Source organism: Lactuca saligna, chromosome 1 (genome assembly GCF_052625555.1).
Source record: "Lactuca saligna cultivar CGN05327 chromosome 1, ASM5262555v1, whole genome shotgun sequence".
NCBI lineage: Eukaryota > Viridiplantae > Streptophyta > Magnoliopsida > Asterales > Asteraceae > Lactuca > Lactuca saligna.
In genome coordinates, this window is record NC_136417.1 from 195,511,992 (window position 1) to 195,584,080 (window position 72,089).

Consider the following 72,089-nt stretch of genomic DNA (forward strand, 5'->3'; position numbering starts at 1 on the left):
GGTTTAACCATAGTACATAACACCCAATTACTTATGTTCTGTTCTACTTGTGGTTATGGATGACGATAGTTCGGTATACTTGTATACTTTTGAAAATACTTGTAGTTTGAAGATACTTTTAATTTAGAGCACTTAGGCCCTTTAGTGTTTATAGTTTTATATTATGTAAGGTTTGGTATAGTTCATTCACTATAAACAAGGGCTCTGATACCAATCTGTCACACCCCGAAAATCGAAGGCGGAAACATTTCCGGGGTTGACTCCACGTTGAGTATCAAATCCAATGCACATAGTAAGTAAAGTAAAGCAACCATTACATTACATAAGAAAAGTTTTACAGTTGTTTCAAAAGTAAAGTTTGTACAGTTGTGATACATAGTATATATAAACAAAATGAAACGGGTTTTCATGTACTCCGTCTTCTAACCAAAAAGGGATCTTCGGGTACCTGTTCTAACGCTGACCTGAGAACACAAGCGGTTTAAAAATTAGCATAACACTGGTGAGTTCATACCCCTACCCTTTTTCACTGTTTTCAGGGGGGAACACAAGCAAAGTACAAGGGAATTCTTGTACTCAAAACATGTTTTCAAATGTGTGTTTCATATTTCATATGCTTTTATTACTGATTACCACAACTGATAACCATTTGAACATGCAGATCACGTAACATATATTTGTGAAATAGGTCTTTAAACTGTTATGTTTTACATATATTTCACAAATGGTTTTCCATATTTTATCAGTTAAAAGCATGACATTAGACATTTGAATATAATACCTCTACACTGTTTTGTCCTCGGTAACACTCCACATATATACGCGAGTGGAGGACTATCATATTATTACTAGTAAATTTGGTATTTAGAGAGCGTGACTTAAGTGTATAGATCTATACGGGGCTGACTACCCCACACCTGGCTGCTAGCTACAGTCGAACCGAAATGGTTCAAGGGTGACGAAAGTCATAAGTATGTGGACTACTTATTGCCACATGTGGACTACTTATTGCCACAGGTTTTAGTCTATCGTATGGTTATGGAACTCGCAAGTAGGATAACAGAGATTTACTTATAGTAATAATAAACCACTTTATACATCTTTTACATCTTTTACATCTTTCATGTACGGTAACTAACATTCAGGAAAGTATGGGACTTTCCTGGGGAAAACATGGAACCTAACCACGTTTACATCTTTTACATCTTTTACATCATTCACATTCGAAACCAACATGCAGGAAAACATGGGGCTTTCCTGGGTAACACTTACATAACTAGAAAGAGTAAACAAACTGGACAACATTACATCTTTTACAATTGGTAATATACAATAAGGAAAGTATGGGACTTTCCTGGAAATACACGATAGGTAAACAGAATAGTTTAACAAGTCGGATAACCAAACCATACATTTTCACATGAGTAGACATGTTTTTAGTGTACAAACTTACTATACTTTACATTTGTGAAACAACAACCAACTTTTAAGAAAATATGGGATTTTCTTGGTATACATAACATTTCAGAAATAGAAAGGAAACTTGAAACATTTTCACAAACAAAAACCGCTTATGAACTCACCAGCATTATGCTGATTTTTAAACCGCTTGTGTTCTCAGGTCAGCGTTAGAATAGGTACCTGAAGATCCCTTTTTGGTCAGAAGACGGAGTACATGAAGACCCGTTTCATTTTGTTTATATATACTATGTATCACAACTGTAAGAACTATACTTTTGAAACAACTGTAAAACTTGTCTTATGTAATGTAATGGTTTCTTTACTTTACTTACTATGTGCATTGGATTTGATACTCAACGTGGAGTCAACCCCGGAAATGTTTCCGCCTTCGATTTTCGGGGTGTGACATATCCCTTCCGAGTGCGTGACAGCTGGAGTCCATCTGGCAACCCTATCCGAGACTACACCCAGTATAGCCGAGGACTACGCCCAACGTACGTCCGAGGCTCGAAGGCTATAAAAGAGGCAAGGGTCTCCGGATTTTTCACACATTTTTTCATTCTCTCTTTATAATCTTTCTCTCTCTAAGGGTTTTAACCCTCCCCTAAGCCTAGGTGAACCCCTAGCACCGTAAGGAAGCCCTGAGGCTCCTGGAGTCCCGAGAAAAAGAGTCTTTCGGTTTTGAAACGCTACTCCAAATAAAGCCCGGTTCTCTTTAAAATCCGTTGTAAGTGAGCTACGCTTACACAATTTTTAATATAGCTTTCAAATAGTTATATAGGAATGTTATTAGGTCCTTAAAATAATTATTTGGGCTATTATTATGAGTTATATTGAGTGTTATTTAACGCTTATATAATAATAATAATAATAGTTGGACTATTAATTAGTCGCGATTATCGTTAGACTAAACCCTAGTGGTATTGGAACTAGGTTTTATCGAAGGAAAATTGTTTTGAGAGTATCAACGCACTGTCCTAGTGCTGAGTCACCACCTTTCAGGTGAGTGCATAGTTACTTTCAGCTTACACATAGATATGAAGTAATTTATATAAATTATGTGATGTGTGTATACTATCTGTATACTTGCTATCTATGCTGGATGAACAAATTTATACATGTTTTAAATGATTTAAACTGTATATGTATTTTATATCTACAAAATGTGTTGGGTAAAACATGGGTAGATGTAATAGTTGTTGTTGATGGGTTTTGGCCATATGAACATTCCTATGTGCACATACAAACCCTAATGCTTGGATCTAGGTTTCTCTAATTGAACATGCATGAATCCAAGACTTATAATGGTTATTCTAGCATAATAAAAAAGAGAAATCATAGTTATAAGTTTACCTTGAATCACTTGTTTGATCTTCTTGTTCTTGAAGCTTTAGAGTCACAATTGTCACTCCTCTAATGGCTTACAAACATCAAAGTTCTAATGAAGTGAGAACGTCCAAAGAGTCCCACAGAGATTCGAAGATTTCTAGGATTATCCGGATATTACCGACGATTTATCCAAGACTTTTCTTTGATAGCTGCTCCATTAATAGTCTTGTCCCACAAAGGAGCTACGTATACATGGAATGAGAAGCATGATGAGGCATTCGAGAAGCTAAAGAAGAAGTTTTGTGAAGCACCGATACTTTCTCTACCCGATGGAGTTGAAGACTTCGCGGTTTACAGTGATGCATCTGGTGTTGGGTTGGGTTGTGTTCTGACCCAAAGAGAAAAGGTGATAGCATACGCATCTCAACAATTGAAAGAGCACGAAAAGAACTACCCCACTCATGATCTGGAGTTGGCAGCGGTAGTATTTTCCTTAAAGATATGTAGGCATTACCTCTACGGCACGAAGTGCAAGCTTTTCACTGGTCATAAGAGTCTCTAGTATCTCTTTAATCAGAAGGAGTTGATCATGAGGCAAAGATGCTGGCTAAAACTAATCAAGGACTACGACTGTGAGATACTTTACCACCCAGGTAAAGCAAATGTTGTTGCTGATGCTCTCAGTCAGAAAGTCAACCTTGAAAGGAAAAGGCCAAGAGCATTGAGAATTGAAGTCGTCTCAACGATTACGGAAAGTCTTAGGAAAGCTCAATAAGAAGCTTTAGAGAAGAATGACCGAAAGGAAGAACGTTTGGGCAAAACGTTAATGTTCGGAACAAACAGTCGAGGACTGATGGTATTCCAAGATCGGATTTGGGTACCTAAGATGGGAGGAATTAGAGATCTTCTGATGCAAGAAGGACAAAATACCATGTACTCAATTCATCCCGGTAGCACTAAAATGTATAGGAACCTAAAACCCTACTACTGGTGGCCGACAATGAAGCTCGATGTTGTGAAGTATGTGGCCGAGTGTGTGACTTGTGCAAGAGTTAAAGCACAAAATCAAAAACCGTATGGGAGTTTAGAACCTTTACTTGTACCCATGTGTAGATGGAAAGACATTACCATGGATTTTGTGACTAAACTGCCCAGGACGAAGAACGGACATGACATGATTTGGGTAGCCGTGGATCGTTTCACCAAGAGTGCACACTTCATAGCCACCAACGAGAGGTGGTCTATGGATAAGCTCGCAAATGCTTACATGATGGAAGTTGTAAGAGTTCATGGTGTTCCTCTTATGATTATATCAGATCGTGATAGTCGTTTCACGTCGAGGTTTTGGAGGAGTCTACAAGAGGAGTTGGGTACAAAGTTGTGTTTGAGTACTGCTTACCATCCGCAAACCGATTGTCAGAGTGAAAGAACGATTCAAACACTGGAAGATATGATGAGAGCATGTACCCTTGAGTTCCAAGGGAATTGGGACGAGCACTTACCTCTGGTAGAATTTTCCTACAACAACAGTTTCCACTCAAGCATCAAGATAGCACATTATCAAGCCTTGTACGGACAGAAGTGTCGTACGGAATCTTGTTGGCTTGAAGCAGGAGAGAAGCAGTTGATGGCCCCCGAGATAGTCCATGAAACTGCCGAGAAACTAAAGGTGATTAGGGAAAGGATGTTAGCAGCTCAAGATCGTCAGAAAAGCTATGCTGACAACAAAAGACGATAGATGACCTTCGAAGTTGGGGATTCGGTTCTGCTTAAAGTCTCACTGTGGAAGGGACTTATACGATTCAGGAAACGAGGAAAGTTGAGTCCAAGTTTTATTGGACCATTCAAAGTTCTTCAGAAAATCGGGAACCAAGCTTACAAGCTGGAATTACCCGAAGAACTCGATGGTATTCATAACACCTTCCATGTGTGTTATCTGAGGAAATTCATGGGAGAAGTTTCCAACATAATTCCAATCTCAGAGTTGAGAATGGATGAGAATAAGAGGTTAATCGAAGAGCCCGATGCAATTATTGACCATAAGACTAAGAAGTTACGATGCAAGATGGTCAAGTTAGTGCTAGTCTGATGGGAACATTTGAATGGGATGAATCTCACTTAGGAAATAGAGGATGACATGAGGAGTCGTTATCCACATTTGTTTGCTGATGCATGATTCCGAGACGGAATCATCCTAAGGGGGAGAGAATTGTAACGCCCGGGTTTCAGGGCTAAGCATTTTTTACAATGTAATAGTCTAGGTCAACTATTGTAACTCTTTTTGAAGTAATAAAGATGAAATATTTGATTATTATGTGAATTATGTGTATTTATGTGCTTATTATTTAATTATAAATGTATAATTAATAAAGAATAAAAAATAAGCATCAACATTAAAGTGTGAGATAAGCCCGATATCTTTATATAAAGTTATCGTGGTCGAAACAAGGATTCTGGGGATATAAAGAACACCGAAATCCGATTTATAACGAAGAAGTTATGACCCGTTGAAGTTTCACGACAAAATCGGCACGATACCGGGAAGCGTAAATAGTGAATTTACGATAAAGCGATATTTAGAGTTAGCGATCTAAATGAAAGTCGTAGAATACGTTAAACTAAGAGCGTTGATAAAAAGAACGCCCAAATCTGACTTCGTATGAGGAAGTTGTGACTTTTCGAAATTCCGGATTAGCAGTGTACAGCCCGAAATTCGAATATTAGATCGAGCGGTTTTTAGCCAACACAACCTGAATGAAAATCGAAGATCTCATTAAGAGTAGCGTAACGAGAAAAAGATGGGCGAAAACGGACGTCGGATGAAGAAGTTATGAGAATTTAACGGACCAATCCTATCCCGGCCTGTTAATAATATAACTTTTAAAACTCAATCGAAATTAGCCGACGGGGTCTAAATGAAAGTTGTAGAGTACGTTCCCACCTTCGCGTGGATACAAAGAACGTCGAAAGATGAGCTCGTATGTGAAAGTTATGATTTTTAGAAGTCGAAGTATGAATTTGCGAAATCTGTTGCGAGGTGGTGACGTGGCTCAATCCTAACTGTGGCTTGCAAATCACGACTCGCTTCGGATGAAGGACACGTCGCTTCGCCCTACGCCCCGCGTCCGATTTCGGTACGCCCAGCGTACCCTCATGTCTTATCTCTTCCAAGTGCGAGATAGCTGGACTCCATTTGGCAACCCTATCCGAGACTACCCCCAACGTAGCCGAGGACTACGCCCAGCGTACGTCCAAGGCTCGAAGGCTATAAAAGAGGCAAGGGTCTCCGAAATTTTCACACATTTTCTCATTCTCTCTCTACAAGCTTTCTCTCTCTAAGGGTTTTAACCCTCCCTAAGCCTAGGTGAACCCCTAGCACCCTAAGGAAGCCCCGAGGCTCCCGGAGTCCCGAGAAAAAGAGTCTTTCGGTTTCGAAATGCTGCTCCAAATAAACCCGATTTTCTTTAAAATCCATTGTAAGTGAGCTACGCTTACGCAATTTTTAATATAGCTTTCAAATAATTATAGGAATGTTATTAGGTCCTTTAAATAATTATTTGGGCTATTATTATGAGTTATATTGAGTGTTATTTAAAGCTTATATAATAATAATAATAATAATAATAATAATAATAATAATAATAATAATAATAATAATAATAATAGCTAGACTATTAATTAGTCGCGGTTACCGTTAGACTAAAACCTAGTGGTATTGGTACTAGGTTTTATCGAAAGAAAATTGTTTTCAGAGTATCGAAGCGTTGTCCGAGTGCTGAGTCACCACCTTTCAGGTAAGTGCATAGTTACTTTCAGCTTACACATAGATATGAAGTAATTTATATAAATTACGTGTTGTGTGTGCATACTATCTGTATACTTGCTATCTATGCTAGATGAACAATTTTATACATGTTTTAAATGATTTAAACTGTATATGTATTTTATATCTACAAAATGTGTTGGGTAAAACATGGGTAGATGTAATAGTTGTTGTTGATGGGTTTTCGCCATATGAACATTCCTATATGCACATACAAACCCTAATGCTTGGATCTAGGTTTCACTAATTGAACATTCATGAGTCCAAGACTTATAATGGTTATTCTAGCATAATAACAATGAGAAATCATAGTTATAAGTTTACCTTGAATCACTTGTTTGATCTTCTTGTTCTTGGAGCTTTAGAGTCACAATTGTCACTCCTCTAATGGCCTACAAACACCAACTAGCAAGAGGATGATTTGAGAGACTGAGGAGGGACTTAGAAATCGGCCAGGGTTTCCTTAGACAAAAGGGTGCCGATTTCCATGACTCCAAGGGTCTATTTATACTTGTAAGGCTCCTAGGGTTTTACCTTTAAACCCTCATTGGATAACTTAAGCCCTAAGCAATCCTAATCCCTTTCATGATAACCTTGGACGGATTTTAGGTCTATCCTAAGCCCTAAAATCGTCCACCATATTATCCATAATGGATTATAGCCTAAAGTATAACTATCATACATTTGACAGTTTGAGCCCTTCTATTTAATTAATCTCTTTAAGTCACCAAAATTAATTCCTAATTAGTTTATGACTTATATTAATCAAATAATATTATTATACCTTATAATATTTCAACTCTCATTGTAAATCATCCTATCAAGTTGCTATGGTGAAGGCAACCCAAAAGGACCATGCTTAATCGGGTCAAGTACATACCAAATATAGTTGCAGCCTTAAACACTATTCCAACAGTCTCCCACTTGGATAAGTCTAGTAACTATATACACCGATTAGCAATCGTGGCTCTCAAAGACGCTGTCAAACTCTGATCTAATCAATTTTGTCCTTTAGATAAGGGATCGTACAGTCCTCTGTATAGATATCATGCAGACATTCATATGGAAACAATTGTCTAGAATTTTGTTTCTCGATTTCAGATTTATTTGACATAGAACTTGATCGAACACATCAATTCAGTTCTGACCGGGCCCGACACATAAGTCAAACCAAATCATCGAGCGGCCGAGATATCGCTTTTACCTTCTTAGGATAAAAGTAACAGATAAACTTCGACTTATATGCATTTACATATTCATTAACCAACTATACACATCAATGCATTTTATAACATCAAGTTACTGATGCGGTTTCGCACCATCAATGTACAACCAATTAACAAATAACAACCATATATCTAGGTTTTAAGACCATATGATATTATCATCTTGCGATCACCCTTTTATCACATTCCATAAGGTGATTCCAGCAAGCGCGGGTTCGTTCCAATGCTCAAAACTAGTTCATAAGCACTCATGAATGTTGTAGCAAACTTTTGCTATGTCTAATACCATTTAGACAATCTACACAACAAGTCATGACAATCTTTATTCATACCAACTTCCAACATATGAACGATTGTGGACAATTTGAATAATTCGATTATTCTTAATAAACTTAATTATTCTGGAAGTCAAAGCATGCAAAATGAAACAATAGTTAAACAATTAACATAAGAGAGTAACATTACTCATAAATAATACTCTTTTATTTAATCATCAAATGTTAATTACATTTATCTATCACACGTTTCTAACACTATCTAATCTATACTAATATCATCCTTCAGCCCAATGCTCCTAGCATGCTGCAAGTGCTTAACCCTGCTCAGTCCCTTCGTAAGTGGATCTGCTGGGTTATCTTCTGATGATATCCTCTTCACCACGAGTTTTCCTTCTTCTACATGATGTCTTATAAAATGATATTTTCTGTCGATATGTCGAGATCTACCATGATCCCTTGGTTCCTTGGTCAAGGAAACCGCTCCTTCATTATCACAGAAAATCTCCATGGGCTCCTTTATGGTAGGTACAAATCCAAGATCACCAATGAAGTTCTTTAACCATATTGCCCCTTTCTATGCTTCGCTCGCTGCAATGTAATCTGATTCGCACGTTAAATCAGCTACAGTTTCTTGTTTGGAACTTTTCCAAGTCACTGCTCCTCAATTCAGGGTAAAGACCCGGCCCGACTGCGAATGGTAGTTATCCCTGTTGATCTGAAAGCTGGCGTCACTATACCCTCGCACCTTCAAGTCATGACTCCCTCCGAGGACTAAAAACCATTCCTTGGTCTTCCGAAGGTAATTAAGGATATTCTTCACCGCAATCCAATGGGCTCTGCCAGGATTCCCTTGATATCTACTAACCATGCTCAAAGCAAAGGCTACATCAGGGCGAGTACAAGTCATAGCATACATGATTGAGCCAAAAAGCGTATGGTACTCGGCTCATTTCTGCTATTTCGGCTTCGGTACTCGGAACTTTATGTCTTACTCAACTTGGCATTATATTGTATTGGTAATTCTCCCTTCTTCGAGTTTTCCATACTAAAACCTTTTAGTACTTTATCTAAGTAAGTGTTCTGACTAAGTCCTATTAGTCTCTTACTTCGTTCTCTCACTATCCTTATTCCCAGAATATAGGAAGCTTCACTGAGGTCCTTCATAGCGAAGCACTTCCCGAGCCAGAACTTAATCTCCTACAGTTTCGGGATGTTGTTTCCTATGAGTAGTATATCATCGACATACAAAACAAGAAAGCTAACTATACTCCCACTGGCTTTGACATATACTCATGATTCCTCTTCACTTCGTACAAATCCAAACTCTTTGACTTTCTCATCGAAGCAAAGATTCCATCTGCGAGACGCTTGCTTAATTCCATGAATGGACTTCTCAAGCTTACACACTCTATTGGATGCTTCGGATCAACAAAACCCTCTGGCTGAGTCGTGTAAACATTCACAGCCAACTTTCCATTAAGGAAAGCGGTTTTGACATCCATTTGCCAAATCTCATAATCATGAAATGCGGCAATTGCTAGCATCACTCTAATAGATTTTATCTTCGCAACCGGTGAGAAGGTCTCATCATAGTCAACTCCACGAGTTTGAGTAAAACCCTTTCGCAACCAATCGTGCCTTATATGTGTGTATGTTTCCATCCACGTCGGTCTTCTTCTTGAAGATCCATTTGCACCCAACGGTCTTACGTCCGGGCACGTTATCAACCAAATTCTAGACTTGGTTGTCATACATGGATTGGATCTCGCTGTCCATTGCCTCTTTCCGTTTTGCAGACTCCGGGCCTGCCATGGCTTCCTTATAGCTATTAAGTTCATCTAGATTTATTAGTGTACTATCACTATAAAGAGGCCATTAGATCAATCGATATATCAAACAAAGATAATAAATAAGAACAAGAGAAATTCACGAAGAAAAACTTTCACTAAGAAAGATAATCTCACAAAGAGATTATCGTGTGCACAAAGCGACAATTAGGGTTTGTGAAAGCGCGCACATTCACAAACCTGTACAAGATAATATATACTGTTATTCTAGACAATCCCTACAATCTAGGGATATGCCAGCTAACTAATTTACGCTAACTATGGAAACAAGATAAATACAAAACTGTTACAATGTGTTGAATAAAGAAATATATACTAATGCAGATACTGATGCTGATGCTGAGTCATGCGCTGATGCTGATAGACTAGTTTCAAACATCATCATATTTCAAGGTTTGACCTTACAATCTCCCCCAATATGATGATGTTCAAAACCAACTAGATTAAAACACCTCTGGACAAGAATTCTTCATACTCAGCTTCAGCTTCAATTTTAACTGGCCAGTAAGGACTGTCCAGCAATTCCTGTCTTCTATTCAGCAGCTCCATGGCAATAAGAATGTGAAATTCTCCGGATAGATCTTGATGACTCATGCACATTTGCCTTAAGCCAACAAGGTGAGTGGTTGGAGCCTTTGGGATCTCAGTAGTTCATTGAAAGCACATCCTCCTGTTTTTGTCGTGATAGAACATCCCGTGTTCAGGAGCTGAGATGAATTGATGCTGAACCGGATCAACACCGAGAGGAAGAGAATTATTAATCACATCAGCACCGAAGTCTAAAACCAGTACTTCTTCACCATCAACATGAAACTTGGTCCTTCGAGATCTAGGAAATGATGACCTTTGTCCTTGATGCTGAGGTCGTTCTTTGGGAACAAGATCCAAACGCTGAACCTTCTTGATCAGTAGATGAAGAGCACAAGTCAGTTCGGAAGAGTGAGATGAGGTTTGCTTGGATGCTAGATCAAGCAGTTCCATCCATTCCGAATACCCATATCTAATCAGCTCATCCCTTTTGACAACTTCAGTATATGAGTGCTGAGGACCTTGACGAGTGATCAGCAACGTAAGGATTTTCTCGATTCGAGGTTTAGAAGCTTTGAATTTGATGATCTTATCTCCACACATTCAACGATTAAAAACATCTTCAAATCTCTTTCGATCAATCCGGTCCAGAACACTGTCAGTCTTAGGCTTGCTAGAGCTAGGAGGAGGTTGAGAAGACTGAGCCTTGGACTGAAATTCCAGGAACTTCTGCATCTGAGCTTCAAACGATCCCTTGGCCTGAAGTTTGCGCTGAATAAGGGATTCATCAGCTTGAGCAATGTTCTTTAGAAGCTGAGCTTGATTGGCTTCATCAAGAATTTGCTTGACTTGGTCAGGGGACATGTTCCATTCAGTGGCAAGGTTTGAAATAGTGACAATGGACTTAGGTTTCTTCACAGTAGAAGAAGTATCAGTTTGAGAATGATCCAAGTCAGTATCTGCTACCTTCCGCTTTCGAGACAGTGGATGAGATTCTTCACTGGCAATGTCCGAATTCTCTCCTTGGACCGGAATGATGGGATCAGCAATAGAATCGGTTAGTATCGGATGAGATTCTTCAAGGTCATCTGAGCTTTCTTGCTGAACTGGAATGAGAGGATTAATGAAGTTCATGTCAAGAATTTGACATTCATCATCAGGTTCATCATGCTCTTCATCATGCTTTTCAGTAGCTGCTGGACTATTATGCCCCGCAGAATTAGATTCAGGAATGGGGTTGGGTGATTCATGCTGAAGGATAGTGTTGTCAGCAGGTTCTGTGTCTTTCTCATTTGGCTCACCATCAGCATGATCATCAACATCATCATCATCATCTCCCCCTTTTTGAGCATCATCAGATTTGGGACTAGAGGGAGGATTAAGTAAGAGAACCTCCTTGATTTGTTGAACATCAGTCTCAATACGAAGCAAACGCTGACTCATGTCCCGAGTCAATGACATCAGTTCAGAAAAAGCTGAAGCGGGAATTTGAACCATTGAGGTACCTGGGGCAATTGGAGAGCTAGGTTTCATCCTTGGAGAGAAGTGGTGAGCTGCTGGTGATGGATGCTCCCCCTGAGAATGATGCTCCCCCTGTGAGGGATGCTCCCCCTGAGATGGTTGCTCCCCCAAAGGCATGGAATCCTGTGGTGCAGAGGAGACTTTGCCAGTGTCTGAGATGAGGTGATGAGAAAGTTGAGGTGAGAGATGTCCGCCATCATGATGTTCCACCTCTTGATCAGCAAGATCCATATGATTACCATCAGCACCTCCTTCATCAGCGTCAGCGGTGAGAGAAGGCACGATGTATGGATTGGCAATCCATTCTCTCATCCGATCGGAGATTCCAATGTCGGTATCTAAAGGATCATCCTGATACATACGAACTGACATTCGAGGACATTGGATTGGATTCCCAGAGTGAGAAAAGTAGTCAGCAGCGAAGAACTTGTCGAATACTAGGGCAATCCAGCGTGGAAAGGGAACATGATCAGCACGTACATTTGCACGTAGAAGCTGAACAAGCTGATCAAAGAAAAGTGCCCCATAATCCAGCCTTTTGTTGAGAAGAAAGGAGCAGAAAACTTGTTGCTCGTAATTGCTCAGTTGGTCACCACTATGAGACTTGTGACCCACACACTTGCATAGAGCTCCAGTGAAAAACTTCCAGCCTGGGGTCATACACTGACGCAAAATTAGAGCTGATCGAGTACCAGCCTTTGAGTGATCATAGCCCAGTTGATCAAACATGCGTTTACATCTTTCAATAGATGGAGGTTCAGAGAAGGGTTCGAAGATTGGTAACCTTAAAGCAGCACTGAGAAGTTCTGCGGTGATGAAAACAGAGTGTCTTCCACGGCCAACGGTTCCGGTGATGGCGTTGTTTTCTTCATTAACAGTTGCAGTGTAGTAGAACTCACATACTTGTTCTGGGAAGAACTCGGATGGTACATCGCTGATTGCATATCGAAGGCCACAAGAAGCCAAGAAATTTACGAAATCATCGAGTCCAAGACCTCGATGAACCTCTGGAATGTCGGGGTTGAAGACTACATTGGTGGCCTTGATGTGAATGGGAAGAGGAGGAGAGTTTGGAGCAGGAATGACCCTTCGAGAAGTTGAGGAGTATGTGAACAGAGATGCCGCCATTGGAGAGTATTTGAGAATGCTAGGGTTTTTGAGAGAGAGGTTCAAGATTTTTGGGAAAGAGAAATTAAACCAAGGGAGAAAGAGGTTTAAATATGGAATAAAAGGGTTTTTAAAAGGTAATGATTATCTTCTGATCTGCTTGATTATCGTCATTAAGGATAACGACGCATCGTCACAACCTGTCAGAGTAGAAAATAGCCGTTTGAAAAAAGAGCCGTTGACTGAAGATGAAACGTCAATCAGAGTTTGCGGAAGCGCTGAACTCAGTGTCACAAAAGTTACATGCTGAAAATATTTTCTACGTCAATTCAAGGTACAACTTGCTTAATCGGGGCTAGCAAGGAGATTGGTGCGTGTGATAGATACTAGTTACATTATCTAACCATCGGCACAGATTTTTAGACTCTCATCAGCGTGTGTTTTGGCACACTGAATCACAGAATCAGTGTAAGATTGGTAAGAAGGGATAGTTGCGTGTGATAGATCTTGGTGTTTTGATCTAACCATCGGCAAAGATTTTTAGATTCTCATCAGTGTGTGTTTTGTCACACTGAATCATGAAACCAGTGTAGGATTGGTAAGAAGAGATAGTTGCGTGTGATAGATCTTGGTGTTTTGATCTAACCATCGGCAAAGAGTTTCAAGTCGTTATCAGTGTATGGTTTAATACAGTGAACATTCAACTTTTGTTTAGAAGACTTGAAGAAGAGATAAAGATAAGAAATCGAACCTAAGTGCGCAGTAGCAAATATCATCAATATGTCATCATCAGCACAATGTACATCAACTTATAAGACAATATCAAACATTAGCACAATTAAACGTCAAAATTAATTACAAGGAAATCATTCCCAGTTCTCCGATAATGTAAGCAGTTGATTGAGAATCCAGTGCCTTTGTGAAGATATCAGCAAGTTGCTCCGAAGTCTTAACATGTTCAAGAACAACTTTTCCTTTTTCAACATTATCTCTGATGAAGTGATGTCTGATCTCGATATGCTTTGTCTTTGAGTGCTGAACAGGATTTTGTGTGATCTGAATGGCACTGGTGTTGTCACAATAGATCGGAGTCTTTGAGAACTTGAACCCATAGTCGAGAAACTGATTTTGAATCCATAAGAGCTGAGCACAACATCTCCTAGCAGCAACATACTCAGCTTCTGTAGTTGAGATGGCAACTGATGTTTGCTTCTTGCTAGACCAGCTGATGAGACGGTTGCCAAGGAAGTGACATCCACTAGATGTACTCTTTTTGTCTAAATTGCATCCTACATAATCTGAGTCAGTGTATCCATAAAGTTCAAATGCTGAGTCGCGAGGATACCACAGTGCAAGGTTTTGAGTTCCCTTTAGGTATTGAAAAATACGTTTGACAGCCATGAGATGAGATTCTTTGGGATTAGCTTGGAATCGAGCACAGAGAATGGTTCCAAACATGATATCAGGACGACTTGCTGTGAGATATAAGAGGGATCCAATCATTCCTCGATACAGAGAGTGATTGACATCTGTTCCAGTTGGATCAGCGTGTAGCTTATCAGTCTTAGATACTAGGGTAGAGGCTGGCTTGCAGTCACTGAGAGAATACTTAACAAGCAGGTCAGAAATATATTTACTTTGACAAATGGAAATACCTATCTTTTGTTGCTGAACCTCAAGACCTAAGAAAAAGGTCATCTTTCCCATCATGCTCATTTCGAACCTTTGAGACATGATCTCTGCAAATTCCTTGCTCAGTGTCTCATTCGGAGAGCCAAAAATAATGTCATCGACATAAATTTGAACAAGAACCATATCTGAGCCTTTGTTTTTGACGAAGAGAGTGTTGTCGATTGCTCCTTGTCTGTATCCATTTTCAAGCAGATACGATGTCAGCGTCTCATACCAAGCCCTGGGAGCTTGCTTCAGTCCATAAACAGCTTTATCTAACCGGTACACGTAATCAGGATGATCTTTGTCTACAAAGCCTGGGGGCTGTTTTAGGAACACTTCTTCTTCCAACACACCATGAAGGAATGCTGTCTTCACATCCATCTGAAAGACAATGAAGTTCATGTAGGATGCGTATGCGAGAAACAGCCTGATAGCTTCAATGCGAGCAACTTGGGCAAAAGTTTCCCCGTAGTCGATAGATTCAATCTGAGTGAACCCTTGAGCTACAAGCCTTGCCTTGTTGCGAGTGATGATTCCATCTTTATCAATCTTGTTACGATAGACCCAGCGAGTTCCAGTGATAGTCTTCCCGGATGGTCTTGGGACAAGAGTCCAAACTTTGTGCCTCTCAAACTCATTCAGTTCTTCTTGCATGGCTTTGATCCAATCAGCATCTTGAAGAGCTGTGTGTACTTTATCAGGCAAGATCATTGAAACAAAGTTAACATACATGCAAAAGTTATTAAGCACACTAGATCTATTTTGGACACCATCATGAATATTCCCTATAATTCGATCAACAGGATGATCTCGATGTTCAATGACTGATACTGATTCTGGAGAGATAGATACTGACACATTATCAGTTTCAGGAGAGTCTTCAGCTTCAAGGGATTCATCAGCATTTAATGAGTTATTTGTTGATGTGGCTGTAGTATCTTGACTCAAGGAACATGGAACTGGAATGATAGGATCAGAGGAATCAGTCTTATCTTCTGCAGAAGGTGCTTCATCGAATGGACAAGAGAGAAGCTCTTGAAAGATAGAAGGAGAATGAGTGACCTTTTCATCAGTGTATGATTCCTCATCAAACTTCACATGAATGGATTCTTCAACACATTGCATATTCACATGAAAAACACGAAAAGCTTTTGAAATAGATGAGTACCCAACAAAAATACCTTTATCAGCCTTAGGTTCAAACTTGGATCTTGGATCACGCTGATTTAGAATATAACAAATGCATCCGAACACTTGAAAAAAAATATACATCTGGTTTTCGATCTTTCAGCATTTCATATGGAGTCTTCTTGTGAATCCTATGAAATACAGATCGATTCTGAGTAAAACATGCTGTATTGACAGCTTCAGCCCAAAACGACATAGGAAGACCAGCATGGATCATCAAGGTCCTTCCTGCCTCAATCAACGTTCTATTTCTTCGTTCAGCAACACCATTTTGCTGAGGAGTGAGAGGAGCTGAGAAGTTTTGTCCAATTCCTTTATGATCACAAAATTCTTCAAGAGTTGAGTTTCGGAACTCAGTGCCATGATCACTTCTTAGTTGCTTAACTTTAAGACCTGTCAGTGTCTCATTTTTACGAATCAGCGAGATGATTTCCTGTGCAGCCTGACTTTTCTTCTTCAAGAAAATAACCCATGTAAATCGAGTGAACTCATCAACAACCACTAGAGTATACTTATTTCCACCTAGAGAACGAACAAGAATAGGTCCAAACAGGTCCATGTGGAGTAGATGAAGAGGGACTGATATACTGGAACATGACTTGGGTTTGAAAGAGGACTTGGTTTGTTTTCCTTGTTCACACGCTGAACACATCTTGTCTTTCACAACGCTGAATTTTGGAAGCCCTCTAACTAGGTCTTGATTGGATATCTTGGATGGATTCTTGAAGTTCAGATGAGAAAACCTTTTGTGCCAAATCCAGCTAAGATTCGTCTGAGACTTTGAAAAGAAACATTGCATCAGTGCCTTGTCACTTGAAAACATGTCAAGAACATATATATATCATCTTTTCTATTTGCTGAGAGTACAATGTTCTTGTCAGTGTTAACAACTCTTCCTTCCTTCTTTGTAAAGTGAACTTCATAGTCAGAATCACACAACTGACTGATAGAAATGAGGTTGTGTTTGAGACCCTTTACATATGAAACGTTTTGAAAAACCACGTTATTGCATTTGATGTTTCCATATCCCTTAGTGAACCCCTTTCCATTGTCTCCATAAGTGACTGCAGGACCAGTTTTCTTAACATAATCTTCCAGGAGAGACTTTGATCCTGTCATATGCCTTGAGCAACCACTATCTAAATACCAAAGATGCTCCTAACCCTGCAGTACTAAGAAACTAGTTAGAGCACACTGACCCATTCGAAGATGGGTCATTCACAAAGTTATCTGATAATAAATTATAACATTCCTTACGAAGACAATTTAAAGAGTTTGACTTAAGAGTCCATTTTTCATTCCTAACTTTAATATTTTCAGCTCTTGAGGATGATTTATCAAAAGAACATTCACTGATCTTGTGAGAGGAGTCACCACATCTGTAACAAACTCTAGTTCGAAAGTTCTTCTTGGTGAGCAAATTTTTTGATTTCACACATTTTGATATGTAGGATTCACAAATAGAGCTTTGAGTCCTTTTATTTATCACTGAGTCACGACTGAGTTCAGTGTCATAATGAATTTGATCAGTGTTAGAGGATGAAACATCAGTATCAGGGAGGTGCTTGAGTTGTTCATGAACAGCATGAAACACTCCATTAGAAATAGGAAAAGCAATAATATTTTCAGTCAGAGGGGTTGGTCTAATAAGATGTGTAGGATCAGAGGTAGGATCAATTCCAGTAATTTCAACATTACATTCATTGATACCATCAGAATTAACAGTGCAATATTTATCAATTAAACTTTGATTAATAAAAGAGTTACTGACAAACTTATTTTTGAAATTATTTTTCATTTCTTTCATGGAATAGACCTCAGATTCCTTTTCTTGTGATTTAAAAACCTTTTCAGCTTCTGCAAAATTACCCCCAAGAAGTTTTTCACAAGAATGAGGAATTTGAGCTGAGATAATATAATTGGCATTCTTATGAGATTTTGCCCAAGTGTGGAGCACAGTTTGTTCTTTAATCAAAAGATTTTTAACATCATCAATTTTAGCAGACAAGGATGAATTTGACAAACTGGTAATTCTAAGATTTTCCTGAGTGGACTCAATAATGCTATTTTTTATGGATATATCAGTTTCAAGAAGATCAATTTGATTTTGCAAATTTCATATGGTTTGATTTTTCTTAGAATTAATGACACCCAAATACTCAAACATTTTGATTTTTTTCATTCATTGAATAGGAAACAAAGTTTTTAACCTGGTACATTGAAGAAGAGTCAATGTTGTGCTTCCTGGAATTTTTAGCATCAGACATATCAGTGTCAAAAGTACTTTTGTCTTTATTAGGAGTATCCGGGTCCTCTATTTTGACCATGAGACACTTGACTTCATCATCTGATGACTCTTCATCAGTTTTCCATTTTTCTTCTTCAGCTACAAGCACTTTATGTTCCAAATTTTCAGCTTTCAGCTTCTCAATCAGCTTGTTGTACTTCTGCTTCCAGTATTCATCTGTGCCTTGTTTCTTTTGTTTACAATCCTTTGCAAAATGATCAGTGCTCCCACAGTTAAAGCACTGAGCCTTTTCTTTCTTATTAGCACCATGCCTTTTATCAGCTCCTGACCCTTTTGAGAACTTTCCACCAATCTTCTTTTGAAACTTTGAGAAGTTTCGACCTGATTTTTCAAAGGTCTTCACAATCAAGGCTGCACTAGCTACAACCTTTTCAATATCATCAGTGTCAGTTTTAGATGAATCAGTGTCTGAATCACTTTCAGTGTCTGAGTCTGCCACAAGCTTTTTGTTGGAGAACAAAGCTACAGAAGATTCATGCTGAGAATCCTTCATCAGTTCCTTTCTTTGAAGCTTGGATTCTTCATAGTATCGAAGATTTCCATAGAGACTTTGTAAGTCCATAGAGTTGATCTTCTCGCTGTTTTTCAGCACATAAACATGATTCTCCCAACCTGCACCTAGAGAATCCAAAAACTTTTGCACTAGAATAGTTCTATGCTTCAACTGATCTAGTCTCCGAAGATCGTTAACAAGAGTATTGAATCTGTTAAAGGTTTGAGTCAAGGTTTCACCTTTCTTAGCAAAAAAATGTTCATACCTTCGGTTAAGATCATTTATTTGAGTAGCCTTGACTTCTTCAGTTCCTTCAAAAGATACAGTCAGCGTATCCATCATCTCTTTTGCTGAGGTGCAATTTTGAACCAGCCCAAAGATGTTGTATGGCAATGAGTAGCTAATAGCTGCACGAGCACGAACATCCAAACCATGTTTTCTCTTGTCGTCTGCCATCCAGTTTTCTTTTGGAGTTTTCTTCATAGTGCCATCAGGAACATTGTTTTTAAGAGGCTGATACATTGGAACATAAGGACCTTTTTCAACGATGTCCAGCATGTCTTCATCAACAGATTCCAAGGCATATAGGGCCTTTATTTTCCACATAGCAAAGTTAGTTTCATCGAAAGGAGGGATTTTAGCAGAAGGATGATTTGACGAGTTTGATGAAGAAGAAGATGAAGCCATTTGTTTGATAAAAGAAACCTGCTCTGATACCAATTAAAGAGACCTTTAGATCAATTGATATATCAAACAAAGACAATAAATAAGAACAAGAGAAATTCACGAAGAAAAACTTTCACTAAGAAAGATAATCTCACAAAGAGATTATCGTGTGCACAAAGCGACAATTAGGGTTTGTGAAAGCGCGCACATTCACAAACCTGTACAAGATAATATATACTGTTATTCTAGACAATCCCTACAATCCAGGGATATGCCAGCTAACTAATTTACGCTAACTATGGAAACAAGATAAATACAAAACTGTTACAATGTGCTGAATAAAGAAATATATACTAATGCAGATACTGATGCTGATGCTGAGTCATGCGCTGACGCTGATAGACTAGTTTCAAACATCATCATATTTCAAGGTTTGACCTTACACACTAATATATGTGTCCCCTTCGGTAGTAATATGAAAACCATATAACTGGGGTTGAACTCTAACTCTTTCGGAACGTCTAAGAGGTAAGGACTCGTCAATCGATTCAACCGGAGTTTCCTCCTCGGGTTGATGGCCAACGGTAGAGGTTCCTTCATCTATCGACTCTTGAATCTCTTCAAGCTCGATTTGCCTCCCACTGTCTCCTTGGCTTATGAGTTCTCTCTCTCAGAAAACTCCTCTCCTCGCAATAAAGACAACATTGTCCTTCGGTCTATAGAAGAGATATCCAAAGGATTTTTGCGGGTAGCCGATGAAAATACATCGCTCACTACGAGGTTCGAGTTTGTCGTGAGTGTCTCATATTACGAAATCCTCGCAACCCCAAACCTTGATATGTGCTAACGAGGGAGCTTTCCCTGTCCACATCTCGTGAGGTGTTTTGGTAACCTTCTTAGTAGGGACTCGGTTAAGGATATGGGCGGCAGTCTCTAAGGCATACCCCCAGAATGAGATAGATAGTGAAGCACGACTCATCATAGAGCGAACCATGTCTAACAAGGTTCGATTATGCCTTTCTGCCACACCATTCAATTGTGGTGTCCTAGGTGGCATCAATTATGAAACTATTCCACACTCCTTGAGATAGTCATGGAATTCAAGACATAGGTACTATCCTCCTCGATCGGATCGAAGCATCTTGATTTTCCTGCCCAATTGATTCTCCACTTCATTCTTGAACTCTTTGAACTTTTCAAATGTTTGACTTTTTCTTGATTAATTAGATATACCCACATCTACTATAGTCGTCGGTAAAAGTTACATAGAAGCGGTTCCCATCCTTTGTGGTTAATCTAAACGGTCCACATACATCGGTATGTATTAGGTCCAATAGACCCTCACCCCTTTCACATGTACTAGTGAAGGGTGACTTAGTCATCTTTCCAAGTAAACAAGATTCGTACGTGCCATATTCCCTAAGGTTGAATGACTCCAACACTCCATCCTTTAGGAGTTGGGCTATGCGCTTCTTGTTGACATGTCCAAGACGACAATGCCACAAGGATACTCTATCCATACTATTGGAAGAATCCATGCATAAAACATCATTTCCTAGGTTATCTACAATCATAACAGTTTCATAAATTCCATCCCATGGTATTGCTTCAAAATATAAGACACCATTTAGATAAGCACAAATAGAACCATTCTCATTATTAAAAGAAAATCTAAATCCTTGTCTAAACAAACCATGAAATGAAATGATGTTTCTTGCCATTTCTGGTGAATAGCAACAATTGTTGAAATCTAAAGATAAACCATTCCTAAGCACTAGAGAATACACTCCAAACTTGGCCACAGACAACGATCTTCTGTTCCCCATGATTAGATTTATTCTTCCATGCTCCACATCCCTATTTCTTCTTAGTCCCTGCAATTTAGAACAAATGTGGTAACCGCATCCGGTATCGAGGACCCAAGAAATAGCATGAGATGAATCATTAGATTTAATTATATATATACCTGCAAAAGACGGCTTGATCTTTCCTTCCTTGATAGCTTGCAGGTACTTTGGGCAGCTTCTCTTCCAATGCCCTATTTTGTGGCAATGGTGGCACTCTGACTCCTTTGGGTTAGAAGTAGGCTTCGCGGGATCAACTTTGGTCCCACTAGAAGAGGAACCATCTCGGGACTTTCCCTTGCGGTGGCTCTTGGATGGAGCCTTCCTCTTCTTGCCTCTTCCTTGCCGAATGGCCAAAACAGGAGCAGGAGGTAGATTGGGAGTTGGTGCAATGGACTTGTCCTTGAGATTTCTCTCAGCAACCCTAAGGAGACCTTGGAGCTTACTTAGGGTGACCTCTTCTTTGTTCATGTGGTAGGTCATCCTAAATTGGTTGTAACATGGAGGCAATGAGTGAAGCACAATGTCGATTGCCAAGTCTTCCCCAAAGTCAACATTCAACTTGTGAAGACGATCGACATACCTTTGCATCTTTTGCAGGTGCACAGTTAGAGATTCACCATGACCCATCTTAGCGGAGATCATGTTTGTGAAAATCTCGTAACGTTCTTGCCTCGCGTTTTGGTGGTATCTCTCCAACAAGTCTTGGTGCATTTCGTACGGATACATGTCCTCGTAGGACTTTTGGAATTCGGAGTTCATAGTGGCTATCATGATGCAATGAATTTTTGTTGCATCACGCTCATGAGTTTCAAAAGCGGTGATTTCAATCGGAGTAGCGATTTCAGGATTTATCTTCTCGAGCTTCTCATCGAGGACATACTCCTTGTCCTCGTAGCGAGCGATCGTGCGAATGTATCTTATCCATTCGCTAAAGTTCGTTCCATCAAAAGTCACCTTTTGGCAAAGGCTCATCAATGTGAACGAGCTAGCAGCGGTGTTGTTCGCGTTTGACATCTACAAATATAAAGGACAAAGATAGATTAGAATTTGGATCCCTAATTATCACCCAATAAGAAAATTAGGGCTAGGATCCAACAATAATATTTACATATTAGAAAAGGGGTTCCGTAATCTAACATGCAAAACAATTTGAAGGTAAGTGAATGACGATTCACAAATTCTCCACCATGAAAACATAATTTTAAGTTCTAAATGTATTGAGAATTCCTAGGTTTGGATGAGATTCATAGAAAATTTTCAATGGCATGTTTAAATCTCGATATGCCCCTCTCGTTTGTGACTTGGATACCGAGGATCACAAAGTGGGTGTGAATTATCATGCAAATTCACATGGTGCCTTCATTGTAATGGTCACCTATTCGATGTGCCGGTAAACCACACACGCTCCATCGAACTATGGTGAACAATGAATCACCCTTTTGCCACCTTCGCTTAGAACCAATTAGTGTGCCGGTAAACCACACACGCTCCACTAACTTCTTATTAAGGGTGCAAAGTGTAATTTCATGGGATTGCATCAATTCACTTTTCCTAAAGTAACTAGGATTGGGAATTTTGAAAAAAAATATGTAGTTACTTTGTATTTTATATTATACTTTTAAAGAGGAGATGAGGTTGCCCTATCCTACACGTTCGGCTAACGACCCTCCACTGATCAAGCAAGCATTGGGTGTGAGTGTACACCCATTAAGCGACATTTTATAGGCATCAACCTTATACCCACCTTATAGACCGGCTTCGTGAATGAGACCTACTAACTGTAAGACTAGCATTTTAGTTATACATATATATATATATATATATATATATATATATATATATATATATATATATATATATATATATATATATATATATATATATATTAATCTTGTAATATTATATTAGTATATGGTTGAATTTTAAACTTGTAAAATTCTAGGGTTTGAAATTTAAATTGTCCAAATTAAACTTTTAATCACAAAACATAAATTTCAAAAATTGAGGGTAGGTTTTAAACTTTTCAAAACATAGAATATCAAATAACAAATAATCTAAATTAAGATTTAATCACATAATTATCCATATTTGATTTATTTAATTATTTCTTGCAAAACAATTTACCAATTTAATTAAAATAATTAGTCAATTATCACATAAGGAAACTAATATTTAATTAATTGATAAATATCTTCAATTAGGTCAAGGATATACTCAAATATATCATAAAATCGGATTTATATTGATCTAATATGAAAAAGGCAAGTATCTTAAATATAAACAGCAAGAAATTTCGAAGTTATCACTTCCTGACGCTTGGACTCGCCGAGTACCCCAATCGACTCGTCGAGTCTAGCCTACTCACTGAGTCCACTATGGGACTCGCCGAGTTCATCAGGCAGAAACACAAAATTCGAATTTTGCAAGCATCAAACAAGCAACGAATGCATTAATTCAATAGAAACCAATCTAGGCTCTGATACCACTAATGTGTTTTGGCAATATCAACATTCCTATGTGCACATACAAACCCTAATGCTTGGATCTAGGTTTCTCTAATTGAACATGCATGAATCCAAGACTTATAATGGTTATTCTAGCATAATAACAAAGAGAAATCAGAGTTATAAGTTTACCTTGAATCACTTGTTTGATCTTCTTGTTCTTGGAGCTTTAGAGTCATAATTGTCACTCCTCTAATGACTTACAAACACCAACTAGCAAGAGGATGATTTGAGAGAGTGAGGAGGGACTTAGAAATCGGCCAGGGTTTCCTTAGACACAAGGGTGCAAATTTCCATGACCCCAAGGGTCTATTTATACTTGTAAGGCTCCTAGGGTTTTACCTTTAAACCCTAATTGGATAACTTAAGCCCTAAGCAATCCTAATCCCTTTCATGATAACCTTGGAAGGATTTTAGGTCTATCCTAAGCCCTAAAATCGTCCACCATATTATCCATAATGGATTATAGCCTAAAGTATAACTATCATACATTTGACAATTTAAGCATTTTTATTTAATTAATCTCTCTAAGTCACCAAATTAATTCCTAATTAATTTCTGACTTATATTAATCAAATAATATTATTATACCTTATAATATTTCAACTCTCATTGTAAATCATCCTATCAAGTTGCTATGGTGAAGGCAACCCAAAAGGACCATGCTTAATCAGGTCAAGTACTTACCAAATATAGTTGCAGCCTTAGACACTATTCCAACAGTTGTGTGACAAAATAAAATAATGAGAGGCCTCGTTATAGATGTTATTGATGATCCAGTCATCTAGCGGAGTATAGATGACGACCACGGACTATTCTAGATGGTCCAGTGGAACACTAGCAGGCTCGCAACCTGTAGGTGTTTATTTGAATTGTGTGTTTAAGGAAATTCATTGCTGAGGAATCCCCTTAGCAGTAGTGTCCATCCTGATGATAGTCCTTAGACTAAGTCCCTTGTGTTAGACGTCTTAGGGACGTAAAGTGAGGATAACGGGAGTGGGTAATCGGGTTTGTTTGGCTTGATAAAGTTAATAAACTTACTTATTGTGGGTTGAAAACCCTTTATGCTCAGCAGGCTCCCAAGCCTGACCCAATCAGTTTCTTGTATTACTGGTAGTGGCGCATAAGCATAGATGTGATGTCTTGGGATGAAAAATTAATGGATTTTACGCCTGTAAATACGGAATAATGTAGTAAGGTCTATGTTGTATTGTTTATGCTTATGATCTGTATCGAATATGACATCCCGAGTCTTTTTAATGAAATACATTTCTACGAAAATGCTTTTGATAAATCTTTATCATATTTTGTTTTGGGACAAATTCCGCACACTTTTATTTAGAATGTTACTCTGATTTTTAAACAAAGCATAAACAAAATCGGTCTTTTCTGGCCGTGAAAATGGGGATGTCATAAGGTTCAACCAAAATAAGAGGGAGAGGAGGTGACAACTCAACCTCCTTCTGAACCGAAACCATCTACTGAACCGAAGGGTAATGAAGCTTCGATTAGTAACAAGGAGAAAAAGAAAAAGAACATTGGCGAGGATGACATAGACAATAAGGATGATGTATATGCCGAGAATCCAAAGAATCCCTTCCAGAAGGTAAAGCCCTCTGAAAAAGAAATGAATGCAAGTTACAAGAAACAACAAGTTGAGCTAGAGCAGAAGCGAAAGGAGGTGGAGTTAATAGAGAAGAAAAAGTCCATGTTTCATGTCTGGACTATAGATTCGCTTCAAAGATGCACAATCGATGAGCTGAGCATTCTTTGGCTTGAGCCAATAATGTCCTTTGGGCTCGAAAACTCCAAGGATGCACAATTCGATATGCCAATCACACGAAAGGCATTTATCTTCCATTGCTTCAATTTGACTGCTGCTATTCCTTCCCCAGATCCGAAGGTAGATAGGGATCTGTTGGAGTTTTACTTGGAGTTTTCTCAACCCTAGTACTTGACCTGGAGTTCCAAGAAAATTACTACCATCAAGGTTCTAAAGCCCTACTCAACAGGGAAGTTTATTAATGTCAAATTCAAGTTGACTCGAGGAACTGAAGGCTCAGTCCACTACTTCACCTTTGCTGATCTACCGAACCTTAATCCGCATGACTAGATACTCCTTAAAAATATTCTTCTGTCAAATCCTAAGGAATACCAGCCAATAATTGATCATGTCAAGCATATGCTTGTTTGCTACATACACGATGTAGCGAAGATGGACCAAGAGATTGCTTCTGCCATTCAGAAGCGAACCACAATCAAGACTATGGGCAAAGCAGGCAATGTCAACACTATGGTCAAGGGGAATATAGATTCAAAGTACCTCACTATTATGTTCATCAGAGGCGAAGGTCAGAAATGCATGTTCGCTCTCGTTGACTAACACCTCTTCTCAACATCTTTCCTGGAGAATATCTTGGAGAGCATTCAGAGGTGTGATTAAAACAGTGTTGCTGATAAGAAGTTATTCACTGACATGCTGAGGTGGTACATACAGTTTCGACAGACACTTCTCGCAATAATTCCTCGTCTGTTCAAAGTAATAAAGACAGTGAAGCCAACACATAATAAATGATCTCTCACCTCATTTGACGCAAAGGGGGAGATTGTTGGGATTATTAGATGGCGTCATGGGCTCGGTCCTTAGCCTAGTTTTGATTGTCGGTATTGGGCCAGTCCAACCGTGCATGTTTTGTACTAGGGTTTAGTATATAAGCTGCATGCATGTAGTCTTAGAAGTTGTCGCTTTTATCATTTATTTTCTTTGAGTTTTGTAAACCCTAGCTCGCCTCTACAGCGGAAGTTCTTCATCGAGCTCTACTGAGGCATGACTTTATTTGAATCATAAGCATACATTTATTCCATCCTGTGTTCAGTTTCTTACTGTTTTGACTTGTTCGATTTCCATAATCATACCTGTGAAAGATCTAATCGATCTAGAGTTTAATTGTCATCACTTTGTTTCTTCATTTTCATGAATTTTCGAGATTCTCCTCCTGCTCTCATTGTGGGGGGTTGTTAGCTAGTCATATTTAGTATACGTGTTGTACTGTAGATATTCAAATCTTGGCCAATGACGTAAGAAGCAGCAGGTAGGCGAAGGAACGAAAACTTTAATGACACTTCATTCGCTTCTACAACACGTTTTAGAGGAGTTCTTGTTACCATTATCTTCTCTTCTAATAAAGGGGTACTAAACATGCCACATGGCATTTTTCTACAACTCCACTTTGCCACGTGTTGTATTTTTGCTAGATTCTTCCTTCTAATTACCGCCTATATCTTCACCTCGCTGATATCTTCTCCATGCTTTAAATTAAATTTGATAATGTTAATAATTGTAGCCCTTCAAAAATAACGGATGTAATCAAATGAATTTTGTGGAAGATCCAAGATTCTAGGAAAAAATTGATTGCATTCCATAAAATCAGCAAGCTAATCACAAGAAATAAGGATGCAATTTATCTTCAAATTTGAATCGGCTTGAATACGCCTTCTATGGACTTCATCAAACGCACTTACAAATTATCTGCAACAAACCTAATTAACTCCCTTATCTTCATCTCTCTCATCTTAGGTAAGATTCACCTTTGATTCTTCCATCTTAGTACTTGTTACCATCACCATCATTGACACTGTATTTGTATATTTTTCCCTAACTGAGACTCTATTCTTGGTCATTCATTCCTATCATAATCACTTTTTATTTTTAGATTTTGTGGTTTTGGCAGATTTTGGGGTGTCTCTCGATTAAAGATGAAAACACGTGGAGATTTATAGAGACATAGGAAGTGTTGGGTGGTTAAGAATCGGAAGTGAGATTTGGAGGATAAGATGAACTCACCCAACGATACAACATAATGATGAGAGGCAAAATAAAGTCAAAAGCTTCTACATATTCAATATAAGATATGCAAAGTATTATATTAAAAGTAATTAAAAAAAAAGATACAACCAAAAGTATTATATATGAAAGTCAGCAAATGCATGGGGCATTTCTTGAAGGCGACGCCAATGACTTAGAGAGTAGAGATACATACTAAATTGGTTTCTTATAAAATGGAAATTAATTTGAATTTATTTAATTATATATTTTCTACACGAAAATAGCTTTGAGACTTTTCATTCAAATAGAGTTGTAGACAAAGAGTCTTAACAACTTTTTAGGTTTGATGAATTTATCTTAAAAACTCATTTAGTATTCCAGTTGAATTAAGTCATTGACATTCTTGCAAAGGTTGATATGCTTTAGTATTGGGTTGCTAATTTCTAAATGCTTCCAAATATTAAGCCTAATCCAAAAAATGGTGAACTTTTCTGTTGTGCATACTGCTAATACTCAAAACATAGAATAAAAACAATTGTTTTAATATTTATTTATTTATTTTATTATGGAATGAAGAGGGTATTTTGGTATTTCTTTAAGAAATGAAGAATATAATTGAATTCCTTCCATCAACCCTAGGAATGTTGAAATCTATAAAACATGGAATTTGAAGGAATCAGATGATTCTGAATTTCATATATCTGCCAAAGAAACACACCATGGAATGGAATCATGGATTCTAATTCCTGTTTGTTCTATTTTAGTGGATCTATAATTTTTTTTGTAATGATTTTAATATAATTTTCATTAGATTTATATATTTGTTTGTAATGATTTTAATATAATTTTCATTCGATCTATATGTTTATTTGTAAATCTTAGATATATGATACTCCAGGTTAAACATTCTACTATCATACCACTATGTGATAATATTCTAATTTATTACTTCTTATCATATGGAAATTCCAGTTTAAACTAGTGTTAATTCTTGCATTTAGCTAGCCTTGATGCTTTATTGATTTAGAAAAATGTTTTTATAGGTTGTAGTTAGTGGATCAGCTTCAATTTGTAATGTATGTGATACTATCTATAGGAGCCATGGAATTCATTCTTACATTTATAGGGTGTAAATTGTATTTAATAATATCTTAGATATGTATTTTCAGTCTAACTCAGTTTCGAGTTGTGAGGAGCAAAAGTAATAATTAGAAATTTCATTGGCTTATTGAATTAGGTCAATAATGATTGTTTATCATTAAGTCAGTGGCTGCTTATTGACTGGTCTTTTCTTAAGTGCTATTTATTTCTTTTGAGTCACTATGCTGCTTGGATTGTAAACGAGGTATTACTTTCTTTTCATGACCTTTATGTGTAAAAAGGGTGGTCTATGTTTGGTGTTGAGTCTCCAGGTTATGTGTTATTGATATGTGCATAATTAGTTAATTATTTAGAACATATTCTTAATCATTTTTAATTAATTATGTGAACAATGTGGACAAAAGGTACTTAAAATGGTTTGAATTTTGTTTTCAGTCCAGAAGACATGCTTGGAAGTAAAAGGGAGCAAAGGGGAAGCAATTGAAGACCAAAGAATGAAAATAATGTTGGGTTTTAGCCATAAGAACTTTCCTATGTGCGCATGCAAAACCCTATTGCTTGGATCTAGGCTTTCTATCAAACATGCTTTTGAATCCAAGACTTCTAATGGATAATTAGGTTAAACAATAACATTAATACAGATCTAGAATCATACCTTTGAGTTCCTTGTTGATCTTCTTGTCTTGGAGCTTCTAGAGTCACAATTGTCACTCCTCTGATGGTTCACAAACACCAATAGCAAGCAAGATGATTTAGGAGAGAGGAGAGGGGATGGAATTCGGCCAGAGGTTCCTTTCTTTAGGTTCTAAAAGCTTGTCCACGAATTCCACACCCCAAGGGCCTATTTATACCTTTAGACTCCTTAAGGGTTTCACCCTAAACCCTAATTGGATAATCTTCACTTAAGGCTATCCAAATCCATTCCATAGATATCCTTATGGACTATTTTGAGCTATCCTAAAGCTCTTAGAAACCGTCCAAAGTCCATCCTAATGGATTTATAGTCTAAAGTCTAACTATCAAACAATTGACAGTTTATACCCTCTTATTTAATTAATCTCTTTAAGTCACCAAATTAATACCAATTAATTTATGACTTATATTAATCAAATAACTAAATATTATTCCTTATAATATTTACTCTCTCTTAACAAATCATCCTTATAGTTATAGCCTTAGACACTATTCCAACAGTCTCCCACTTGGATAAGTCTAGTAACTATACAAGTATAATACGGTTTGCAATCGTAGCTCTCAAAGACGCTGTCAACTCTGATCTAATCAATCTTGTCCTTTAGATAAGGGATCGTACAGTCCTCTGATAGATATCATGCTGACAATCCTATGGAATGGTTAGTCTAGCATTTAGATTTCTCGATCTTCGATTTATTTGACATAGAACTTAATCGAACACATCAATTCAGTTCTGACCGGGCCCGGCACATAAGTCAAATCAAATCATCGAGTGGCCAAGATATCTCTTCTACCCTCTTAGGATAAAATTTACAGATAAACTTCGACTTATATGCATTTACTTATTCATTAACCAACTATACACAACAATGCGTTTTATAACATCAAGTTACTGATGCGTTTTCGCATTATCAATGCACAATCAAATAACAAATAATAAACCATATATCTAGGTTTTAAGACCATATGATATTATCGTCTTGCGATCACCTTTTATATCGTATTCCATAAAGTGATTCCAGCAAGCGCGGGTTTATTCCAATGCTCAAAACCAGTTCGTAAGCACTCATGAACGTTGCAGCAACTCTTGCTATGTCTAACACCATTTAGACACTCTACACACCAATTCACGACAATCTTCATTCATATCTACTCCCAACATATGAACGATTGTGGACCATTTGAATAATTCGATTATTCCTAATAAACTCAATTATTCTGGAAGTCAAAACATGCAAAGTGAAACAATAGTTAAACAACTAACATGTGATAGTAACTTTACTCATAAATAAAACTTCTTTATTTAATCATCAAATGTTAATTACATTTATCTATTATACGTTTCTAATACAATCTAATCTATGCTAATATCATCCTTCAGCCCAATACTCCTAGCATGCTGTAAGTGCTTAACCCTACTCAGTCCCTTCGTAAGCGGATCTGCTGGGTTATCTTCTGATGATATCCTCTTCACTACGAGTTGTCCTTCTTCTACACGATGTCTAATGAAGTGATATTTTCTGTCGATATGTCGAGATCTACCATGATCCCTCGGTTCCTTGGTCAAGGCAACCGCACCTTCGTTATCACAGAAAATCTCCATGGGCTCCTTTATGGCCGGTACAACTCCAAGATCACCGATGAAGTTCTTCAGCCATATCGCCTCCTTCGACGCTTCGCTCGCTGCGATGTACTCTGATTCGCACGTTGAATCATCTACGGTTTCCTGCTTGGAACTTTTCCATGTCACTGCTCCTCCATTTAGGGTAAAGACCCAGCCCGACTGCGAACGGTAGTTGTCCCTGTCGGTTTGAAAGTTGGCGTCACTATACCCTCGCACCTTCAAGTCATCACTCCCTCCAAGGACTAAGAACCATTCTTTCGTTCTCCGAAGGTACTTAAGGATGTTCTTCACCGCAATCCAATGTGCTTTGCCAGGATTCCCTTGATATCTGCTAACCATGCTCAAAGCGAAGGCTACATCAGGGCGAGTACAAGTCATAGCGTACATGATTGAGCCAACTGCGGAAGCGTATGGTACTCGGCTCATTTCTGCTATCTCAGCTTCGGTACTCGGACTTTGAGTCTTACTCAACTTGGCATTTCCTTGTATCGGTAGTTCTCCCTTCTTTGAGTTTTCCATACTAAAACGTTTTAGTACCTTCTCCAAGTAAGTATTCTGACTAAGTCCAATTAGTCTCTTACTTCTTTCTCTTACTATCCTTATTCCCAATATGTAAGAAGCCTCTCCGAGGTCCTTCATAGCGAAGAACTTCCCGAGCCAGGACTTAACCTCCTGCAGAGTCGGGATGTCGTTTCCTATGAGTAATATGTCATCGACATATAGAACGAGGAAGCTTACTACACTCCCACTGGCTTTGACATATACACAAGATTCGTCTTCGCTTCGTACAAATCCAAACTCTTTGACTTTCTCATCGAAGCAAAGATTCCATCTGCGAGACGCTTGCTTAAGTCCATAAATGGACTTCTCAAGCTTCCACACTCTATTCGGATGCTTCGGATCCACAAACCCCTCTGGCTGAGCCATGTAAACATCCTCAGCCAACTTTCCGTTAAGGAAAGCGGTCTTGACATCCATTTGCCAAATCTCATAATCATGAAATGCAGCAATTGCTAGCATCACTCTAATAGATTTAATCTTCGCAACTGGCGAGAAGGTCTCATCATAGTCAACTCCGGGAGTTTGAGTAAAGCCCTTCGCAACCAATCGCGCTTTGTATGTGTGTACGTTCCCATCCACGTCGGTCTTCTTCTTGAAGATCCACTTGCACCCTACGGTCTTACGTTCGGGCACGTAATCAACCAAATTCCAAACTTGGTTATCGTACATGGATTGGATCTCGCTATCCATCGCCTCTTTCCATTTCGTAGACTCTGGGCCTGCCATGGCTTCCTTATAGCTATTAGGTTCATCAAGATTTATTAGTGTACCATCACTAATATACGTGTCCCCTTCGGTAGTAATATGAAAACCATAAAACTGGGGTTGAACTCTAAATCTATCGGAACGTCTAAGAGGTAAGGATTCGTCAATCGGTTCAACCGGAGTTTCCTCCTCGGGTTGAACGCCAGCGGTAGAGGTTCCATCATCTATCGATTCTTGAATCTCTTCAAGTTCGATTTGCCTCCCACTGTCTCCTTGGCTTATGAGTTCTCGCTCTCGGAAAACTCCTCTCCTCGCAACAAAGATAACATTATCTTTCGATCTATAGAAGAGATATCCAAAGGAAGTTTGCGGGTAGCCGATGAAAATACATCGCTCACTTCGAGGTTCAAGCTTGTCGTGAGTATCTCGTCTTACGAAAGCCTCGCAACCCCAAACCTTGATATGTGCCAACGAGGGAACTTTCCCCGTCCACATCTCGTGAGGTGTTTTGGCAACCTTCTTGGTAGGGACTCGGTTAAGGATATGGGCGGCAGTCTCTAAGGCATACCCCCAAAAGAAGATAGGTAGTGAAGCACGACTCATCATAGAGCGAACCATATCCAATAAGGTTCGATTACGCCTTTCTGCCACACCATTCAATTGTGGTGTCCTAGGAGGCGTCAATTGCGAAACTATTCCACACTCCTTGAGATAATCGTGGAATTCAAGACTTAGGTACTCTCCTCCTCGATCGGATCGAAGCATCTTGATTTTCCTGCCCAATTGATTCTCCACTTCATTCTTGAACTCTTTGAACTTTTCAAAGGTTTCTGACTTTTGCTTGATTAAATAGATATACCCATATCTACTATAATCATCGGTAAAGGTCACATAGAAGCGGTTCCCATCCTTCGTGGTTGATCTAAAAGGTCTACATACATTGGTATGTATTAGGTCTAATAGTCCCTCACCCCTTTCACAAGTGCTCGTGAAGGATGACTTAGTCATCTTTCCAAGTAAACAAGATTCGCATGTGTCATCTTCCCTAAGGTCGAATGACTCCAACACTCCATCCTTTTGGAGTTGGGCTGTGCGTTTCTTGTTGACATGTCCAAGACGACAATGCCACAAAGATGCTTTATCCATACTAGTGGAAGAATCAATATTCAAAACATCATTTCCTAAGTTATCAACAATCATAACAGTTTCATATATTCCATTACATGGTATAGCTTCAAAGTAAAAGACACCATTTAGATAAGCCAAAATAGAACCATTCTCATTATTAAAAGAAAATCTAAAACCTTGTCTATACAAACCATGAAATGAAATGATGTTTCTAGCCATTTCTGGCGAATAGCAACAATTGTTCAAATTTAAAACTAAACTATTCTTAAGCACCAAAGAATACACTCCAATCTTGGTCACAGGCGACGATCTTCTGTTCCCCATGATTAGATTGATCCTTCCTTGCTCCACATCCCTACTTCCTTTTAGTCCCTGCACATTAGAACAAATGTGATAACCACAACCGGTGTCAAGAACCCAAGAAATAGCATGATTAGAATCGTTAGATTTTATTGCATATATACCTGCGAAAGATGGCTTGATCTTTCCTTCCTTGATGGCTTGCAGGTAGTCCGGGCAGCTTCGCTTCCAATGTCCTATCTTGTGGCAGTGGTGGCACTCTGCCTCCTTCGGGTTAGAGCAGGGCTTAGAGGGATCAACTTTTGTCCCACTAGAAGAGGAACCATCTCGGGCTTTCACCTTTCGATAGTTATTTGAAGAAGCTTTCCTCTTCTTTCCCTTCCCTTGACCAATTGCCAAGACAGGAGCAGCAGACGGATTGGGAGTTGATGCAACAGACTTGTCCTTGAAATTGCTCTCAGCAACCCTCAAGAGACCTTGGAGCTTACTTAGAGTGACCTCCTCTTTTTTCATGTGGTAGGTCATCCTAAATTGATTGTACATCGGAGGCAAAGAGTGAAGCACCATGTCGATCGCCAAGTCTTCGCCGAAGTCAACGTTTAACTTGCGAAGGCGGTCGACATACCTTTGCATCTTTTGCAAGTGCACGGTAAGAGATTCTCCATGACCCATCTTAGCGGAAATCATGTTGGTGAAGATCTCATAACGCTCTTGTCTCGCGTTTTGGTGGTACCTCTCCAACAAGTCTTGATGCATCTCGTATGGATACATGTCCTCGTAGGACTTTTGGAACTCGGAGTTCATGGTAGCGATCATGATGCAATGTACTTTCGTCGCATCTCACTCATGGGTTTCAAAGGCGGTGATTTCAGCGGGAGTAGCAATTTCGGGGTTGATTTTCTCGAGCTTCTCGTCGAGGACATACTCTTTATCCTCATAGCGAGCAATGGTGCGAATGTATCTTATCCATTCGCCAAAGTTCGTTCCATCGAAGGTGACCTTTTGGCAAAGGCTCATCAACGTGAAAGAACTAGCAGCAGCGTTGTTTGCGTTTGACAAAGATAGATTAGAACAAGAATCCCTAATTATCACCTAATAAGAAAAATTAGGGCTAGGATCCAACAATAACATTTACATACTAGAAAAGGGATGCCGTAATCCAACATGCAAATAAATTGAAGGTAAGTGAATGACGATTCACTAATTCTCCATCACAAAACTTAAACTTTTAGTCCTAAGTGTTTTTGAGAATTCCTAGGTTCGGATGAGATTCATTGAACTATTCAATGGCATGTTTAAATCTCGGTATGCCCCTCTTGTTTGTGACTGGGATGCCGAGGATCACAAAGCGGGTGTGAATTACCATGCAAATTTACATGGTGCCTTCATTGTTACGATCACCTATTCGATGTGCCGGTAAACCACACACGCTCCACCGAACTATGATAAACAAGGAATCACCCTCCGCCACCTTCGCTTAGAACCAATTAGTGTGCCGGTAAACCACACACGCTCCACTAACATCTTAGCAAGGTGCAAAGTATAATTTCATGGAATTGCATCAATTCACTTTTCCTAAAGTAACTAAGATTGGGAAATTTAAAAAAAATTTAGTTACTTCGTATTTCTTATTATACTTTTAATGAGAGGATGAGGTTGCCCTATCCTACCCGTTCGGCTAACGACCCTCCACCAATCAAGCAAGCGGTGGGTGTGAGTGTACACCCATTAAGCGCCATTTTATAGGCCGCAACCTTATACCCACCTTATAGATCGGCTTCGTGAATGAGGCCTACTAGCGGTAAGACTAGCATTTAGTTATACATATATATATTATTCTAATAATGTCATATAAGTATAGGGTTGTATTTTAAACTTTTCAAAATCTAGGGTTTGAAATTTAAGTTGTCTAAATTAAAGCTTTTAATCACAAATTTAAATTTCAAAACTATAGGGTAGGTTTTAAACATTTAAAAACATGGAGGATCAAATAACAAATAATTTCAATTAACAATTAATATCTTAATTATCTTTATTTGATTTATCTTTGATTTCTTTGAAGATAATTACCAAAAATAATTAAAACAATTAATTAATTATCATATAAAGAAACTAAATATTTAATTAGTTGATAATTACCTTTAACTAGATCAATATAACACTTATATTTATCAAAAAAACGGATTCATATTGATCTAATTAGTTTATGGTAAGTTTGGATAAGATAAACACAAAGAAATCCCGAATCTGGCCTTTCCTGACGCTTGGACTCGCCGAGTACACAAATGGACTCGCCGAGTCAAGCCTACTCGCCGAGTCCACTTTGGAACTCGACGAGTCAGTGACTCAAAAACCAAAAAATCGAATTTTGCAGGTTTGTTTCAGTTATACAAGCAACAATTTGTAGAAAACCAATCTAGGCTCTGATACCACTGTTGGGTTTTAGCCATAAGAACTTTCCTATGTGCGCATGCAAAACCCTATTGCTTGGATCTAGGCTTTCTATCAAACATGCTTTTGAATCCAAGACTTCTAATGGCTAATTAGGTTAAACAATAACATTAATACAGATCTAGAATCATACCTTTGAGTTCCTTGTTGATCTTCTTGTCTTGGAGCTTCTAGAGTCACAATTGTCACTCCTCTGATGGTTCACAAACACCAATAGCAAGCAAGATGATTTAGGAGAGAGGAAAGGGGATGGAATTCGGCCAGAGGTTCCTTTCTTTAGGTTCTAAAAGCTTGTCCACGAATTCCACACCCCAAGGGCCTATTTATACCTTTAGACTCCTTAAGGGTTTCACCCTAAACCCTAATTGGATAATCTTCACTTAAGGCTATCCAAATCCATTCCATAGATATCCTTATGGACTATTTTGAGCTATCCTAAAGCTCTTAGAAACCGTCCAAAGTCCATCCTAATGGATTTATAGTCTAAAGTCTAACTATCAAACAATTGACAGTTTATACCCTCTTATTTAATTAATCTCTTTAAGTCACCAAATTAATACCAATTAATTTATGACTTATATTAATCAAATAACTAAATATTATTCCTTATAATATTTACTCTCTCTTAACAAATCATCCTTCAAGTTGCTATGGTGAAGGCAACCCAAAAGGACCATGCACCACCGAATATAGTTATAGCCTTAGACACTATTCCAACAAATAAGAGACAAAAGACCATCTACTCGGCGAGTATACAAGGATGTTCCAGAAGATAGCTACGATTCCTAATTCAAGATGGATAACTATGCACCTACTCGACGAGTTGGTCTTGGTACTCGCCGTGTACACCCTATTTTGAGATATCTATAAAAACCGAGTCTATATCCAATGGGAGGAGATTCCTGGCGATTTTTGAAGGTTAAGTTGCAACTAAGAGCCCTAGAAGACGCCGAGGAACCCTAAGCTTCAATCTTTTGAAGAATTCAAGCAACTACGTTAATCCTACCACTTAGATTTAGGAATTGAATATGTTTGATCTAGTAAAACTTGTTTTTATGTTTGTTTCTACTGCAACTATGAACTAAATTTGTTTTTGTTTCTGTTTGGGGAATACCAAGGAGCTCCTATGGTTTAATTATTAGTTTTTGTTTGATTGTTTATTGGTGATCTATTAAATTAAGTTTGTCAAAGAACCTTATGTATTAATCACTACTATTTTCTGTTAATTGGAAGACAATTAGGCTGCATGAACATCTCTTAGTTGTTAACCTCATATGTCTATGTGAACACTAAACCATATGCTTAGAAGTAATGATTATGAAACTAAGATTAATAAGACAATAGGAAGATTAATGTGTGAGCTTGTTTGAGAAACCATCAAACAAGAGGTTAATTGAATTAGTGACTTCATTGACCACTACAAATTTTATTTAATCCAAATCATTAATCTAGGGAATTAATTAGTTTAATCACTTGATCACCGCTTAAATTAGTTAATTATCTAAGGGTTAGGAGTAATGAACATGAACCTAACCATTATAATTGGTAACCAATAGCAATTAATCTATCATAAATACAAATAACCATAGGAGTGAATTGGTTGAACCTAAATAGAAACATCTTTATCAAATTTGGTGAATTAGTTGTTGCTTTAGTTATTTAGTTAATTTAGTGTGCCTAAGTTTCTAGTCTTTCAAAACTAGAAGAAACCCCTTTACTTTTATTAATTGTTTTAGTTAAAATTAGTTATTAGTTTAATTTTCCGTTCCCTGAGTTTGATACCTTACTTACTAATCTATACCACTAAAAGACAGGTTCACTGCCTTTGTCTACTAAATTTATTAATAATAAGTAGCGATGAAACAAGTGCATTTTACACACATCAAGTTTTTGGCGCCGTTGCTGGGGAACGGTTCTAAATAATTAATCTAATTCTTAATTTTTTCGATCCTTTGTGTGAGTTTACTTGCATAGAGTTCATTTATTGCAATTTAGTAATTAGTAATTAGGTTTTAGCATATGTTTTAGTTTTAATATTAAGTTAAATTTTTTTCTAAATCTCACTGATACTCGCCGAGTGCAGTCGCACCTACTCGGTGAGTACCAGTTTAGTTAGCAGTTAATTTTTAATTTTTTTAGTACATTTTTTTGTTCTTTTTACGCTTTTATTCTATTTATTTCAGGACTTTCATGACCAGAGGATCAAACACACCACTCGTACCCCCGTTTGAGGATCCCGAATCTGCATTGAAAAGGAACAAAGGAAAGGACGTGGAGAGTTCAAGTACACCAAAGAAGTCACCTTTGTCCAACTTAAAGACCGTTTTTAGGAAAAAGAAGAGCAGTAAATCAGGAGCATCCAGTGCCTCTTTGATAATCGAAGATCCAATTCAAGAAGATATCGGGTACGAGACCGAGGAAGAAGAGGAGCCTACATACGAGCACGAAACCGAGTCTGAGGAAGAGTTAGCTTTCACAATGGCTAACATTGATGAAATCCCCATGGGAGAATGGAAGAAGAGGATGCGCGACGACAATGGCCTGGGACTTGTGCAACCCGCAATTCCCGCGACTGCTACCTTCGAGCTAAAGGGTCATATCCTAGCTTCACTCAAAGAAATACCTTTTTATGGGAAAGATCATGTAGATGCCTACAAGCATTTGGATGAAGTCAATGATGTAGCTGATTACTTCAATATTCCAAATGTAACCCGCGAGACTCAACTACTTCGTATGCTTCCGGTAACATACAAGGACATGCCAAAGACTGGCTCAAGTCACTCCCCCCCCGGATCAGTCACTACTTGGGCCAAAATGAAGGAAGAATTCATTGATCACTTTTGCCCACCTTCTAAGATAGCCAAGCTGAAGAAGGCCATTGCAAACTTTGAACAACAAGCTGGAGAGTCGCTATATGAAGCATGGGAGAGGTACAAGAGTTTGCTAAGAAATTTCCCCCACCATGATCTAAACAGCCAGCAAGAAGTCTCCATCTTCTATGATGGAGTCAATGTCACAACTAGGCAGTTACTAGACTCGCAAGGCCCACTTACAAAGAAGCCTCCCCCGGTGATTAAAGAATTGATTGAAGAGTTCTCTAAACACTCTAGAGAATACCATAACCCTAGACATGATTTCACTAGGGGAGCCGCTTATGCTGCTACTGAAGACTTATCCGCGGTCATGGCTATGCTAAAAACCATGGATAGGAGAATGGATAAAATGGATCAAACGATCCATGCTATTCGGGTGGGTTGTGAAAACTACAATGGGCCTCACCTCACTAGAGACTGTGATTTGGATGAGAATGGCAACAAGAAGGCGCAAGCGTGTTACTCGAGCGGAGACCGATATGATGAAGATTGGCGCAAACAAAAGAAAGAGTGGCTCCCTTATGACGAGTACAAGAAAGCCAAGGAGGAAAAGTATAGGCAAAAAGGGAGAGGGTTCTACCAAAAGGAGGAGCCGGTGCAAGAAAGGAAGCCAAGCTTGGAAGATATGCTCACTAAATTTGTAGATGCTTCAGAAAAAAGGCATAGTGATCATGATGCTGCAATTCAAGAAACAAGAACCATGCTTAGAAAACAGCAAGCATCTATCCACAATATAGAAACACAACTTGGGCAACTTGCTCAACAACTTAACCAAAGGTCACCGGGTGAACTTCCTAGGAAAACCGAAAATAACCCACGAGGCACGCACATAAACATTGTTACAACAAGAAGTGGAAAGATAATCACTCCCCTGGCACCTATTTGGACAGAAGCACCCAAGGATTCACAGAAGGATGAGGCAGAAAAGCCAGCAGTAAACCAAAACTTACAATCTGACAATCCTACTCACCGAGTAGGACCGATGGACTCGGCGAGTACACCATCAAAAACCTGTGAGCAAGCTTCTGAAAAGCCTTACCAGCCTCCAATGCCATACCCAGCCCGAGCCAATAAAGAGAAGCAGGAAGAGCAGTATCAGAAGTTTTTAGAGCACATCAAGACTCTTCAAATCAACATACATTTCATTGAAGCCATCATGAAAATGCCTAAGTGTGCAAAGTTCCTTAAGGAACTTCTCACCAATAGAAGAAAGATGGAAGAAGTGAAGAAGGTGGTGCTTAATGAAAACTGCTCCGCTGCGATGCTAAATAAGCTACCAAAGAAGAAGGGTGATCCGCGGAGCTTGACTTTACCTTGCCAATTTGGCAACTTGGCTGCTATTCATGTCTTAGCTAATTCTGGAGCAAGTGTGAACCTTATGCCATACTCATTCTTTAAGAAGTTGGACCTCCCGAAGCCATGGCCAATTCGCATGGCAATACATTTGGCAAACAAGACAATCACCTTCCCAAGAGGCATATGCGAAGACTTACTAGTGAAAGTGGATAAATTTGTCTTTCCTGCTGATTTCATCATTCTAGACATGGAGGTGGATCCACAAGTACCAATCATCCTTGGAAGGCCCTTCCTCAACACGGCCAGCGCTATAGTAGACATGAGAAACTCAAAGCTCACCTTGCGGGTCGGAGACGATTCAGTGACATTCGGGGTGGACCAAGCTATGAAGTATTCTAGGAGCAGTGACGACACGACATTCTCAATAGATATGCTTGACGAACTATTGGAGGAAGACATACCTGAAGATTCCAGCAAGTTTACAGCTTTAGATGACGCATTTGATCCAGAAAAAGATTTAATAGAAATTGAAAGACTATTGGAAGAAGCAGAGTATGAAGAGCTAATGAAGCAATCTGACAGTCCTACTCGCCGAGTAGGACCGATCTACTCGCCGAATACATCTGAAGAAAAGTCAGAATTCGTTAATGCAGCCACCAACTCGCCGAGTACCTTACCTGCACTCGGCGAGTCCGTCACTCAGAACCAACGAACAGAGCTCAAAACATTACCAGACCATTTGGAGTATGCTTTTCTGGAAGAAGGCAATCAAAAGCCAGTAATCATAGCCTCTGATCTGTCCAAGTCTGAAAAAGAGGAGCTCGTGCAAGTGTTGAAGAAGCGGAAACGGGCCATAGCATGGAGCATCACCGACATCAAAGGAATAAGCCCATCCCATTGCTCTCACAAGATCAATCTAGAAGAAGGAGCAAAGCCGGTGGTACAACATCAAAGAAGGTTGAACCCGAACATGCAAGAAGTAGTCAAGAAGGAAGTGGTCAAACTCTTAGATGCAAGAATCATTTACTCCATTTCCGATAGCCCATGGGTGAGTCCGGTCCAAGTGGTGCCCAAGAAAGGAGGTATGACGGTCATAACCAACGAAAAGAACGAGCTAATCCTGACACGAACGGTAATCGGTTGGAGAGTGTGCATCGATTATGGAAAGCTAAACGATGCCACTCGTAAAGACCATTTTCCCCTACCTTTTATTGATCAAATGTTAGAAAGACTATCGGTCCATAGCTATTATTGCTTTCTAGATGGGTTTTTAGGTTATTTCCAAATACCCATAGACCCAATGGACCAAGAAAAGACCACATTCACTTGCCCAAGTGGGACTTTTGCCTATAGACGCATGCCTTTTGGGCTATGCAATGCACCTGCGACTTTTCAAAGGTGTATGACAGCTATATTCCATGCTATGGTGGAAAAATTCATGGAAGTTTTTATGGATGATTTTTCCGTTTTGCGGATCTTCTTTCCATGACTATCTCACAAATCTTGACTCAATGCTTGCTAGGTGTGAGAAAACCGACTTGGTCCTCAATTGGGAAAAATGTCACTTCATGGTCAAGGAGGGTATAGTTTTGGGCCACAAAGTTTCCAAAAAGGGAATTGAAGTGGATCGGGCAAAGATTGACACCATTGCCAAATTACCCCCACCAACTAATGTGAAGGGCATTAGGAGTTTTCTAGGACACGCAGGTTTTTACATGCGTTTCATAAAAGATTTTTCCAAAATAACTAGGCCTCTAACACAATTATTACTCAAAGATGCACCATTTAATTTTACTAAAGAGTGTTTAGAGGCATTTGAATTTTTAAAGGAAAAATTAACTAATGCCCCAATCATTATTGCACCAAATTGGAACTTACCCTTTGAGATTATGTGTGATGCTAGTGACTATGCATTAGGAGCTTTCCTTGGTCAAAGGGTTGATAAGCACTTTCAACCCATATATTATGCTAGCAAGACTTTAAACCCAACCCAAGAAAATTACACCACCACTGAAAAAGAGTTGTTAGCTGTGGTATATGCTTTTGACAAATTTCGCCCTTACTTGGTTTTATCTAAAACTACTGTTTTTACTAACCACTCGGCTATCAAGTATTTGTTTTCCAAACAGGATGCTAAGCCAAGACTGATACGATGGGTGCTACTTCTTTAAGAATTCGACATAGAGATACGAGACAAGAAGGGAATGGAGAACGTAGCAGCTGATCACTTGTCAAGGCTAGAGAACCCGCAATTGCAAGAAGACAAAGATGGAGATGACTTTCCGGACGAATACATTATGGTGTCAGTGGGAGAAGAGCCATGGTTCGTAGACATAGCTAATTATTTAGCTACAAAATACATCCCAAAGGACTATAGCAGTCAACAAAAGAAGAAATTCTTTGCTGAAATAAAATATTACTTTTGGGATGACCCATACCTCTTCTGAAGCTGTGCGGATGGTATTATACGAAGATGTGTGTTCGGGAAGGAAAGCCGGAGAATACTAGAGCATTGCCATAGCGGGCCCACGGGAGGACATCATGGAGCACACTACACTGCAAAGAAGATCTTTGACATTGGGTTTTATTGGCCTACAATCTTTAAAGATGCAGCCCAATTTGTCAAAGAATGTGATGCTTGTCAAAGAGTGGCAAACATTTCATCTCGAAATGAAATGCCACAACATAGTATCCAAGTGTGCGAGGTGTTTGATGTGTGGGGAATTGACTTCATGGGACCTTTTCCCATGTCCAAGGGGAACAAGTACATACTAGTAGCGGTCGATGATGTATCAAAATGGGCGGAGGCACAAGTGTTACTAACAAATGACGGATGGGTAGTGGTGCGATTCTTGAAGAAGCTGTTTTCACGCTTTGGCATTTCGAAGGCCTTAATCAGTGACCGAGGCACACATTTTGCCAATGATCAATTGGAAAAGGTGCTAAAGAAATATAGGGTTACCCATAAGTTCTCCACATCATACCATCCACAAACTAGTGGACAAACTGAAGTGACAAATCGAGCCTTGAAGCGAATTTTAGAAAAACCGATGGGAAGCAACCGCAAGGAATGGTCGGATAAGCTAGATGATGTGTTATGGGCTTTTCGTACAGCTTTCAAAACACCTATTGGTACTACACCATATAGGTTAGTTTATGGAAAGCAATGCCATTTACCGGTCGAGCTAGAGCATAAGGCGTATTGGGCTTTAAAGAGGTGCAACTTCAACATGGAAGAACTAAAGAGCAACCGGTTGATGCAAATGAATGCCCTTGAAGAGCTAAGGAATGATGCATATGCTAGTTCATGGCTTTATAAAGAGAAGACCAAGAAATGGCATGATAAAAGGATTAAAGATAAAGAAATCCATGAAGGCCAAAAAGTGTTTCTTTTTAACTCACGATTAAAGCTTTTCTTGGGCAAACTCAAATCAAGGTGGGATGGTCCTTTTCTGGTGAAGATGGTGTTTCCACATGGGGCTATAGAGTTGTTATCAAGAGACGGCATGCCCTTCAAAGTCAATGGTCATAGAGTAAAAAAATATGAAGATGGAGTCCCCCGGAATGAAGGATTGGAAGAGTTGCTGCTGGAAGGGATTGCAACTACGTAAAAGGGGAGGAGTCCAACTAATGACTCCATAAAAAAAGCGCTTCTCGGGAGGCAACCCGAGTCTCAATTTTGCATTTTCTTTCCTTTTCTTTATTTTCATATTTTTTTTTTATTTTTCTTCATCTACTTTTATGCCAATAACTGCTTGAGGACAAGCCATGCTTAGAGTGTGGGGTGGATGGTTTAAAAACAAGAATTAATACACTAATTTTTCTAAATACACAAAAATTATCAATCTGTGACATTTACTCGCCGAGTAGAGTCGTGTACTCGGCGAGTAGATGCCCGGTTTAGTTAAGATGTTGTTTAAAAGCACTTCTACTCGGCGAGTAGACCCATTCTACTCGGCGAGTAGCCAATTTAAAAAGAGTGAAACATAGATTTTTCACCATTCCATCCCATTACTCGCCGTGCAGAATCCTCTCAACCATTTTCAAGTTGCTTTCAAGATTTCTTCAATTTTCTACTCAATTCTCCCTATTCAAGCAAAAAGGTAACATCTTTACCCATTAAATTCATGAAAGGTTTGATTTTTATCATAGATTTGTCCAGATTTTAAGTGATTTCGGATTTGGGGAGTTTTCCTCAAACTCTAGGGTTTTGATTTAGTCACGAATTAGATAATGTTAGGAGTATTTTCTTCAAGATCTATGGTTAGATAAGTAATTACAACAAAACCCTATGAAAAATTTGGACTTTGGGACAGTTTACACAGATCCGGCACTCGATCTGTCATGGTTTTCATACTACTCGTCGAGTAGAGTCGTGTACTCGGCGAGTAGGTAACAGTCAGACCCAATATTTTTTGTTTTTAAATACTGGGTGTTGTTTGTTTCTGTGTTCTTGACGTTTGTATACAGGTAGCATGGCAAGAAGGGGTCAATCTTCGTGAGGGGGAAGCCATGGTGATATGCTATGGCTATTTTTCAACAAAATACTTCCAAATCGTCAAAAACAAGAGCTCTAAACAGACTGGAGGCACTCAGGCAGAAGGAAATTCACCTTCCAAATGCAGTGGATTGGGGGTGGATGGGAAATGTTGGTTTGGAAGAAGAACTCACCCCGTACTTGGTAAAGGCTTGCAATTTGGGATATGCCAACATCACTTGTGATGGGTGGTTGCAGTTATTTAAGATCCAAGAGCTGGTTTACGCTGAGTTATGCTGGGAATTTTTTTGCTACCATCTCATTTCGAGGTGGTAGTGAGTTCTATAATCCTAACACAATCTCTTTCTCTTTGGGTGGGGAGCTGCGACAATGCAGCATGGTGGAGTTCTCATGGAGGTTGGGTGTTTATGACCAAGACAGGGTGATGACGGACTATTTTGAAGCTTTCTTGGAAAATTGTTACAAAGAACTTCCCGAGGAGGTGGTGGCGTCTACATGGTGGAACACAATTGCCAACCGAGTCTACATTCCTTCCACCGCGCAAGAAGGTCACATTCGTTCTCCGATCCACCGACTCATTCACCGGTTTGTGGCTAGTACAATAAACATGCGGAAGGATGGGGACAAAGTCCCCTCCCTTGACATCTTCTACTTGTGGAGCATCATCACTCCAGACGTTTTTTGCAACCTTCTTGCATTGCCAAATTCCTTGCTGAGGGGGCGGTCAAAGAGGATATCAATTCAAAGATAAATGGAGGCATGTTTATTACCCGACTGACCAATTCATTTTGGATCTTGGATTTGCCACAAGCTCAATCACTAACGGTTATCCACCCTCCACCATTCAACACTGCGCTTTATAGGAGGGCACGGATAGTTGAAAAGTTTGGTGACTCCTTCACTATTCCACATGAAGATGAGCCGGTGGTCCCCGAGGAGCCGGGAAGGCAAGTCCGACAAAGGAGCGAACGGGTGCGGGAAGATCCACCGGTTATTCCGGTGGAGGACAATGATGGTTGGAACCAAGTAGAGTACTGACACTACTTGGATGATATTGGGCGAGGGGTGAACTACACTAATCAATCTTTCGAATACCTCTTTCAACAAATGCAAATTGCCCCGAGACCTGGACCTAACTATCTCTATATCATGAATTGGGATGAGAGGATGAGAAGAAGAGACGGAGAGGGAGGAAGTGGAGCAGGAGGAGCTGGAATGGATGATGAAGATTGAAGAATTTATTTTGTTTTTATGTTTTATGCTTATGATGTTTTGTTCTAGACAATTGTTAAACACTTTGGATTTTTATGGTGGTTGGATTATTATTGTCACTGTTAGTTGTTTATTTTTTTCATGGATTGAAGATAGGGAAGCATACTAACTAGAGAGGGTCTAGAAAGGAATGAGAGATTTTCAAGCAATTATGGAGTTTTGTCCTTAGGATTGAGTCCGTGAGAGTCGAGGGTTATAGGGAGTGTTGCTGCTGAAGGAATTCGAGTGAGGGTTAATTTACATTTCCAATTTCAACACCAAAGTCGAGAGAAGCAGCAACTAGACCAATTTTTGAAAAACACTCACTACTCGCCGAGTGCACAAACTCTACTCGGCGAGTACATGCGATATTACACGATCTTATTTTGCATCAAGGCCTACTCGCCGAGTCCACGAGCCTACTCGCCAAGTAGCCTGTTACTTTTGGATTTTCAGAATTGTTTTGAGCACTTTCACTGCCACATTCATACACTCTTTGTGAGGGATTGCTACTGGAGACTTTCTAACGACTTTGTTCCGTGGAATTTTCGAGCTGTCAACCACACAAGACGCATGACACCCGTGCCATGGATGAGTTGTTCCCATGGCTAAAGGCAATTGAAGAAGGAGGTGAAGAAGAGAGTGTCAACCTATCGACTGCTACCCCAGGGGAGTTTGTTCCAATTCTCTCTATATTTGCATTTTTATTTTTGCATAGTATGCAATGAGGGCATTGCATAAAATAAGTGTGGGGTAGGGGGTTAGTCACATTTTAGAAAATTTAGAATCTTAATTTAGGCTAATTTTAAAAATTGTTGCAAACAAAAAATATGACTTAGGGATTTAATTTAGGAAATTTTGGTAAAAGAAAATTAGGATTCCATGTTAGAATTATGTTGATAATTGCATGAAAACCCAAATGTTTAGTTGAGCCTATACATGTTCTAGTGCATTTGTGGCTTCCTTATTTCAGTGAAATCATGAGACAAAAACACGACCTTGCTCAGCCTGAGAGATGCAATACATTTAGCAGCCTAAACCTGAAATGTATCCAGGAATATTGTTATCATTAGCCAATAAAGGTTGAGATTGAGCGCCCCTGCTTAAGCATGTAGGGATTTGAGTGGAAAAAGTGAGGAATACATGTAAAAAAAAGAGAGAATTACTAAAAAAGTTGTAAGAATTTTGGAGCAAATAAAGTGAAGATCTAAAGATCAAAATTCCGAAGAAATTCAAAAAGTTGAAGATACCAAAAATCAAACAACAAAGGTGGTGAATTCAAATAGATCAAAGATCAAATTATCAAGGAAGTGAAGAATTCAAAGGGCTCCATAGTAGTATCGAAAAGTTGTAATTCTAGATTATGTATGCTTGGGTTGCTCAATTAAAAATACCTTGAGGGTAAAGAGGTTTTCTGAGGATGGATTCGGAGGGTTGAATAAAATGAGCATAGTTCGGGGTGAGTGGGCGAATGTTTATGAGGATTGTGAGTATTTGAAGTATGGGGGGTCTGTAGGAAAATTTTAGACACAAATGCATGCGTTGCGGTCTTGGCATAATGGTTGGGTTAGATTGGAGTTATTATATGTGATTCTAATATGCTTAAAATTTAGTTTTGCTTGGGGGAAAGCAAAAGTCAAGTGTGGGGTATTTTGATATGTGCATAATTAGTTAATTATTTAGCACATATTCTTAATCATTATTAATTAATTATGTGAACAATGTGGAAAAAAGGTACTTAAAATGGTTTGAATTTTGTTTTCAGTCCAGAAGACATGCTTGGAAGTAAAAGGGAGCAAAGGGGAAGTAATTGAAGACCAAAGAATGAAAATAAGAGACAAAAGACCATCTACTCGGCAAGTAGTCGACTCTACTCGGCAAGTATACAAGGATGTTCCAGAAGATAGCTACGATTCCTGATTCAAGATGGATAACTATGCACCTACTCGATGAGTTGGTCCTGCTACTCGCCGAGTACACCCTGTTTTGAGATATCTATAAAAACCGAGTCTTTATCCAATGGGAGGAGATTCCTGGCGATTTTTGAAGGTTAAGCTGCGACTAAGAGCCCTAGAAGACGCCGAGGAACCCAAAGCTTCAATCTTTTGAAGAATTCAAGCAACTAGGTTAATCCTACCACTTAGATTTAGGAATTGAATATGTTTGATCTAGTAAAACTTGTTTTTATGTTTGTTTCTACTGCAACTATGAACTAAATTTGTTTTTGTTTCTGTTTGGGGAATACCAAGGAGCTCCTATGGTTTAATTATTAGTTTTTGTTTGATTGTTTATTGGTGATCTATTAAATTAAGTTTGTCAAAGAACCTTATGTATTAATCACTACTATTTTCTGTTAATTGGAAGACAATTAGGCTGCATGAACATCTCTTAGTTGTTAACCTCATATGTCTATGTGAACACTAAACCATATGCTTAGAAGTAATGATTATGAAACTAAGATTAATAAGACAATAGGAAGATTAATGTGTGAGCTTGTTTGAGAAACCATCAAACAAGAGGTTAATTGAATTAGTGACTTCATTGACCACTACAAATTTTATTTAATCCAAATCATTAATCTAGGGAATTAATTAGTTTAATCACTTGATCACCGCTTAAATTAGTTAATTATCTAAGGGTTAGGAGTAATGAACATGAACCTAACCATTATAATTGGTAACCAATAGCAATTAATCTATCATAAATACAAATAACCATAGGAGTGAATTGGTTGAACCTAAATAGAAACATCTTTATCAAATTTGGTGAATTAGTTGTTGCTTTAGTTATTTAGTTAATTTAGTGTGCCTAAGTTTCTAGTCTTGCAAAACTAGAAGAAACCCCTTTACTTTTATTAATTGTTTTAGTTAAAATTAGTTATTAGTTTAATTTTCAGTTCCTTGAGTTCGATACCTTACTTACTAATCTATACCACTAAAAGACAGGTTCACTACCTTTGTGTGCTAAATTTATTAATAATAAGTAGGGATAAAACAAATGCATTTTACACACATCAGTTATCAAGGGTACTAATTGATTAAAATCTCAGGTTTATTTCATTTGTATTTTGAGTTGTCAAGGAGTGTGCTAAACTATGAAGGAATGTCTTGAATTTCTAGTGATGCTTAACAATGAATATGTGAAGTTTCCCATTTGCAACTAATAATGTCGCAAGAATTTTGTTGTTAAGCTGGATATAAATGACCAAATTTACATGCTTGCTTTTGAGAAAGTTGAATCTTTGCTATTTAGTATTTAATTATCATTAAATGTCAATTTGTACTTCCAAATGTCTTTGTATATGTAAGAAACATAAGTTTTTAATAAGCTTGATGATATGGATGTGATTAACGTTTTTATTGTATCTAATTAAAAATGTTTTGTCACCACTGAATATCAATAAACAAGTTTTGATTAAATAGATAAATCAAATGTTACATTCTTCGATAAAAAAATATGATATATTTTTATAATAATTGTTTTGTTATATTTTAAGAAAATGTTCTTTAACTACATAATAACCGGTTTTAAATAGCATTTATTCACCATTTAATAAAGATCACCATCTTTCTTTTAATTTGAATTATTTTTTATTTACATAACAAAACATATAAGTACAACATTTTTTAAATAATGCTATGAATTTAATTATGCTTAAAATTGTGGTAGCATTTTGCCGAACATGCATGTGCGAAACTTGAAATATGTGTCCAAACGGTAACTATTCTATAAAATGAAATAAATTGTCAAAACAAAACTATGTTTTTATAAAAGAAAAGGAAACTATGTTGTCTTATTGAAATTTGAAAATAAAGAATGATTAAAGTAATTAGTTTTAGATATGGACAGTAAATATACTAATTAATTAATTAATTATCAGTGTTGTTTGTAAAAAAGTATTTGAAAATTTATGATTCATAGCTATCGCTTTTGTTATTTTGAATAACATTTATTTATTATTTAATATAACTACCAATATTTATTCATTCTTATTGAACATTTTACATGAATGTTATTTTAGCATACACATTACAATTTATGAACTCTCCCAATTTACCTTGTGTTTGAACTTTGAACTACATAACGGATTTTCATAGGGTTGTATGTTCGAGTCGTACGAAAACTGTTAAGCCTTTAATATTCCAATTGATATTTTTTTATTATTAAAGAGAAGTTTAATTGAAAATAACAATGATAGACTTACCAACATAATACCGGATATTATATAAAAATATTTGTTTGTAGATTTAAGATTAATGATTAGGATTCTAATAGTTGTTATGTCATTTTATTTTGTCAACCCATATACTCTTCATTTGCTAGCAAATATTGAACAAGTGGAGTTTTAGCTAGTCATATTTAGTATGCCTACTGTGTTGTTCATATCTTGGCCCACTATTGTATGGGCCCTATATCATGTATTGTGTATTTATACATTTGTTTAATGAAAGATATGGAGAAAGATTTACCACAAATTAGAATTTATATGCTTAACTTAGAATAAGATTGCCTAATAACAAATCCTACATAATAATATTAAGTAAGGATCGTGTACGACTATAAGGGATTTATGTGATTTCTTAAAGAGCACAATTACTTTAAAATCCATACTACATATACTTATGAGAAATAAAGTTGCCATTTAAGAGACCGTATTGTATGATAATCATATAACACGGTTTGGCATCCGTATCTCATTAGTTACTCAAATAGGAAACCTCGTATAGAGTGTCGTTGCAAAACTGCACTTCATATGTTTCAATTTGACCGTATTCTTGTTGTGGTGTTTGTATTGACTAAAAGTATTATTGAAAGCATATTTACATACATTATTGAAACCAAAACAAATATTATGTATCACATCCTAATATAACTATACTTTTGATTATTTCTTTTATCACTTAGTAAAAGGAATAATATAAAAATTAACTTACATAAAATGGTAACGTTATATTTTGTCGTTTTTTGAGATTTGTATAACATCTTTCTAATAATGTATTTCGTTATGGATCAAATTATATACGTAAAAAGTATCAAAATGAAAACTACCATTCACAAAGGTAAAAAAAAAAAAAATGAAAATTGTATGCATGTGAAACCAACGTTCGAAATAAGATGGGCATTAAAGCAAATTAACTTTGTAAAAGAAAGAAAGAAATAAGTTACATGAGATACCAAGAAAAAAAAAATGCTACGGTTAACTTTGCTGCGTGGACCGAAAATACTTTATGGCCTTCTGCACGACCGAAGAGAGTTTCTCAAAGCATAAAATCCTTTCTTTAAGACCTTCTATCTCTTGAAGATGATACTCCTCCAATTTATTTTCCATATCATCCAATTCTTTTTTAGGAACACACCCCATGTATTTTCTCATCATATTCTTTCCATCGATTGTCAAATTCTCAAACGAACTCAAATCATTTATGGCTCCATCGATGTGGGGATACTCCACCATGAAATCAACTTCGCTCATTTCCTTCGGCTTTTCTTTCAAAGACTTTGGTTTCTTTTTCTTGAGTTTTGGTTGTTTTGCAGAATCCATCGCATCATGGTTTCTTTTAGAACAATTCTTTTCAAGGACAAAGTTAGACTTGTCCATTTTCGATCTCTTGTTAAGGTGAATGGGAGAAAAAGGTTGTGACTGATAATGAAAACGTTGATCATAGAAGAAGCTCATTATTTATATAATAATTTTAGTTATTCACTTGCTATAATTATTTATTCCCGGAATCTTCTTGGGGTCGATAAGATGGTGTCAAAACTCAAAAGGTTGGTTTAAAACAAGCAAACGATTTTTTTTTTTTTTTTTTTTTTTAAAGTGTAGGTAGTAATGGTATGTAGCTAAATATGTACCTTATTTCGATGTTGACTTCTTAAATGTGAATATATATATAATTTTCTTTTAAAGATATCGGTAAAATAATAAATTAATAAACTAATAAAATTAAAATAAATCAATTCATAAAAATAGAATAGATATGTTCTGTAAGACTATAAAAATGTGTGTTATGGAAGAATAATAAGCGGAAGAATCCTTATTTTTCAGCAAATTTGAAATCATACTATTTTGCTCTCATGATTCTTTTAACATTGGCTGTTATACCCCGTAAGAGTTAATTCCTGCATGCTTTAAAAGCAAAAATAATTACCATTTATACCTTCATCATTGTTTCGAATTCAAAACACATTTTCCAATCCTTGAAAATCAGCCATGTAATTAGCATTACATCAAATCCATCCATACCAAATTTATCCCTACTAATCAGCGAATTTCGTATTTTTAAATATGTCACGAGATTTTGTTGCTAAAATTAACGAAGTTTTTTTTTAATTTTTTATGTACAAAAACTTCTGTTATGTTTCACACGTTTAATTTCTCATCAACCCACTGCAGACTTTGAAGAACAATAACTTCAAGCTTCACATTCATCTAATAGGTCAGTCAATTCATCTATTGTTTTTTTTATTAATTGTGTTTATTTGTTTCAAAATGTTTGACTTTCTTTCTGTTTCTGTGTCTATGTATGTTCTGTATTACTTTGGTTAATTTCAAGTAGATGTTGTTATTTTTATTTTTTTATAATTTTCGTCTCATTAATGTTTTACAAGAACAGAGTTTTGTTTGTGATTTGTTAGTAAAACATTAGTATTGGCTAATGTAAGTAGAATGTTATACAATGATTAATAACTTATTTTGTTCTATACTCTCCATGTTTTCAGCAACTTTACTATTTCATATTCAAATAATTATAAATTTTGCGAATTATTGTTTACGGATGGATTACCTGATGATGCATACCCTATTCCAAGTGAACTGCTTTGGTGTGGTTTCAATAATTATTTGTGATTCAATTTTACAGAATTTGTAATTGTTATCATGTGTATACCAAAACATTATTGTTCTTATTTGAACGATAAGAAAAATAGTCGTTCATCATAAAATTGCAAACATTAAATAACAATGAGTAAATAAGAAGGATTTCTCAATGGAATTGTAAACTATGTGTGAATTAGTGAAAAAGGTAGAATAAGAAGGTGGCACTTGTAAAATAGCAGCCTGTTTGCATTTTTAAGAGGAAGAGATAGACAAGACTTGTTTGTAGCTTTGGCAAAACTTGAAAAATCTATCGAAACTTGGCCAATTCCACTGGATTTTTAAGAGCCCTACAAAAAGAGAAAAACAAATTATAAAAAATTAAGCATATGGGAATTTACAGAATAACAACATACTTTTATTTCTCCCATTAGAATTGATACCTAAGCAGCTAAAAGAAGACACAACCATTCAATATGAAACACTTAAAAGCCGTTAATTTGTCTTTTTGTAATTAATCCTAAATGGAATTAGAGATACACCTGTTCTGGAATCAATTCCGGTCATTTGGACCACTTAAAAATGAACAAGAATAAACCTTAAATGGTTATGAAACCCTTAAAACAGAAAAGTAAAAATTTTTAGTCAAAATGATATTTTTAGTCGAACAGATTGTGAATGTTTTATATATGATGTTAGACGACATGATAGAAAGCTTCAGTTTTTGGTAAAAAAGTATATACAGATTGTGAAGACAACATATACCCTTCTTTTGTTATTTCATATTAAATTAATTAGAAAATTTTCAGTTGCTTATTGGTCGTTAATTTTTTATGAATATTTTATTACTCATCAATTATAAGATGGCTCTTTTAATAAAAATCAACAGCAAAATGTAAAATGATTTAAATTTCATTCGTGCGGTGCCTTGGACGATTAAAAAGGTAATTGATTAATTTATTGTTGCTTTGTATTTTGTCTTTTGTTTGTCGATTTTAACTATTGAACTCATCCAACAATTATGCTTAAAGGATTAAGCTATAAGCAAATTTTCTTCAATTTCAAATTTTTTAAAAATATGAATGTTTGGTAGTTAAAATTATTTTTCTAGTCCGCATATGTTCCTTCAAATTTGATCCTAATCTTTTGTATTTTAAACTGTGACATCTGTTATAAAAACAAAAATGGAAATGGAAAAGAATCACCTGTTATATATTCTTTTTTACTTAATGAAATCCATCAAATGATTTAGACGTAGAAACCATATAAACAACGCTGAATATGTACGTGGACTATGAATCTTGTAATATATTACTGGTAAATCCTTTCTTACAATCTTAATAACATAGTTAGAGATTACGCATTTCCTTTACATTACGTAATTATAATCCGACAACTAGTAAAAAAAAGGTTTCCATTAATTAATTATCCCATGCATTATTTGTGTAGAAGTATTTTAATAAGAAACTTGGAAATCAAATAATGGAGAGAGGGAAGCCTGCTGAGAAGATAAAAGGTAAAGATGTTGACAAGAGAAAGAGTAATGATGATTTTGTAAGAAATTATCCACTTATTGACGCATGCATAGCCGATATCTACCCTCATGGTAATTTAACAAACGAAGGAATTCGTATGCTAAGAGACCTCATGATATCCCAGCTTCCAAAAAAAGATATGGATGACATGGAAGACGATTGGTTTGAATACCATCTTCAAGAGATAGAACTTCAAAACAAACGAATGGAGCTCATGAAGAAACAGGCGAACCTCATTGACAAGGCCACACATGCATATAAATCCAAAAAGTAATTTCCTTTTTTATTTTTATTTATTCTCATTTCAGAACTCTTGTGAAAGTGAATTAATTGGGATCGATCGAGGTTTTTGTTGTCACACATACATTAATTTCTTTAAATGTATGTTGGGAAATTAAATCATAGCAATTGAAACTTTTAACCCTTGGCATGTACGTATCCATGTCTTGTTTGCGATATGTTTCTTTAAAACAACAAACAATTAAAAGTCGTACAATTCTTATTTTGTGTATGTCAATAAGTTAATGATCAAACATTTTTGGTAAGCTATATTTTAATGCAACATTTTTACTTGATAAGATGACGACAGGAGTAAAAAACAATACAGAAGAGCAATTTATTAAATTAAAAGAATAAGACTAATTAAGGTAATTATCTTTTCGGTTTGTTCACATGTAGGTAACTATCTTTTTTTGTACACATCTAGGTAATAAATTTTTTAAGGATGTTATGGTAATATAGATTTAAAGGTGGTTATAACAACAATTTTTTTTCACGTCCTTAACCACTTTTAAATTCAAATTTTCATAATAAAAATGTCAAAAACACATATTTTGCTAAAATGAAACAATCTCCCATATATCATGGATTATTATGGTTCATTTAACACTATTCTAATTTTGTGAGACCGTGAAACCAATTCGAAAAATAATTTTAAAATGCAAAATAAATGGAAAAATCCAAAAAAATTCTCTTTTTAAATATTATTTTCGGAACTTGAATTATTTAAAAAAATAAAAAAAGAATCCCGTTTTTTTTTTTAAAATACGTGAAATATTCTAATAGAATATTATACTAACATATTCTAAAAACTAATTTTAAAATGCAAAATAAATGGAAAAATATAAAAATTCTTTTTTTTTAAAATATTATTTTTGGAACTTGAATTAACAAAAAAATATATATAAAAAAATTAAAAAAAAAATTCATGTTTTTTTTTTTTTGAAAAATACGTGAAATATTCTAATAGAATATTACACTATACATATTTTAAAAAATAATTTTAAAATGCAAAATAAATGGAAAAATCCAAAAATTATTTTTTTAAATATTATTTTCGGAACTTGAATTAACTAAAAAAAATAAAAATAAATAAAAAAATACGACTTACGGTCTCACAAAAGTATGCCGTCTCACATTAACCTAACCCTATAATAGATATATAATAAGAAGTTTAATAGATATATAATAAGAAGTTTAATACCAAATTCACATGAACCTAACCCTATATATACTTACTACTTTATAATAGATATATAATAAGAAGTTTAAGACCACAGTCTTAAACTAAGGAACTTAAATCTCAACCATTAATTTCACATCTAATGCATCTAATTGTAAAAAAAATGTTGATCCTTATGAGTTAAAAATAACCAATCAAAATAAAGATCTAAAGGGAATACAAGTTTTTTCATAATATAAAAATGGGAGGTGAATTCCATTCTTGAGCGTCCATTCTTTACAAGGCTTTATTTTTCTTAAAAACTTTTTTTTTTTTTTTTTTTTTTTTGAAAACACAAAGCATGCTTCCAACCAGCACCTCCCTTGCATCCTCTACAACACTGACAGCTACTCAACTGCACCACCTCGATCTTCGCACTGACACGGCCATCGCCTGTGCATCATAAACTCCGCCACCTCCGCCTCGAGTACCGCCGCCTTCTACGAACCCTAGATCTAAAACGCCAACACTACTGTCGCATTTATCGATTTAGTGTTTTATTTTGAATCGTTCTTAACTTCTGCTTTCCCTCTCCGGCGGCTTTAACCCTTAACAATATTACAAGCTCCATCATTGTTCGGTTTCCGTCACTACCATCTGCCTTTGCTATGATGATGGCATCACTGATTTACATATACATTTGCACCCAAGATTTTCTTACAATGTGTTCTTAACCAACTTTTATTTTCTTATATTTTCATGTTTTCAGTTCTATCATTTTTCTGAAAATCCAGGTTTGAAAGACTTTTAATTTGGAAGGGAAGAAATCATCGAAGATTACTATAAATTTTTTCTCAATGACCTGAAGTATTTTGATCTTGGTTTTATTTTCAGATGTGTACTGAGTGAGTGTAAACCTGACTTGGGAGACTTAGGTGTGAACCTGACACCAATAACTGCACCTCCATCTATGTTGACAATAAGAACTCAAATGACAGCTTCTTCATTTCACATGATGAACACATTAAATGGTAATAGTAGTTACGGTAGACTAGCTTAACTATAAATAAGAGCTCTAACTTCAGTTGTAGAGCACCACAAAAACAGAGAGTGATAGAGTGAGTATTTGTAATAGAGGGTTGTTTTTCTTTTCTTGTAATTGAGCTAGCAAGCTCCTCCTTTTGTTCTAATTCTGAATAAAAGTGTGTTTCAACCCCAACAAGTGGTATCAGAGCTTGGTTAAGCTCCGGGGGAGCATTCTCTGTTTTTTGGTTGAAATTTTTTTATCTCCAAAACAATTTCAGAGTACATCGTTGGAAAGGTCTCATTCTGAGGATTCCGAAAATATATTTTTTTTGAATCTTTTGACCATCGGAAGGCTTCCAAATCGCTAGTCAAAGTTGGTCAAAAGTCGCTGGAAATTTGGCCAGAAAAACCAGGGTTCACCGGAGAAGACAACACTGTAGTAGGTATTGTAGCAGTGACATCATCAGTGACGTCAGCAGCTGACCAAATTTTTGAAAATTGCAATTTAGCCCGTGTTCTTCTGAAAAGTGCAATTTAGCCTCTGTTTTTTAGAAAGTTGCATGTTTGGTCCCGTTTTTCAGAAAATTTTCAGTTTAGCCCCTGTTTTGCTTCTGTAAAAGTTCTATTTTCCCCTGAACTTTTGAAAAGTTCATATTGGTCCCTATACTTCAAAATAATAATAATAATAAAAAATTCATTGTCGTGTATGCCCAAGTATATGCCAAAAATGACTACACCGACTTCGTCATCTTCTCCAGCCGAAGTTGAAAGTTTTCAAAGGACCGGGGGAAGACGGTAGTGTTACGTTACACTATCCAATGCTCACGAAGATGAACTACGCGGTGTGAGCCATAAAAATGCGAGTGAATTTACAAGCACAAGGAGTATGGGATGTAATTAAAAATGCAGAAACGGACGAACATAAAGATCGGATGGCTCTTGCAGCTATTTATCAAGCAATTCCAGAGGACATACTTCTGATGTTAGCTGAGAAGGACACAGCTAAAGAAGCATGGGAAACACTTTATATGATGCACATGGGAGCCGATCGGGTCAAAGAGGCTAAAGCTTAAACCTTGAGAAGTGACTTCGAGGTGATCCAGATGAAAGACAATGAATCGGTAGATGATTTTTCAATGAGATTGAATACTACCGTAACTGGTATTTGATCTCTAGGTGAGAATATTGAAGAAATTACGGTTGTGAAGAAGTTTCTACGAGCCGTACTGTCACACCCCGGCCGTCGGCGGAAACACCGGGCGATGTAACGTCATTTCTCGTATCATAGTTATCAACTTCCTGAAAACACATGCAATTTAAAATACATCAACATAAAGTTGGTGAGTTTACAGGTTTTGACTCCATATAAAAATAACACTTTTTCTCAAGTTCAAAAGTATAATTTTAACTCTCAAACATTTAGTATATATATACTAGGTATAATGGTTTACTTACCGAATAAGTGGTTTACTTATAAGTCTCATATACAATGGATATAAGTGTTTGTAATTCCATACAAACGAGAGTTTCTACGTATAAATCTTATTTTAATTCTATACGAGTAAAACCATTACGTATAAATCTATTTCAATTCTATACGAGTATGTGTGCTAGGTATAATTATCTACTTAATATACAAGTAGTACCTAGAGTATAAGTAAGGGAAACTTATACTTAACATTAATACTTGTATAGCGACGAAGTATAATGTTTCTAACAAGTTGCTACCATGAGTCTGTAGTTGCGACTGTATGACATAGTAATATACATCCTATTATTATCACAATAATCACACATTGTGGTAGTACAAAGATTACTCCTTGCGGTAGTACAAGGATCACACCTTGCGGTGGTACAATAATTACACCTTGCGGTAGTACAAGGATTACACCTTACGGTAGTACAAGGATCACACCTTGAGGTAGTACAAGGATCACACCTTGAGGTAGTACAAGGATCACACCTTGCGGTACTTTCCGTACGTTTCATCGATGTCGGAACAATAACAAATAAAAGGGTAGTTTATTACTTGTTTTTGGTTGACTGTACCTAACAGTCACAAGTGGGGTGGTCAACCCGTATACTAATTATACACGACTTCCTCGCTCACACGAGATTAACGAATACAAGTCAGAGGACTTGCACTAAGATCCCCAATCATAGATGATGAATACATTAGCTTAGGTAGACTTTGACGGCATTCTATAGTTCTAACAAAAAAAAGCATTTTCATGTCTAAAAGCCTAAGTTACTAGACTATGCTTTTAAACATTACTCCTAACTTCATAACATTTAAGCAGTATAATATCTATATCTTGAAGTAAAAACCAGGTTCTATTAATTACAACATACTATATAACATATCTAGTTTTATCTTGACATAAAACTATTAATTACAACATACTATATAACTTAACATATAAAACTTCCAAATATAACTTCGTAACTATATCGCACACAAAATATATATAGAATCCTAAGTATAACTCAAGATCTACATTAATATTTTAACATACCGATAAGTTAATAATAGTTGTATATACTCAAAATATTATATTTAGAACAATCATATCTCGATTATCATAACTATATACTATCATATAGAGATAATAATAACGTATATACAATGACTAACATGCGTTTTCCCCTGAACTATTAGAAAGTGGGGTCGTGCAACTCACCTTAGTAGCGTATTTATAGAATTTAAACGGTCATAGGTTCGTTGTAGTCAAGCTCGGGAAGGGAAAACGGCCTTCGGAAACGAGAGAGAATGAAAGAAATGGTGTACTAAGCCTTGGGGTCGAAATGGCTATTTATAGTAAGATTTTATGACACTCACGTAGTGAGTGTCATAAAACTCACGTCGTGAGTTTCATGATTCACTCCGTAGACTTGCCATTTGCGTCCCTAGCTTCGAAAGGTGGCCATGTGACTCCTCACCTCGTGAGTGTCATAAAACTCACGTCGTAAATTTTGGATCCTATCCTCTCACAGCTTCTAGATTCTGAATTATGACAGAATGACTCCTCACATCGTGAGTGTCATAAAACTCATGTCGTGAATTGGATCTTATCCTCTCGTAGATTCTAGATTCCGAATTATGACAGAATGTCGCGAGCGTCATAAAACTCACGTCGTGAATTAGCTAGTTTATGGCTTTTAAAAGCTAAATCTTCGGAATGCCATAACATTTACATACGAACTCCGTTTTTGATGTTCTTTATATCCACGGGTAGGTATTTATGAGAACTACAGCTCTCTTTTAGACTCCAATAGCTAATTCTAAGCCTATTTTAAATTCCTTATGTTATAGAGATTTTATAGTGTTCAGTTTATCATAACTTCTTTACGCGAAGGCAGATTTCGACGTTCTCTATATTTTTTGGAATCGTATGGATGTATACTTTATTTTATACCATAAAGTATGTATTAAAGTTCATATTTATATTAGAATTATCATGAAATACATAGTGAGTTTACTACATTACTAGTTTAACAAAATCACATTACATGATTGGTATAATCACATGTGATTGTTATTGACCTACTTTTGACTAGTGTTACATTCTCCCCCCGTTGATAAAATTTCAACCCGAAATTTATTTTTAACTAGATACCACCGAAGGGTACTAGATAGCTTCCCTGCTTCCTATTACAACTGACCTACAATGACCTAACTTCCTTGACTTCTTAACTTTGGACATTCCTTCTTGATATGCCCAATTTCACCACACTCAAAACACGCTCTTCCTCTATCATAGCTTGTTCCAGTGTTTGTTACTTGATTTTCTGTTGTAGGTGTTTTTCTCCTGCAGAAATTGACGGTGTGTCCCTTCTTTTTGCACTTCATGCAAATATAACAATCACCTGCGTGCTGATGGTTGCATTGATTGCACCATGAACAATTACCTAGATGGTGACGGTTACACTGAGTGCATTTTGGGAGTTTTTCCTCATGCCATCGTGGTTGTGTGGGTATTTTTGTTGTGGCTGCATAATTAGTTGTCACATCTTGTCTTTCCTTAGATGATTGTATGGGATTCTTCCCATTAAATTTGCGCTTGTTCGTTCCAGATTCGGGAGACTCAGCTATAAATCCCAGTTGGATTTCTGTACTAGTTAGCTGATGAGCTATAAGTTTTGCACTTTCATATGTTGTAGGCTTCGATGCGATCACCATTCCTTTGATTTGCGATGCTAGACCCCAGATATATCGCTCAATCTTCTTGTATTCTGGGGTTACAAGTGCCGGACACATCACCGCAAGATCATTGAATCTAGCGCTATAAGCATTTATCTCTGAACCCTTCATGGTTAGGGTCCACAATTCTTGTTCCAGCTTATGTATTTCCTCCCTGGGACAATACTCCCTAGCATCCTCTTAAGCTCTTCCCATTGCATGGAATTGGCGGCATCAATACCCGTTGTATTCACATGGCTGTTCCACCATGTAAGTGCTGCATCAGCGAAGGTACACGCAGCAAATCGTACCTTACATTCGTTAGGATAGAAGCTTATTAGAAATACTGATTCTGTCTTTTCAATCCACCGGGTCAAGCTAACGACCCCTTCCGTTCCATGGAAGCTCTTAGGTTTTCAATTCATAAAATCCTTGTAGGTACACATTTTGGCGGTCCTTACATTGCCTTAATTTATAACTCCTCCTCTTGTGACATTAGCAAGAGCTGCAGCGATTCTCTGAGCTATGATTTCTTCAAGTTCTACTGAACTTATTAGAGGGTTTGTTTCTGGTGGTGGTGGTTGCGGTTGTTGTTGTTGTTGTTCTGGTCGTTCTTTTAGGTTTAAACGAGCGCTACTTCTTCTAGGCATTTTGAGTAGTTCCTATACATTTTAGATCACCAGGTGTTTAGTCTATCAAATATTACTCCTAATTTAAATAGTTCATATGATCTGATCATAATAAAATATAGTTGTACACCTACACCTATTTGTGATAAGATCTATGCACATATGAACTTTAGTTGGAATATCTAATCTAAATCCTTGAGATCAAAAACATTCCGGGTATTTAGGTGTATTCTCATCGTGGGTATGAGTCTTCATTTATGACTCTATATTTGTTATTTGTTGTATTCATGCTCTTTTAATTATTGTTTGTTACTTCAGGTCTAGCTGATAAGGCATCGTCCAGTCAGGACAGTCGAAGGGCAGGATCATTTTAGCATATAGCCGTTCTGAAATCCAGCAACCCAAATCGACATGTCTATCCTTGTCACCGCTCCCATAAGTAGTCCTTCAATAGAATAATTAATAATACTTTTTATTATAGGCTATGGGATATTACCTAAACCTAACAGAGTAAGCCCTAAACTATAATTCTGCTTTCCTAAGAAAGTACTAATTCACTATAGTTAATAGCTCTGATACCAATCTGTCACACCCCAGCCATCGGCGGAAACACCGGGCGGTGTAACGTCATTTCTCGTATCATAGTTATCAACTTCCTGAAAACACATGCAATTTAAAATACGTCAACATAAAGTTGGTGAGTTCACAAGTTTTGGCTCTATATAAAAATAATACTTTTTCTCAAGTTCAAAAGTATAGTTTTGAAAGTATAATTTTGACTCTCAAACATTTAGTATATATATATATATACTAGGTATAATGGTTTACTTACCGAATAAGTGGTTTACCTATAAGACTCATATACTATGGATATAAGTGTTTGTAATTCCAAACAAACGAGAGTTGCTATGTATAAATCTTATTTCAATTCTATACGAGCAAAAAACCACTGCGTATAAATCTATTTCAATTCTATACGAGTATGTGTGCTAGGTATAATTATCTACTTAATATACAAGTAGTACCTAGGGTATAAGTAGGGGAAACTTATACTTAACATTATTACTTGTATAGCGACGAAGTATAATGTTTCTAACAAGTTGCTACCATGAGTCTGTAGTTGCGACTATATGACATAGTAATATACATCCTATTATTATCACAATAATCACACATTGCGGTAGTACAAGGATTACACCTTGCGGTAGTACAAGGATCACACCTTGATGTACTACAAGAATTACACCTTGTTGTAGTACAAGGATTACACCTTGCGGTAGTACAAGGATCACACCTTGAGGTAGTACAAGGATCACACATTGCGATAGTACAAGGATCACACCTTGCGGTAGTTTCCGTACGTTTAATCGACGTCGGAACAATAATAAATAAAAGGGTAGTTCATCACTTGTTTTTGGTTGACTGTAGCTAACAGTCACAAGTAGGGTGGTCAACCCGTATACTAATTATACACGACTTCCTCGCTCACACGAGATTAACGAATACAGGTCAGAGGACTTGCACTAAGATCCCCAATCTTAGATGATGAATACATTAGTTCAAGTAGACTTTGGCGACATTCTATAATTCTAACAACAAAAGCATTTTCATGTCTAAAAGCCTAAGTTACTAGACTATGCTTTTAAACATTACTCCTAACTTCATAACATTTAGGCAGTATAATAGCTATATCTTGAAGTAAAAACCAGGTTTTATTTTGACCTAAAACCAATAATAACAACATATAATGTTTCTAGTTTTATCTTGACATAAAAGTAACAATAACAACATATTCAGTTTTATCTTGACATAAAACTAATAATAACAACATATAACATATCTAGTTTAATCTTGACATAAAACTATTAATTACAACATACTTGTAACATCCGGATTTTACCAGGTATCTTGTAAATGTAAATTTGTTGAATTGTGAGGGGGACTCGGCGAGTTGGAGCTCAGACTCGCCGAGTAGGGATGCGGAATTGGGCAATGGATCGCGCCTGGGCTCGTCGAGTCCAGGATATGGACTCGGCGAGTCTGTGCTGTGTAGAGAAACCCTAAAATCCCGGGCTTAAGGCCTATTTAAAGGGCCTTATGGCTGTCATCTGTGCTCACCCAACCCTTAGAGAGAGACCCTTGTGTTCTTGAGTGATTGTGGAGAGAGAGGAGCATTTCTTGACCTTGTGTGTGCCATTTAGCAAAGAAGAAGGAGATTCTAGGCAAGAGGAAGCAAAGGAGGTTGCTATTTCGTGGATTTGGAGCTTAGATCATCAGTCTAGAGGTATGATTTCGGACCATATTCTGTTTGGTGAAGCATTATGCGATTTAGGGCTTATTATGGTCATTTATGGGATGATTTGATGCCCAATGGTTCCCTCCTTGTGTTGAGGTTATGGATCTGGACCCATAGAGGTCCAGAGAGCCTCATTCATCAAGCTTTATGTATAACAATGGAGTCTAGCACCTTGTGTTGTGGTATTTGAGTCAAAAACATCATATATGGTCATATAGAGGTTGTATGTGCATCAAGATTGTAACTTTACGTGCTAAATGAGCTTGGAGGGATTGGATCTATGGATTAATGGACTGGATCTGACCTTATGAGCAAGATTGAGTCATTGCATGGCACGGACTCGCCGAGTCCGAAGAATAGACTCGGCGAGTAGCATGAATGTTGCCCGACCACAGAGTAAGTGGTCTTGCCGAGTTGGGGAGGGTGGACCCAGTGAGTCAAGGGGGAGTCAGAATGGACCGGTGGACTGAGTCAAACTGGACTCGCCGAGTTGTTCTTGATACTCGGCGAGTTGAGTCGTGGTGGCCCCACAACTCATGCCAGGTGGAACTCGTCGAGTTGAGTGAATGCTCGACGTGTCAAGGGAGGATTCCAGGGAAATTGGTGTATATGCTCAGACTCGCCGAGTCCGGTCAAAGTTGACCGTTGACCAGCGTTGACCTAAATTGACTTGTTATAGTGTGGTCAACCCTAGTTGGGAAAGTGTTAATTAGGGATGTATTGTGCTATAGGGGGACTACAGCTCGGCAGATCGAGTGATTAGCGATTTCAGGTTTACGATTTACCGAGACACACGAGGTGAGTCTTCTCACTATACTTTACCTTGAGTAGGTAACCAGAGTTATGTGATAGAGTATTTGTATGCTATGTATGTTATGTGTTGTACTGCATTATTTCTATGTGATTTATGTGGTGCAGGTCTATCAGAGCTAGAACCTGAGGGTTCACAGAGTTTGGGTGCACGGACCCACAGAGTTATAGCCTAGAGTGGCTAATATGTGTTATATGTGGTATTTTGGGGAACTCACTAAGCCTTGTGCTTACAGTGTTTGATGTTATTGTTTCAGGTACTAGTGACGACCGCGGGAAGGCGCCGGCTTGATCCGTACACACACACGTTCGGAGCTTGATATTATGATCTTGGGATTTTGTATTGTCTTGTTTGGATAATTAAAATGGTTGTTTTTATGAATATTGATGGAATTATGCTTTATAAAAATTGAAAAAAATTGTTTTGAAATTTACGGTGTTACAATACTATATAACTTAACATATAAAACTTCCAAATATAACTTCGGAACTATATCGCACACAAAATATATATAGAATCCTAAGTATAACTCAAGATCTACATTAATATTTTAACATACCAATAAGTTAATAATAGTTGTATATACTAAAAATATTATATTTAGAACAATCATATCTCGATTATCATAACTATATACTATCATATAGAGATAATAATAACGTATATACAATGACTAGCATGCGTTTTCCACCGAAATATTATAAAGTGGGGCCGTGAAACTCACCTTAGTAGCGTGTTTATAGAATTTAAATGGTCAGAGGTTCATCGTAGTGAAGCTCGGGAAGGGAAAACGGCCTTCAGAAACGAGAGAGAATTAAAGAAATGGTGTACTAAGCCTTGGGGTCGAAATGGCTATTTATAGTAAGATTTTATAACACTCACGTCGTGAGTATCATAAAACTAGCGTCGTGAGTGTCATTAAACTCATGTCGTGAGTCTCATGATTCACTCTGTAGACTTGCCATTTGCGTCCGTAGCTTCGAAAGGTGACCATGTGACTCCTCACGTCGTGAGTGTCATAAAACATACGTCGTAAATTTTGGATCCTATCCTCTCGCAGCTTTTAAATTCCGAATTATGACAGAATGACTCCTCACGTCGTGAGTGTCATAAAACTCACGTCGTGAATTGGATCTTATCCACTCGCAGCTTCTAGATTCCGAATTATGACTAAATGTCGTGAGCGTCATAAAACACATGTCGTGAATGAGCTAGTTTAGGGTTTTTAAAAGCTAAATCTTCGGAATGCCATAACTTTTACATACGAACTCCGTTTTTGATGTTCTTTATACAACTCTCTTTTAGACTCAAATAGCTAGTTCTAAGCCTATTTTAAATTACTTATGTTATAGAGATTTTATAGTGTTCGGTTTATCATAACTTCTTTACGCGAAGCCAAATTTCTACGTTCTCTATATTTTTGGAATCGTATGGACGTATACTTTGATTTATACCATAAATTATGTATGAAATTTCATATTTAGATTAGAATTATCATGAAATACATAGTGAGTTTACTACATTACTAGTTTAACAAAATCACATTACACGATTGGTATAATCACATGTGATTGTTATTGACCTACTTTTGACTGGTGTTACACGTAGAAATACGATTTATACAAATTGTAACATCTATCGAGCAATTCGTAGATTTGAAGAATATGACGGTGGAAGATGTTATGGGTCGTCTTAAGACCCATGAAGTGAGACTTCGAAGCTATGGAGAAAAAGAAGGAGGACCTTCTCTATTGCTTACACATGCCGATTGGGCATCTCATTTGAAGCAAACTGGCGAGAGAAACTCGTCAAACACTTCAAGAGGACGAGGAGGACATGGTAACCAAGGCCGGGGACGAGGCTGAGGTCGTGGATGTGGCCAAGGAGGTGGTTGCGAGTACAATACAAATCGGAATGCACATAATCCTTCTCGAAAGGATAAAAGTAAAATCAAATGATTTAATTGTGAACAATTTGGTAATTATGCTTCGGAGTTTCAAAACAAGAATCGAGGTGAGGAGGCGAACCTCACTCAAGCCAACGAAGAAGATCCTATTTTGATGATGGCAGCCGCACAAGAATATGCACAAAAAAATGTGTCTCTAAGAAAGAAGATTTGTGTTAATCTTCTTGCATAGGGTGAAAGTCGAATCGAGTCCGAGGTATGGTATCTCGAAAACAGTGCTAGCAATCATATGACCGGAGTTTCGTGAACTAGATGAGAACGTTACGGGCCATGTGAAATTTGGGGATGGTTCGACGATCGCTATTTTGGGAAAAGGGTCGATTCTATTCGATAGCAAAAATGGCGACCAAAGACTCCTTAATGAGGTATATTTCATTCCAAATCTAAAAAACAATATTATTAGTCTTGGACAAATGACGGAGGAAGTGAGTCGGGTCATAATGGATGGGTCGGATCTGACATTCTTTGACAGAAACAAAACTCTACTTCTGAGAGTTAAACGATCCCCAAATCGGTTATATAAAACTCCTTTAAGGATCGGTAGACCGACTTGTCTTTTAGAAACAAAAGATGAACCAGCTTGGATTTGGCATTCTTGACTCGGTCATGTTAAGTTTCTCGCCTTAAAGAAGTTGTCCGAAAAGAATATGGTAACCGGAGTCCCAAAGATTGAGCACCCAAACCAAGTATGTGAAGGGTGCGTTCTTTCCGAACAAACCCAAATTCCTTTCCTGGATCATGCAGTTTTTCGAGCTCAAAAACCTCTACAACTTGTTCATGCGGAATTATGTGGTCCGATCACACCTACGTCTATTGGAGGGAGTAAATATTTTCTCCTTTTAGTAGACGATTTTAGTCGGTGGATGTCCGTTTACATGCTATCGGAGAAGTCTCAAGCCTTGAGTGCTTTCAAACGGTTCAAGTTGATGGTTGAAAAGAATTTGGGTTATCAAATAAAGACACTTCGAACGGACCGAGGGGGAGAGTTCACTTCAAAAGAATTCTCATTATTTTGTGAAGAAAATGGTATTCAAAGGCATCTTACGACACCATATTCGCCACAACAGAACGAAGTTGTAGAAAGGAGAAATCGGACAGTTATGGACATGGCAAGAAGTCTGCTCAAAGGTAGAAATGTTCCGGGAGAGTTTTAGGGAGAAGTGGTTAGACATGCAGTTTATCTTCTCAACTGCCTGCCAACAAAAGCACTTCCCGACAAGACACCTTATGAAACATGGTTTGGCAAAAAGCCCAACCTTGAACATCTAAAAGTTTTTGGTAGTGTTGCTTTTGCTAAACTTGTAGATGGTCACTTGAAGAAGCTTGATGATCAAAGTAAAAAAGATGGTGTATTTAGGTGTGGAAGATGGAATTAAAGGAAACCGTTTGTTTGATCCACAAGACTGAAAGTTTCGAGTTAGTTGCGATATTGTTTTTGACGAAAAAGAAGAATGGAATTGGTACAAAAACAAAGAAGAAGAGATGGCAACTCCTAAGACCTTTACCATAATTGAACCACAACCCCAAAAACACCTCGAAACACCTCAAAATGACCCCGAAATAACTAAATAGTCCAGGAATCGATGCTATCCAAGTTGGACAACCGTATGCTGAATTTGACGAGCCTGAACCAGCCCCACAAACTCCTATCTCAGCTCTGTTTTCTTCAACCTCGCCCCATATGGAAAGCCCTTCTAGTGAGATTGGGCCAAGGGGATTAAGTCCATTAACCGATATGTATTCTGAAGGCGAAAATGTGTTCCTTGAACCCAGAGAATTGTTGATGATTGCAACAGATCAACCCTTGAATTTTAAAGAGGCAGTAACCTCTAAAGAATGGAAGGAGGCTATGCAAGCAGAGTTGGATGCAATCGAGAAGAACAAGACATGGCAACTTACCAATTTGCCACCCAGAAACAAAGCAATCGGTTTGAAATGGGTGTTTAAAGTGAAGAAAGACAACTTGGGAAAAGTGGTGAAGCATAAAGCTCGACTTGTAGCCAAAGGATTTGTACAAAAGGAAGGAGTCGACTTTGATGAAGTTTTTGCACCGGAAGCACGACTTGACACCGTAAGTCTTATTCTTGCCTTAGCAGCTCAACATGGGTGGGTTGTCCACCATCTCGATGTCAAGTCGGCTTTTCTCAATGGAGATCTCAAAGAGAAGGTTTATGTCACCCAACCAGAAGGATATGTTGATAAAGCAAACAGTCACAAGGTGTTCAAGCTTTATAAAGCTCTTTATGGTCTACGACAAGATCCTCGATCTTGGAACATGCGTTTGGATAAAAGCTTAAAAAGGCTTGGTTTTACAAAAAGCTCACAAGACCCAACTGTTTACAAAAGGAACTCAAAAGACAAAATTCTTATTGTTGGTGTCTATGTTAATGAATTGATCATTACCGAATCGAACACTAACGACGTTGTCGAATTTAAAGAACAAATGAAGAAAGAATTTGAAATGAGTGACTTAGGATTACTTTCTTACTACCTTGGAATCGAAGTTTCACAAAAGAAGTGTGGAATATCTTTGCGACAAATGGCCTATGCAAAGAAGATTTTAGAGCAATTTGGGTTGCTAGACTGCAATCCGACAACGTCACCAATGGAACCTAAGTTGAAGGTTAAGAAGGATGAAGATGGTGAAAAAGTTGATCCAACTGAATATAGGCAAGTGGTAGGTTGTTTGAGGTACTTGACTCACACTCGACCGGACTTGAAAACATAATACATCCACTTATCAGAATACTTATCACTGCTACGAGACCAAACACACGCACTACCAGTTTCCTGGTCTCGTCTAGGCCTTTCCCGAATCGAGTACGGATCCTCTGCTGTCAGTAGTACGGGCCCATACTACCTTCCACATCTATCAGTACTTTTCTTAAGAACTGCTTCGACTATGCTAGGTCCCTTTTCCACTACTACTACTCCCAACACTACCTCATCCTAGTCTTGCCCTAGGGAAACCTCTGACTAAAACCAAACCAGTCTTCAGCCGCTGAAGGCCTACTTATGATGCCAATTAGTCATCACCTGGATACCATCACATGTGACGAGGCTCAAATAATCCTTCGAGTAAAAGTGTAACATCGTAAATTTCAAGACAAATTTTTCATTTAAAATAATCATTTTACTCTTAGAAACACTTGTTTAAAATCTTATTCATAGTCGATTTACAAAACATAACTCCATTTTCACTTGCATAGAAAACCAAGATCCTCCAAAATATGACTCTTTCTTTGGTGTGTACAATCAAGCCGGTGCCGTCCTGTGATACTGAAAGAAACCTGTAAAACATCAAACAAAACACAGTAAGCACGAAGCTTAGTGAGTTCCCCAAAATACCACACATAACACATATTAGCCACTCGAGGCTATAACTCTGTGGGTCCGTGCACCCAAACTCTGTGAACCCTCAGGTTCTAACTCTGGGAACCTTCCGGTTCCAACTCTATAAACATGCACAACATAAATCACATAGAAATAATGCAGTACAACACATCACGTACATATAGCATACAAATACTCTAATCACATAACTCTGGTTACCTACTCAAGGTAAAGTATAGTGAGAAGACTCACCTGGCAAGCAGAAAGCAGATATCCCCACACTTGAATCTCGAACTCACCACCGCCTAACACGTAAGGCAAATACTCTCATGAATATAACTCTCGAGGCTAGAATAAATCCTCTCATAACACCCTCTTATGGGTAAAAGACTATTTTACCTCTCTCTTGGCCCAAAGGCCACATCGCTGTCCAAACCCTAAAACTCAACGTCCAACCCTTGGTCGAAATCAAAGTCCTCAGTCTAGCTCAACCCTTGACTGACTCTACTCGCCGAGTCAACCCTGTGACTCGTCGAGTTCCCATAATCAGAACTTCCCCATATCGCGACTCAACTCGTCGAGTCACCACGAGACTCGCCGAGTCCCACAACTCTGAGTCCACTCACACCCAACTCACCGAGTCATCCCTTAACTCACCGATTCTCGACTCAACCAGGAAATATTTGGGACTCTTCGTCAAGACTCGTCGAGTCCAAGAACAGACTCGCCGAGTCTACGGCTATCTTCAACCTACTCGTCGAGTTGTTCATACAACTCGCCGAGTTCCAGACCATCTTCATCCAACTCGTCGAGTCCACCCATGTGACTCGCCGAGTACCGTCGGTCTGAATACATTCCGAAGCATTCCAGGCCATGCAACTGCTCCAAGACATAGATCTAGCCTCCTACCACTCATCCATCACGTAAAGTGGCAAACTTTACGTGAATCCAAAGAGATCTAAGCCGTTTGCACATTGGGGCTAGGGTTTGGGACATGCAAGCTTCACTAAACACTCCAACACAGGGACTTTCATGCTCTCTGATTCTTCTCCCTTCCAGATCTGAGGTAGCAACCTCAGATCTAACCTCTAGACTTCCCATTTCATCCATAGACAATTTCTCACAAACCCCAAAATGAAGAAACAACATAATCAACAGGTCAAAAACGAGATACTACCTCTAAGTGATGCCCCAACTGCAATGCAATTCGAATCCAAGCAAAGCCCCTTGCTCCAAGCCTTCAATCTTCCCAAAATTCCTTCAACCATTACTTCTCCAAGCTCCAATCCACTCAAAAATGGTGCTTCTCCGCGATTTAGGGTTTTCTGGGGCTCAAGGGGTGATAAAGAGGCTGGGAGGAAGACATAATGATCATTATATAAGGCTCAACCCCGAGAATTAGGGTTTTCTCCACTCAGCGCCTACTCGCCGAGTCCAATACTCTGACTCGCCGAGTCGGCCACTTAACACGCGACCAAGTCGCGACTCTACTCGCCGAGTCCACACATGGACTCGCCGAGTCGCTCTTTCCCAATTTACTCTTTTAGCCCTTCAACTCTACTCTTGATATTCAGGGATGTTACAATTCTCCCCCACTTAAATTAGGCTTCACCCTCGAAGCCTACAGTAACTCAACTCCAGAATTACTCCCACAACGTGCCACCTTGCCTTAATCGGACCAGATCTCACAAGGCATACCCATCGAAACTCGAACACACTTTCCCTTTCCTTACGGTGTCCTGACCATTGTCTCGAACCGGGCACCGGATGCACCCTCTGAGGACCATACACATCTATCCGAGAATTACCCATGAAGTATCACTGCCCCAAATCTCAACAATCACTCGACCCATAAGGGTTAGAAGACATGAACCATCGGATCCCCGATTCGAATCCCTCTCTATCCAATCCGTGACGACGGAAAGACCCACTCTTAAATCCCTGAGCAACT

The 72,089-nt window shown here is 37.7% G+C and overlaps 1 non-coding gene across 1 annotated transcript; it reads right to left on the bottom strand.

Moving 5' to 3' along the window:
- Window positions 1-39,051: 39,051 nt before the first annotated feature.
- Window positions 39,052-39,158, bottom strand: LOC145027986 (small nucleolar RNA R71). The gene has a single exon (XR_013675746.1). It is a non-coding gene; the product is annotated as a small nucleolar RNA R71 (small nucleolar RNA).
- Between the last annotated feature and the right edge of the window lie 32,931 nt (window positions 39,159-72,089).